General features: G+C 46.5%; 5 protein-coding genes, 1 long non-coding RNA gene and 1 pseudogene across 8 annotated transcripts; 2 read left to right on the forward strand and 5 right to left on the reverse strand.

The window, feature by feature from the left end:
• Window positions 1–11,383: 11,383 nt before the first annotated feature.
• Window positions 11,384–15,855, reverse strand: LOC123119027 (uncharacterized). 3 transcript variants are annotated; one of them, XR_006458396.1, is made up of 6 exons: window positions 15,172–15,854; window positions 15,007–15,090; window positions 13,708–13,852; window positions 13,414–13,561; window positions 12,487–13,259; window positions 11,384–12,193 (listed from the first exon to the last, which is right to left on the reverse strand). It is a non-coding gene; the product is annotated as an uncharacterized lncRNA (long non-coding RNA). The 3 variants fall into 3 exon arrangements; XR_006458395.1 differs by having other exon boundaries at window positions 11,384–12,190; window positions 12,487–13,561; window positions 15,172–15,855; XR_006458394.1 differs by having other exon boundaries at window positions 12,487–13,561; window positions 15,172–15,855.
• Window positions 15,856–18,873: 3,018 nt separating this feature from the next.
• On the forward strand, window positions 18,874–20,768 carry LOC123119028 (AAA-ATPase ASD, mitochondrial). Its single transcript, XM_044538666.1, has one exon. It carries the CDS (start codon window positions 18,966–18,968, stop codon window positions 20,532–20,534), a length of 1,569 nt encoding a protein of 522 aa, XP_044394601.1. The 5' UTR covers window positions 18,874–18,965; the 3' UTR covers window positions 20,535–20,768.
• Window positions 20,769–21,898: 1,130 nt separating this feature from the next.
• Window positions 21,899–23,578, forward strand: LOC123119030 (AAA-ATPase ASD, mitochondrial). Its single transcript, XM_044538669.1, has one exon. It carries the CDS (start codon window positions 21,927–21,929, stop codon window positions 23,415–23,417), a length of 1,491 nt encoding a protein of 496 aa, XP_044394604.1. The 5' UTR covers window positions 21,899–21,926; the 3' UTR covers window positions 23,418–23,578.
• On the reverse strand, window positions 23,549–26,095 carry LOC123119029 (protein NUCLEAR FUSION DEFECTIVE 4). Its single transcript, XM_044538667.1, has 2 exons — window positions 25,612–26,095; window positions 23,549–24,874 (listed from the first exon to the last, which is right to left on the reverse strand). Exons 1-2 carry the CDS (start codon window positions 26,050–26,052, stop codon window positions 23,711–23,713), a joined length of 1,605 nt encoding a protein of 534 aa, XP_044394602.1. The 5' UTR covers window positions 26,053–26,095; the 3' UTR covers window positions 23,549–23,710.
• A 13,976-nt stretch (window positions 26,096–40,071) lies between these two features.
• Window positions 40,072–41,657, reverse strand: LOC123124054 (AAA-ATPase At3g28580-like; annotated as a pseudogene).
• A 2,069-nt stretch (window positions 41,658–43,726) lies between these two features.
• Window positions 43,727–44,639, reverse strand: LOC123124825 (AAA-ATPase ASD, mitochondrial-like). The gene has a single exon (XM_044545380.1). The coding sequence runs from the start codon at window positions 44,637–44,639 to the stop codon at window positions 43,941–43,943; it is 699 nt and encodes a 232-aa protein (XP_044401315.1). The 3' UTR covers window positions 43,727–43,940.
• A 457-nt stretch (window positions 44,640–45,096) lies between these two features.
• Window positions 45,097–46,985, reverse strand: LOC123119031 (AAA-ATPase ASD, mitochondrial). Its single transcript, XM_044538670.1, has one exon. The coding sequence runs from the start codon at window positions 46,891–46,893 to the stop codon at window positions 45,325–45,327; it is 1,569 nt and encodes a 522-aa protein (XP_044394605.1). The 5' UTR covers window positions 46,894–46,985; the 3' UTR covers window positions 45,097–45,324.
• Window positions 46,986–66,813: the final 19,828 nt, after the last annotated feature.

Consider the following 66,813-nt stretch of genomic DNA (forward strand, 5'->3'; position numbering starts at 1 on the left):
TCAGAGACGTGTTTATGGGAGATATTCAGTTATCTACAAGAAGATGCGGCTTTCTACGTACACTATCCTTTCAGGCTTTCACCATGGAACCTCTCAGTCAATTAGGTATCCAGCCCGTGTCGGCTATTCTTGACGCCATACAACATAGATTTGAGCCTCAAGCCCAACCAATCATTCACATGGAATTGTCATTTCCTTCCCAAATCACGGAGAAGCCCATACTCTGTAGTGCTTGATTATTTTCCAGATGATATATGAACTTAATGGACGACCTATCAGAATTCACCTGTATGCATGGCCCGCACATAATATTGCATATCTAATTTACTTATTCATCACATGTCAGAGCATTTTTCTCCCTCCTTTAAAGCTACATGGATCCCCTTTCGTTAAGGCACGGTCGTCTTGAAGAGTTACTCCCTATGTAAAATAATATAAGAGCGTTTAGATCACTAGAGTAGTAGTGATCTAAACGCTCTCATATTTATTCACAGAGGGAGTATTTTTTACGGTAGTCTTGAAGAGTTGTTAGAGTGGCAGGTTTTGGTTTAGTTTGAGCTGTTAGCCATGATCCATTCTTTTTTTTTCTTCTTCATGGTGACCTACTTGCTTTTCTTAGGGGTCGTGCTCCACTTGATACGCACAAAACCTATGGTCCATATGCTCCCAATTTCGGCCCATATGCAAAGATTTGAGTAAGGATTTCTATCTCATCAAAATACCAAGTCAAATTTCTAGGCCCAGACTCAAAGTTGACACTTAGTGTCAATAGCCACATGACCTCTTTTATTTTTCTTATTCTAATTTTTTTTTTGAGAATGACGGGAAAACCCCACCGTTTGTTATATTACTCGAAGGACTCGGAAGTCGTACAGTGTTTTCATCAAAATGATAAAAGCAACAAGATAAAAGAAGACAACAAGGGCGGAGGGAGAGGAGAGACTCGTCTATGCTAAGCACAAGCAAGGAGCAAGGTGCGAACGACCATCAGCTGGTGGACCTCATGGTCACGGAAGCGCCTACTCCAGATAAGGAGGTCATCGGACGCCTTCTGAAGAACTGCACTCGCATCACACTGTTGGCGGTTGAAAACCACGCCGTTCCGTGCCTTCCAAACCTGCCAGAGGAGAACAAACAGCCCGTCTCTCCAACACGAGCGAGAGACAGACTCAGGGGGTGCAGAGGAGAGAGCCTCGCCAACACAACGTAGAGAGCCCATGCTGAGCCGCCCCCAGACCTCGGCTGCGCGTATACAGGTGATGAAGAGGTGGTCAATGGTCTCATCGGCGCCACAAGACACGCATGACGGGGTGGGGGAGCAGCTTTTGGCGTGGAGGTTCACCCGCGTGCTAAGGCGACCGCCGGTGAGAAGACGCGCGAACACCTTGATCTTCGAGGGGATGCTGGAGGCCCAAATCTCGAAGGAGGTGAGGTCGGTGCAGCCGTGCAGAGAGAGCACCCGGTACACTGCACGCGAGGAGAACCGCGTCTCCGGGCCCCAGGCCATGATCCGGCGATCCGCCCTAGGGTAGAGATGGACGGAACGGAGCACCGCCTGGACCGCCTCCAGCTCCCAAGCGACCACAGCGGACAGCCGCGGCTGGAGCGAGATGCCGTCCCGAAGGACACCCGCGACGGTGGCGTTAGGCCGCGTCGAGTGGGAGAAGAGAGCCTCAAACTGGAAGCACAGCGCACATCCAGGGAGCCACCTGTCCGCGAACACCTGTCCTGTCTTATTCTAAAATTACCATTGATTTTCTCTTTTCTCATCCTCTTCCTCCTATCCTGCTCAGTCGGTTGTCTTCCAAGCTCCACGGCCGGCTGCGTAGCCTCACCTGACTGAATCACGACACACTATCTTAATTACTGCCGCCGCCTCCTCCTGCCACCCTCTAACCGGAGACATGAATTTCTTCTCCGGCCCCGGTGTCCCACCCCAAACCTTAAACTCTTCACCACGACCTAAAACCTCCACTCTCGCCTCGGTCTTAGACTCGGTCCATACTCGCCGCTGTCGTCGCGCGCAGCTCCATGCCAACACTATCTCTGCCTCGATGCGCACCATCGAGTAGCCAGAGGTTGAGGTTGATGGCGTATTAAAGAGGGAAAAAAGATAATTGTTGCTGTCTAGCAAATAAATGCGAAGATAAATATTAGGATCGGCTATTAGTAAGTTGCCTGAAAAAAAATTGGGTCAATAGATTTTCTGGACCTGTATTAATGAAGTTCCAACGGCCTCACTTCTTTCGTCGTCCTTCAGCCGCCATTTCGTCGTCTGTCAGATGGCACGCCTTGCTGCCGCTCGCTACGCCGTCCCCTGCACAGCGAGGGCTTCGTCTAAGGCTGGTCATAGTGGGAAGTAACTTAGACTAGTAACATGTACTCCCTCTGTTCCTAAATATAAGTCTTTTTAGACATTTCAAATGGACTACAACATACGGATGCATGTAGACATATTTTAGAGTGTAGATTCACTCATTTTGCTCCGTATGTAGTCACTTGTTGAAACCTCTAGAAAGACTTATATTATGGAACGGAGGGAGTATATGTTACTAGTCTATGTTACTACCTGTTGGAAATATGCCCTAGAGGCAATAATAAATGGTTATTATTATATTTCTTTGTTCATGATAATTGTCTATTGTTCATGCTATAATTGTGTTATCCGAAAATCGTAATACATGTGTGAATACATAGACCACAACGTGTCCCTAGTAAGCTTCTAGTTGACTAGCTCGTTGATCAACAAATAGTCATGGTTTTCTGACTATGAACATTGGATGTCATTGATAACGAGATCACATCATTGGGAGAATGATGTGATGGACAAGACCCAAACCTAAGCATAGCTCAAAGATCGTGTAGTTCGTTTGCTAGGGCTTTTCCAATGTCAAGTATCTTTTCCTTAGACCATGAGATCGTGCAACTCCCGGATACCGTAGGAGTGCTTTGGGTGTGCCAAACATCACAACGTAACTGGGTGACTATAAAGGTGCACTACGGGTATCTCTGAAAGTGTCTGTTGGGTTGGCACGGATCGAGACTGGGATTTGTCACTCCGTGTGACGGAGAGGTATCTCTGGGCCCACTCAGTAATGCATCATCATAATGAGCTCAATGTGACTAAGGAGTTAGTCACGGGATCATGCATTGCGGTACGAGTAAAGAGACTTGCCGGTAACGAGATTGAACAAGGTATTGGGATACCGACGATCGAATCTCGGGCAAGTAACTTACCGATTGACAAAGGGAATTGCATGCGGGATTGATTGAATCCTCGGCATCGTGGTTCATCCGATGAGATCATCCTGGAACATGTGGGAGCCAACATGGGTATCCAGATCCCGCTGTTGGTTATTGACCGGAGAGGCGTCTCGGTCATGTCTGCATGTCTCCCGAACCCGTAGGGTCTACACACTTAAGGTTCGGTGACTCTAGGGTTGTAGAGATATGAGTATGCGGAAACCCGAAAGTTGTTCGGAGTCCCGGATGAGATCCCGGACGTCACGAGGAGTTCCGGAATGGTCCGGAGATGAAGAATTATATATAGGAAGTCCAGTTTCGGCCACCGGGAAAGTTTCGGGGGTTATCGGTATTGTACCGGGACCACCGGAAGGGTCCCGGGGGTCCACCGGGTGGGGCCACCTGTCCCGGAGGGCCCCATGGGCTGAAGTGGGAAGGGAACCAGCCCTTAGTGGGCTGGGGCGCCCCATGGGCCTCCCCCCTGCGCCTAGGGTTGGAAACCCTAGGGTGGGGGGGCGCCCCACTTGGCTTGGGGGGGGGGGGGGGAAGCCACCCCCCCTTCCCCCTTGGCCGCTGCCCCCCCTTGGAGATCCCATCTCCCAGGGTCGGCGCCCCCCAGGGGGCCTATATAAAGGGGGGAGGGAGGGCAGCAACACAACAGCCTTGGGCGCCTCCCTCCTCCCCTGCTACACCTCTCCCTCTCGCAGAAGCTCGGCGAAGCCCTGCCGAGACCCCGCTACTTCCACCACCACGCCGTCGTGCTGCTGGATCTCCATCAACCTCTCCTTCCCCTTACTGGATCAAGAAGGAGGAGACGTCGCTGCACCGTACGTGTGTTGAACGCGGAGGTGCCGTCCGTTCGGCACTCGGTCATCAGTGATTTGGATCACGGCGAGTACGACTCCATCAACCACGTTCATTGGAACGCTTCCGCTCGCGATCTACAAGGGTATGTAGATGCACTCCTTTCCCCTCGTTGCTAGTATACTCCATAGATGCATCTTGGTGAGCGTAGGAAAATTTTAAAATTCTGCTACGATCCCCAACAGTGGCATCATGAGCCAGGCCTATGCGTAGTTACTATGCACGAGTAGAACACAAAGCAGTTGTGGGCGTTGATGTTGCCAAGTCTTCTTGCCGCTACTAGTCTTATCTTGTTTCGGCGGTATTGTGGGATGAAGCGGCCCGGACCGACCTTACACGTACGCTTACGTGAGACTGGTTCCACCGACTGACATGCACTAGTTGCATAAGGTGGCTAGCGGGTGTCTGTCTCTCCTACTTTAGTCGGAACGGATTCGATGAAAAGGGTCCTTATGAAGGGTAAATAGAAATTGGCAAATCACGTTGTGGTTTTACATAGGTAAGAAACGTTCTTGCTAGAAACCTATACAAGCCACGTAAAAACTTGCAACAACAATTAGAGGACGTCTAACTTGTTTTTGCAGCATGTGCTATGTGATGTGATATGGCCAGAAGATGTGATGAATGATATATGTGATGTATGAGATTGATCATATTCTTGTAATAGGAATCACGACTTGCATGTCGATGAGTATGACAACCGGCAGGAGCCATAGGAGTTGTCTTTATTATTTTGCATGACCTGCGTGTCATTGAATAACGCCATGTAAATTACTTTACTTTGTTGCTAAACGCGTTAGCCATAGAAGTAGAAGTAATCGTTGGCGTGACAACTTCATGAAGACACAATGATGGAGATCATGATGATGGAGATCATGGTGTCATGCCGGTGACGAAGATGATCATGGTGCCCCGAAGATGGAGATCAAAGGAGCAAATGATATTGGCCATATCATGTCACTATTTGATTGCATGTGATGTTTATCATGTTTTGCATCTTATTTGCTTAGAACGACGGTAGTAAGTAAGATGATCCCTTATAATAATTTCAAGAAAGTGTTCCCCCTAACTGTGCACCGTTGCGAAGGATCGTTGTTTCGAAGCACCACGTGATGATCGGGTGTGATAGATTCTAACGTTCGCATACAACGGGTGTTGACGAGCCTAGCATGTACAGACATGGCCTCGGAACACATGCAATACACTTAGGTTGACTTGACGAGCCTAGCATGTACAGACATGGCCTCGGAACACGGAGGACCGAAAGGTCGAGCATGAGTCGTATAGAAGATACGATCAACATGGAGATGTTCACCGATCTTGACTAGTCCGTCTCACGTGATGATCAGACACGGCCTAGTTAACTCGGATCGTGTTTCACTTAGATGACTAGAGGGATGTCTATCTGAGTGGGAGTTCATTGAATAATTGATTATATGAACTTAATTATCAAGAACTTAGTCTAAAATCTTTACAATATGTCTTGTAGATCAAATGGCACACGTTGTCCTCAATTTCAACGCGTTCCTAGAGAAAACCAAGCTGAAAGATGATTGCAGTAACTATACGGACTGGGTCCGGAACCTGAGGATCATCCTCATAGCAGCCAAGAAAGATTATGTCTTAGAAGCACCGCTAGGTGAAGCACCAATCCCAGAGAACCAAGACGTTATGAACGCTTGGCAGCAGCGTGCTGATGATTACTCCCTCGTTCAGTGCGGCATGCTTTACAGCTTAGAACCGGGTCTCCAAAAGCGTTTTGAGAAACATGGAGCATATGAGATGTTCGAGGAGCTGAAAATGGTTTTCCAAGCTCATGCCCGGGTCGAGAGATATGAAGTCTCCGACAAGTTCTTCAGCTGTAAAATGGAGGAAAATAGTTCTGTTAGTGAGCACATACTCAGAATGTCTGGGTTACACAACCGCTTGTCTCAGCTGGGAGTTAATCTCCCGGATGACGCGGTCATTGACAGAATCCTTCAGTCGCTTCCACCAAGCTACAAGAGCTTTGTGATGAACTTCAATATGCAGGGGATGGAAAAGACCATTCCTGAGGTATATTCAATGCTGAAATCAGCGGAAGTGGAGATCAGAAAGGAACATCAAGTGTTGATGATGAATAAAACCACTAAGTTCAAGAAGGGCAAGGGTAAGAAGAACTTCAAGAAGGACGGCAAGGGAGTTGCCGCACCCGGTAAGCCAGTTGCCGGGAAGAAGTCAAAGAATGGACCCAAGCCTGAGACTGAGTGCTTTTATTGCAAGAGAAGTGGTCACTGGAAGCGGAACTGCCCCAAATACTTAGCGGACAAGAAGGCCGGCAACACCAAAGGTATATGTGATATACATGTAATTGATGTGTACCTTACCAGTACTCGTAGTATCTCCTGGGTATTTGATACCGGTGCGGTTGCTCATATTTGTAACTCAAAACAGGAACTGTGGAATAAACGGAGACTGGCAAAGGACGAGGTGACGATGCGCGTCGGGAATGGTTCCAAGGTCGATGTGATCGCCGTCGGCACGCTACCTCTGCATCTACCTACGGGATTATTTTTAAACCTCAATAATTGTTATTTAGTGCCAGCTTTGAGCATGAACATTGTATCTGGATCTCGTTTAGTTCGAGATGGCTACTCATTTAAATCCGAGAATAATGGTTGTTCTATTTATTTGAGAGATATGTTTTATGGTCATGCCCCGCTGGTCAATGGTTTATTCTTGATGAATCTCGAACGTGATGTTACACATATTCATAGTGTGAATACCAAAAGATGTAAAGTTGATAACGATAGTCCCACATACTTGTGGCACTGCCGCCTTGGTCACACTGGTGTCAAGCGCATGAAGAAGCTCCATGCGGATGGACTTTTGGAGTCTCTTGATTACGAATCATTTGACACGTGCGAACCATGCCTCATGGGTAAGATGACCAAGACTCCGTTCTCCGGAACAATGGAGCGAGCAACCAACTTATTGGAAATCATACATACCGATGTGTGCGGTCCAATGAGTGTTGAGGCTCGCGGAGGATATCGTTATGTTCTCACTCTCACTGATGACTTAAGTAGATATGGGTATGTCTACCTAATGAAACACAAGTCTGAAACCTTTGAAAAGTTCAAGGAATTTCAGAGTGAGGTTGAGAATCAACGTGACAGGAAAATAAAATTCTTATCATCAGATCGTGGTGGAGAATATTTAAGTCACGAATTTGGTACGCACTTAAGGAAATGTGGAATCGTTTCACAACTCACGCCGCCTGGAACACCTCAACGAAACGGTGTGTCCGAACGTCGTAATCGCACTCTATTGGATATGGTGCGATCTATGATGTCTCTTACCGATCTACCGCTCTCATTTTGGGGCTACGCTTTAGAGACTGCCGCATTCACTTTAAATAGGGCTCCGTCGAAATCCGTTGAGACGACACTGTATGAATTATGGTTTGGGAAGAAACCTAAGCTGTCGTTTCTAAAAGTTTGGGGATGCGATGCTTATGTCAAGAAACTTCGACCTGAAAAGCTCGAATCCAAGTCGGAGAAATGCGTCTTCATAGGATACCCTAAGGAAACCATTGGGTATACCTTCTACCTCAGATCCGAAGGCAAGATCTTCGTTGCCAAGAACGGGTCCTTTCTGGAGAAGGAATTTCTCTCGAAAGAATTGAGTGGGAGGAAAGTGGAACTTGATGAGGTGATAGTCACCCCTTCCGAACCGGAAAGTAGCGCAGCGCGGGAAGATGTTCCTGTGGTGCCTACACCGACTGGGGAGGAAGTTAATGATGATGATCATGAAGCTTCGGATCAAGTTACTACTGAACTTCGTAGGTCCACAAGGACACGTTCCGCACCAGAGTGGTACGGCAACCCTGTCCTGGAAATCATGTTGTTAGACAACGGTGAACCTTCGAACTATGAAGAAGCGATGGCGGGCCCGGATTCCGACAAATGGCTAGAAGCCATGAAATCCGAGATAGGATCCATGTATGAAAACGAAGTATGGACTTTGACTGACTTGCCCGATGATCGGCGAGCCATAGAAAACAAATGGATCTTTAGGAAGAAGACAGACGCGGATGGTAATGTGACCATCTATAAGGCTCGACTTGTCGCTAAGGGTTATCGACAAGTTCAAGGGGTTGACTACGATGAGACTTTCTCACCCGTAGCGAAGCTGAAGTCCGTCCGAATCATGTTAGCAATTGCCGCATACTATGATTATGAGATATGGCAGATGGACGTCAAAACGGCATTCCTTAACGGCTTCCTTAAGGAAGAGTTGTATATGATGCAGCCGGAAGGTTTTGTCAATCCTAAGAATGCTAACAAAGTATGCAAGCTCCAGCGCTCAATCTATGGGCTGGTGCAAGCATCTCGGAGTTGGAACATTCGCTTTGATGAGATGATCAAAGCGTTTGGGTTTACACAGACTTATGGAGAAGCCTGTGTTTACAAGAAAGTGAGTGGGAGCTCTGTAGCATTTCTCTTATTATATGTGGATGACATATTATTAATGAGAAATGATATAGAATTCTTGGAAAGTATAAAGGCCTATTTGAATAAGTGTTTTTCAGTGAAGGACCTTGGAGAAGCTGCTTATATATTAGGCATCAAGATCTATAGAGATAGATCAAGACGCCTCATTGGTCTTTCACAGAGTACATACCTTGACAAGATATTGAAGAAGTTCAATATGGATCAGTCCAAGAAGGGGTTCTTGCCTGTATTGCAAGGTGTGCAATTGAGCACGGCTCAATGCCCGACCACGGCAGAAGATAGAGAGAAGATGAGTGTCATCCCCTATGCCTCAGCCATAGGGTCTATTATGTATGCCATGCTGTGTACCAGACCTGATGTAAAACTTGTCGTAAGTTTGGTAGGAAGGTACCAAAGTAATCCCGGCATGGAACACTGGACAGCGGTCAAGAATATCCTGAAGTACCTGAAAAGGACTAAGGATATGTTTCTCGTATATGGAGGTGACGAAGAGCTCGTCGTAAAGGGTTACGTCGACGCTAGCTTCGACACAGATCTGGATGACTCGAAGTCACAAACCGGATACGTGTATATTTTGAATGGAGGAGCAGTAAGCTGGTGCAGTTGCAAGCAAAGCGTCGTGGCGGGATCTACATGTGAAGCGGAGTACATGGCAGCCTCGGAGGCAGCACAGGAAGCAGTCTGGATGAAGGAGTTCATTACTGACCTAGGGGTGATTCCCAATGCGTCGGGCCCGATGACTCTCTTCTGTGACAACACTGGAGCTATTGCCCTTGCGAAGGAGCCCAGATTTCACAGGAAGACCAGGCATATCAAGCGTCGCTTCACTTCCATTCGTGAAAGTGTTCAAAATGGAGACATAGATATTTGTAAAGTACATACGGACCTGAATGTAGCAGATCCGTTGACTAAACCTCTCCCTAGAGCAAAACATGATCAACACCAGGACGCTATGGGTGTTCGATTCATCACAATGTAACTAGATTATTGACTCTAGTGCAAGTGGGAGACTATTGGAAATATGCCCTAGAGGCAATAATAAATGGTTATTATTATATTTCTTTGTTCATGATAATTGTCTATTGTTCATGCTATAATTGTGTTATCCGGAAATCGTAATACATGTGTGAATACATAGACCACAACGTGTCCCTAGTAAGCCTCTAGTTGACTAGCTCGTTGATCAACAGATAGTCATGGTTTCCTGACTATGGACATTGGATGTCATTGATAACGGGATCACATCATTGGGAGAATGATGTGATGGACAAGACCCAAACCTAAGCATAGCTCAAAGATCGTGTAGTTCGTTTGCTAGAACTTTTCCAATGTCAAGTATCTTTTCCTTAGACCATGAGATCGTGCAACTCCCGGATACCATAGGAGTGCTTTGGGTGTGCCAAACGTCACAACGTAACTGGGTGACTATAAAGGTGCACTACGGGTATCTCTGAAAGTGTCTTTTGGGTTGGCACGGATCGAGACTGGGATTTGTCACTCCGTGTGACGGAGAGGTATCTCTGGGCCCACTCGGTAATGCATCATCATAATGAGCTCAATGTGACTAAGGAGTTAGTCACGGGATCATGCATTGCGGTACGAGTAAAGAGACTTGCCGGTAACGAGATTGAACAAGGTATTGGGATACCGATGATCGAATCTCGGGCAAGTAACTTACCGATTGACAAAGGGAATTGCATACGGGATTGATTGAATCCTCGGCATCGTGGTTCATCCGATGAGATCATCGTGGAACACGTGGGAGCCAACATGGGTATCCAGATCCCGCTGTTGGTTATTGACCGGAGAGGCGTCTCGGTCATGTCTGCATGTCTCCCGAACCCGTAGGGTCTACACACTTAAGGTTCGGTGACGCTAGGGTTGTAGAGATATGAGTATGCGGAAACCCGAAAGTTGTTCGGAGTCCCGGATGAGATCCCGGACGTCACGAGGAGTTCCAGAATGGTCCGGAGGTGAAGAATTATATATAGGAAGTCCAGTTTCGGCCACCGGGAAAGTTTCGGGGGTTATCGGTATTGTACCGGGACCACCGGAAGGGTCCCGGGGGTCCACCGGGTGGGGCCACCTGTCCCGGAGGGCCCCATGGGCTGAAGTGGGAAGGGAACCAGCCCTTAGTGGGCTGGGGCGCCCCATGGGCCTCCCCCCTGCGCCTAGGGTTGGAAACCCTAGGGTGGGGGGGCACCCCACTTGGCTTGGGGGGGAAGCCACCCCTCCTTTCCCCCTTGGCCGCCGCCCCCCCTTGGAGATCCCATCTCCCAGGGCCGGCGCCCCCCAGGGGGCCTATATAAAGGGGGGGAGGGAGGGCAGCAACGCAACAGCCTTGGGCGCCTCCCTCCTCCCCTGCTACACCTCTCCCTCTCATAGAAGCTCGGCGAAGCCCTGCCGAGACCCCGCTACTTCCACCACCACGTCGTCGTGCTGCTGGATCTCCATCAACCTCTCCTTCCCCTTGCTGGATCAAGAAGGAGGAGACGTCGCTGCACCGTACGTGTGTTGAACGCGGAGGTGCCGTCCGTTCGGCACTCGGTCATCGGTGATTTGGATCACGACGAGTACGACTCCATCAACCACGTTCATTGTAACGCTTCCGCTCGTGATCTACAAGGGTATGTAGATGCACTCCTTTCCCCTCGTTGCTAGTATACTCCATAGATGCATCTTGGTGAGCGTAGAAAAATTTTAAACTTCTGCTACGATCCCCAACACTACCTTCATAATGGATAGTAACATATGAATGATAACATGCAAGCCTTCATTAATTGAGATATAGACTCATTTTACCTTGGGGTGTGTTATGTTACAGTAACATATTATGTTACCACAATCAGCTCTCTCCTCATTAACTCCATGCCACATAAGCAAATTTATCTTGGGATGTATTATGTTACTATCTAAGTTACTCCCACTATGACTAGGGTTCGGCTCCTCTGCAGTCACGTTATTACTGCACGGGTACTGTACCAACTCACATTAGCCGTCCAAATCTGACGACTCTCGCTACCCCCACTTGATTCTGTTAATAAATGGAAACAAACAGCTAATTATGTGGTACAAAATCTCCTACGGCTGCAGGATTGCCGCCAAACAGAACCACGAAGATACTCACATTGGCGCCAAACAAAACACACCCTGATAATCACCTTGGCGCCAAACAGCGACCTCTTTGCATTTGTCCCGCTCATCTTCCTCGTTCCTCCTTTTGCCCTATCTTTCTTCTGATCGTCCTCCATGTTCAGAGCGCAACCAAGGCAAGCTAAGGAGCCGAACCCTGGCGCAGATCAACTCCCTTTTGCCCTATCTTTCTTTTGATCGCCCTTCGTGTTCAGAGCGCAACCAAGGCAAGATAAGGAGCCGAACCCTGGCGCAGATCAACTCCCTTTTGCCCTATCTTTCTTCTGATCGTCCTTCGTGTTCAGAGCGCAACCAAGGCAAGATAAGGAGCCGAACCCTAGCGCAGATCAACTCCCTTTTGCCCTATCTTTCTTCTGATCATCCTCCATGTTCAGAGCGAAACCAAGGCAAGCTGATCCATAGGCGATGAAGATTATCTCCCTTTTGCCTTCCTTCTTCTAGCAACAAAAAAGAAGACAATTAATCTCAAGGTATGTGACATATGCTCTAACTGTATTCATATTCTCAAGGCACACAATTTGTAGATTGAGTTTGCTATGGTACTATTTTCTTAAATGGAGGATGATAAGGGCAAGATGCAAAACTTATTTTCTGCACCTTTTAGATTATGTTAGAGTGAAAAAATAATTTTAATAGAAGTGATCTCTATTGTTTTGGACAACCTCAAGATAAAATGCATGAATATATTCAAATATTTACTTGTAAGATAGATGATTTGCTCATCAAGTACCTGGGATTTCCAAAACATTACAGGAGATTAATGCAGATGATCTCCCTTTTGTTGTCCTTCTCCTAGCAACAAAAAAGAAGAGAAAGTCTAATGGAGAATATGACTAGCTCTAATGAGGATGCTAACAGGTACCGACAGTTTTGTTAAATTCTCAGGTCATATCACCTTATGATTGTAGTGTAAACATACAAACAAATAATTTATGTGTAATTTTTATAGGAAAAATGTGGTTCCTAGTTGGATGCCTCGGATTGGTATGAAATTCAATTCCACAAAAGAGGCTTGGAACTTTTGGACATGTTATGGAGGTCATATTGGTTTTGATGTAAGGATAAATTATGAAAACAAGAGCAAACTCGATGGAGTAATCACTTCAGCAAGATATGTTTGTTCCAATGAGGGCTACAGAAGAAAAGACAAAAGGGATAATAGTACAAAGCGTCCTCGTGCAGAAACAAGGACCGGCTGCAATGTTCGAATGGGAATTACTATAGACCGAGAAGCAGGAAATTATGAGGTGCATGAGTTAGTTGTTGAACACAACCATGTCTTGCAATTACCTGGGACAAGCCACTTGATGCCATCACAGAGGAAGATTTCGGCCTTGCAAGCATTTGAAATTGAAACAACAGATGATTCAGGAATTGTACCTAGAAAAGCCCATGAGCTAGCAAGTCGACAAGTTGGTGGTCCACTAAACCTTGGCTACACATCTCGTGATCGCAAGAACCACTTGCGAACCAAGCGACAAAGGGACCTGATGTATGGTGAAGCTGGAAGTATGCTCAAGTATTTTAGAGATAAAAAGAATGAGAATCCTGCATTTGAATATGACATGCAACTAGATTGCGATGAAAATATAGCAACTATCTTCTGGGCTGATGCAAGGATGATAATTGACTATGCTCATTTCGGTGATGTTGTTACCTTCGATACAACATTTGGGACAAACAAAGAGTACAGACCCTTTGGTGTGTTTGTTGGCTTCAACCATTTCAGAGAAATGGTCATTTTTGGTGCTGCACTTTTATATGATGAGACATTTGAATCATTCAAATGGTTGTTCAACACGTTCCTATCAGTGCATAACAAAAAACAACCAAGGACAATCTTTATTGATCAAGATGTAGCAATGGGTAATGCAATTCAGGCAGTATTTTACCGAAGCATGGCATGGGTTGTGCACTTTTCACATAATGCAAAATGCCATCAGGCACTTACCTCATAAGAAAAAAGACGAGGATGGACCAAATGTACTTGCTGATTTCAGTGCTTGCATGTACAAGTATGAGGAAGAGGAAGCCTTTGAAGACGCTTTCAAGTCCATAAGAAGCAATGTGGAAACACAAACTTGGTTGGACAGCATCTACAAAGTAAAAGAGAAATGGGCAAGATGTTACATGAGGAATGCTTACACTATAGGCATGAGAAGCACACAATTAAGTGAGAGCTTGAACAGTGACTTGAAAGACCATCTAAAGTCTGCTCTTGACATCCTTCGGTTTTTCAAGCACGTAGAGAGGGTTGTGCAAGGAAAAAGAGATAATGAGGTAAATGAGGAATATGAGTCTAGGAAAAAATTACCTAGAGTCAGAATGAGGACTCTTATGGTAATACAAGCGAGCAAAGTTTACACACCATGCATATTTGAATATTTTCAGAATGAATATGAAAGATCCATCTCAGCATACATCAAGCCATCGGTACAACACAATGTTTATACTGTTGTGATTGCAAGTCTTGACCCAGAATTTTCATATGAAGAAGAATGCAAAGTTCTAGTAGACTATGGAGAGCAAAAGGTTCTATGCAATTGTGGGCAATTTGAAAGAGTTGGTATATTGTGTAGTCATGCTTTGAAAGCCCTTGATGTCATGAATATTAAATATCTTCCAGGCCACTATATTTTGAAGCGATGGACTCGAGAAGCACGAAGTGGAACTATTCAAAACAGCCATGGAAACATTGTTTTGGAAGACCCTAGATCGGAAGATAGGCAACAATTGAAGTTTTTCATGCACGATCTCCATGGCATAGCTTCCCAAGCAGTTGCATCAAAAGAGTGCATCAAACTAGTAGATGATGCTTTGAGGATTCTTAGGAAGCAAGTTGAAGAAAAAGCTCCTACTACTACATGCACAACTGAAGATATATCTAAAGAACCAGAGGATTGTCTACAGGCCGCTTGCCTAAAGAAAAAAGAAATTCCGATTAAGAATTCGAGACGAAAGAAATCATGGCTTGACAACCAGCACCCCAATAAAAAGAAGGAGACAAATAAAGTTGTACCAAAAAATCAAACTCATCCGGTAAATCTCTTCCACCTATCTAACCAGAGTACTTGCTAAAAAGACTAACATTTGCTCGGTTTTCTTTTCATAGAGAAGAGAGAATGACATTCCACTAGCACAATACCAATCACCTATAGAGCAAATGGCTGGAACAAGTGCAAATGGGTTACTGACTAACTGAAATTAAACTCAGTACACATGCATGTACCACTACTGGTTACTGACTAACCATATGGCCGTGAAGAATTAACGGATTATCAAACAATCACATGCTCTCCCTTGCTCTGCTTTCACTCTTCTAACATCAAGAAAGCTGCAGTACGTACAAGACGAACAAACAATGAAGAAAGGAAGAAATCGGTTCTAAGTAACAGGCTAGCAGCAAGAAATTCACCTCCTGCGCGACGACCATTGGGTTCTTCTGCTATTGGGGCTTGTCGCTTGGCCGGGCAGGAGTGCTGCGAGGTCCAGCTGCCGCGCCGCTGCCACTGTTTTCCCAGTGGATTTGACCGGATTTGGCCGGAGACACGCCGCTGCCGTCAGACGCCTCCTGCGGTCGAAGAATCTTGGGGCGCCCATCGTGGAGGGCGTCGCAGCGCGGCGGGCCGGCGGCCCAGGCATATGAGAATCGCCGTCCTCTGGCTGCTACCCTCCTATGGCGTAGACCACCCCTCCTATGGCTGCTACCCTCCTCCGCTTCCAGGTCGCTCGGGCTACTCTGGGAGTCGCCGTCCTCGTATTCCTTATCGAGCCCGCCGGTATGAGCCTCCAGCTTGCCGTCGTCGTCGGGCTCGTTGAGCTCGCCGTTGTGCGGCAGCAGCGTCTCAGGTGGATTCGCGCGGCACCTTCATCCCCCGACCATTCATTGCAGCAGCCGGTAGAAGCCATGGGGGCACGCGGATGGATAAGAAGCAGCGCAAAGAGGTGAGCCTACGAAGGGAGGGCATCGCCGGAGCAGTACAAGCTGACCGGATTTGGCCGGAGCAGCGCTTGCGGTGGGGAAAAACAGTGACCAGTCCTCTCTAGAGGAAGGAGACAAGACAGAGAGGGGAACAGTGTGGCATGTGGGTCTTTTTTTTATGAGTGGCCGGTGCGAGGCTTGTCACACAGCGATTGAGCCATTGGATTAAAATGAACGATGGATCCTAGCAGCTACAGCACGCGTGCAGTAATATCTTTGTTCTTCGCCCTCCCCTACCAGCCATTGATCATATTCGAAGTGAAAAAACCATGTCTATATACAACATGGACCTGCTACACTAAATAGTAACTACACATCGACATTGTGTCATCAACATTGGAGACTTTCATCCTGTTGTGTTGTGGTGTTAGGGAGACGTTCAAAGGTGTCAAATGCAAGAAAGCCAAGAGTGTATGCGTGTGATACTACACTAATTTATCCTCTTTACAACCTATATATGTTCACCTAATACCTGTTTTTTTTCTTAATAAAGGATGGATCATGCAGATTGATATTGTATATCATTGCGAGACATAATAGATAGAAATTTGCAATAGACCACTTCCACAAAACTCCCTTACAGAGCTGCGATCAAGGTCTTCAAACTCCTTTGCAACAAAATTAGTTGCAAAGCCAGACCTGATTTCGAAAAGACTTCTGAGCCTTCTATAGACTATGGCGCTTTTTTCCCTCTACTATAGATTTAGAAGTATCTGCACATGCCGCAGACACAAGATACAAAGCCCAGGGTTATATGTAAAATTTAGTTAGCCTATTTGTTTCTAAATCATCAAGATCATCAAGAATTAACCTATGTTATAATCTGAAATGATCATGCTGGAATTAACTTTATGATGGTCTTAGCAAACATGGTGCTATTTATGGTGAGCTGATTAGTTGTAGGGCTATTGAACATATTTACTGCAGTTTGGGCGCAAAATCCTTCAGCTTAACCATTCCTACATGTACATTATCCTGCATATATAGTTCATTAAAGGGTGTACTGTTCATCCTAAATGATTACTATTCTGTAAACAAGCAATATCTATGACGTGTGTGTGTGTGTGTGTTAGATTTCATTAGGTTCGAAGGAAGTTTACAGGTATGATTGTATTCTTTTCAAGATTACTACTGCACACTCAGATTCATTCCCTTTCCTTTTTTTGACAAAACACAACATCACTGCATTTACATTCAGAACAGGAAATAAAGTTCAGAGAAACATCTACCGAGCTAGACATGAGAGAAATAAAACAGCAAGATTAAATCATCCGGACATCCTTCAGATGAACTAGGCGCACGGTTAAATATTTATATGCACATAATGTTCTTGCTCGATAATAGCAGATAACTTTAGTTTCATAGGCAAAAGCAATGAAAAAAGTAGCGCCCTATAACAAAGTACCACCGGTCTTAAAGTACGCCATTAGAGTGCTATATTGCACCATAGGATGCTATTAGCGAGACACTGCATACATTGGTTTATTTAGCGAGACATTTCTTACCACACTATGGTCTTCTATCAGCGGCGCTATAACGCGCTATTTTTTCAGTGGTAAAAGTATCCAAATTGCCGACGATTGATTTGATAAATTATTTATGCATATGATCACAATGTTTCACTATTAGTTGTTTTGAAGATACCAAGAAAGGTTGATTTTTAATAACTCGATTCATACTACCCTTTTTCTGTTAGAGCTATTGCCACATGTCAACAAGATAGTATGTAAGAAGAAATTCCAGTTTTTTTTGCAGAAGTTCCTCTTAGAGTTATCCTTCGAGATAACAAAGAATTATTTCTAAGTAGTTATCTTTCATATTCAACTAATAAGAGCTACTTCAAATATTCTTATATTGAAAAAAAAATCCTCAAAATATTTCATGGATACATACATGTTATGCTGATAGATCAGGAAAAGCCAATTGTGTCATTGTAAACTTAAGATTTTGCCCTTACCTTAAATTATCAAAATTAGTTTCAGATTTACATAATGGTCTGTTGATGGTACTGCATGTACTATATTTACAATACATGTAAAGCATCAGAGTATATCCAGATCCAGTATGGATCTATTAATTTTTGTGTCCACGAGATATCTCAAGCTTTATGTGTAATTATTTAGGCATTATGGTCTTACTTTATGTGTAATTCTTTTCAAATTTCGGTACAGCAATTCATCTCAAGCTTTTATGTCAAGCATTTATTTACATAAGCAATAAAATGCTGCGATAAATGCGCATACTTCTAAATACGTGATCTGATATACATGTTTTATAGAGATGAATAAATGCTTGCATACATGTTTAATTTACATAAATGTGCATATAGCGTATATCTAATTAAGCAAAGAGTACTGAAATATAGGTGTACCAGTTGGTGAGACATACATACGAATTTACATTTTTAGTGTTCATTTTATGTTCCTTAATTGCTAGCCCGTGCAGGTGCACGGGTTGACTGGCCTAATCCGGCCAGGAATTAGAACGAAAAGGCCCACCACCCGCACCTATTAACTCTTGGACTCGCCTCCGCATGCGACCCCGCGGCGAGCCACGTCATCATTGCCGTTCCTGTCTCGGCCTCACCTGGGTCCCAGCATCTCTCTGCCGCTTGCCGCGCTGCCCCTGTCTCGGCCTCGGTGCTGCGCCTTGCCTCCTCCTTCCTTTCCCGCAAAAATCGACCGCTCCAATGCAAATTCAGTTAACTTACATAGAACTATTGCGATAAATATTACATGGCCTCAGCTTCGATTTGCCGACGACTGAACATGCATGTCACCGGCCTACCTCGTCTCTGTTCTATACTCGGCTGTCAGTCTCAGAGATGCAATCCATGAGCTTAAAACAGCGACGGAGATTTTTGCAATCAACAATCGGAGCATCATCTTGGCTTTTGGCCACAAAGTAGAGACTGAACGAGCCAATTCCGCATTTGCCACTGCCTTGAGAGTTAAGTAACTCCGTTTCCTTGGACTGTTCCATCGACGCCCGCCGCTTCTTCTCGCCTCCGACAGCTCCTCCTCACCTGCTCCCACGCAGACGGCGACGACGACGAAGACGACAACGGCGACGACTACACGTTGCTTAGCTTCAACCTAAGCAGATCACCGCACGAATCATTGGCATTATATATATGCGTCCAGGTCGAGCTACAGCCTTCCATCGGGACAAGACCGCCCTAGACACAACATCAAGTTGACGTCCAGTTGCAGCAAGCAACGGCGGCGATGATGGTGGAGAGGTGGGCAGGGTTCGGGTCGGCGATGGCGACCGTCATCTTCCTCTGGTCCGTTGTGCAGAACTACGTCCCTCCCACCTTCCGCCTCTACCTCACCGCCTGGGCCGCCAAGGTCGCCGCCTGCTTCAACCCCTACCTGCAGATCACCATCTCCGAGTACGGCGCCGAGCGCTTCCAGCGCAGCGACTTCTTCCTCGCCGTCGAGGCCTACCTCAGCGACGCCTGCGCCCGCCGCGCACGCAAGCTCAAGGCCGAGCTCGTCAAGGACAGCAAGAACCTCCGGGTCACCGTCGACGACCACGAGGAGGTCACCGACGACTTCTCCGGCACAACCATCTGGTGGTACGCCTCCAAGCGGCAGTCCAAGGCCCAAGTCATCACCTTCTACCCCGGCGAGGACGAGCGGCGCTTCTACAAGGTTGTCTTCCATAGGCGCCACCGCGACCTCGTCGTGGACTCCTACCTGCCCTTCGTGCTCGGCGAGGGCCGCGCCGTCACCGTCAAGAACCGCCAGCGCCGTCTCTTCACCAACAACGCCAGCCGCAACTGGAACCCCTACCGCAGCAAGAGCGTCTGGAGCCACGTCCCCTTCGAACACCCCGCCACCTTCGACACGCTTGCCATGCACCCCGATGAGAAGGAGGCCATCGTTGACGACCTCATGGCGTTCCAGGAGAGCAAGGACTACTATGCCAAGGTCGGCAAGGCGTGGAAGCGCGGGTACCTCCTTTATGGACCGCCCGGCACCGGCAAGTCCACCATGATCGCCGCCATGGCCAACTTCCTTGACTACGACGTCTACGATCTCGAGCTCACAGCTGTCAAGAACAACACCGAGCTGCGGAAGCTCTTCATCGAGACCACGGGCAAGTCCATCATCGTCATAGAGGACATCGACTGCTCCATCGACCTCACCGGAAAACGCCGCAAGGACAAGAAGGCCTCTAGTGACAAGGACTCCGACGATGATGACAAACCCAAGCTACCGATGGATCCAGAGAAGGACGACGCCACCAAGGTGACGCTCTCGGGCCTCCTCAACTTCATTGATGGACTTTGGTCTGCTTGCGGGGGTGAGCGGATCATCATCTTCACTACCAACCACAAGGACAAGCTCGATCCGGCGCTGATCCGTCGAGGAAGGATGGACAAGCACATCGAGATGTCATACTGCCGCTTCGAGGGCTTCAAGGTGCTCGCCAAGAACTACTTAGATGTCATCGAGCATGAGCTGTTTGGGGAAATTCAGCGGCTGCTCGAGGAGACCGACATGTCGCCCGCCGACGTTGCAGAGAACCTGATGCCAATGTCGAAGAAGAAAAAGAGGGACCCTGATTTGTGTTTGTCGGGCCTCGTCAAGGCACTCAAGCAGGCCAAGGAAGACGCGGCAGCAGCAGCGGCGGCCAAGGCGAAGGAGGAAGAAGAGGCCAAGGAGGCTGAAGCAAAGAAAGACAAGGAGAAAGAGGAGGCGGGGTTGAAGAAAGCCAAGGAGGAAAACAAAGGGAAGGACAAAGCACCGGAGGAAGCCAATGGAGACATCAAGGAAGGTGACAAGTGAAGTGACATCAAGAAAGGAAGCAAAGGAAAAAAGAATTAGCTTGTTCACTAGTGCCCCCTTCTACAAAAGATAAATGCATCTTTGAAATGAAAACCTCTAAACTGAAATATTATGTGTAGCATCTCTCATTTGTAATATATATGTGCCCCCTTACCTATATACTCCCTCCTTGTAGATATTTGTTTTATCTCTAATTTGTAGTACTATTTCTGGTAAAACTATAGAAAATGCTAACAAGACCCATTCGGTTTACCTACACCAAAATGCTAAGAAGTTTTTCTACAGGGAATTAAACCTAAACATGGCATAAGAAGCTTCCCTACCATTTCATCAACACAATATCGTCACTACGCATGACAGTGAAAGAATATCGTCACAATCGGAACTTACCTAGTAATTAATTGATTAAGCAACCCAAATCTGAATTAATTGATTAAGCGACCCAAATCTGAATTTGCCCTTCTACCTAGTAATTAATTGATCAAGCAACCAAGTTCTGCATCTTTTCCATGCGTGCATGAACTTTCCCAGCTACTCTTCACCTGCTCCGACGACAACAACGACCAGCGGTCGCGCTGAAGTCAACTTAAGTAAATCACCACACAAAGCAGGCCAAGGAAGACGCGGCAGCAGCGGCAGCCAAGGCGAAGGAGGAAGAAGAGGCCAAGGAGGCTGAAGCAAAGAAAGTTAAGGAGAAAGAGGAGGCGGAGGTGAAGAAAGCCAAGGAGGAAAACAAAGGGAAGGACAAAGCACCGGAGGAAGGCAATGGAGACATCAAGGAAAGTGACAAAGTGAAGTGAAATCAAGAAAGAAAGCCAAGGAAAACAGAATGAGCTTGTTCACTAGTACAGAAATAAAATGCGGTGTGGAATATTATGCGTCGCATCTCCCATTTGTAATATGTGCCCCCTTACGTATATAGATATTTGTTTCATCTCTCATTTGTAATATTTCCGATAAGACTATACAAAATGCTAACAAGACCCATTCGCTTTACCTACACCAAAATGGCAACAAGTTTTTCTATAGGGAATTAAACCTAAACATGGCATAAGAAGCTTCCCTACCATTTCACCAACACAATATGCAACTAGCAATCGGAACTTACCCTGCTCCATCCAGTAATTGATTGATTATTAAGCAACCCAAATCTGAATTTGCCCTTCCACCTATTAATTAATTGATTAAGCAACAAAGTTCTGCATCTTTTCCATGCGTGCATCAACTTTCCATAGCTACTCTTCACCTGGTCCGACGGCAACAACGACCACCACCGGTCGCGCTGAAGTCGACTTAAGTAAATCACCAGACAGAACTCCAGCATTATATATAAACGCACACGAACAAAGATCTCCAGCGTTGCATCAAGAAGAAGAAGAGAGCTAGCAGGCCATGGCAGCGCTGGTGGAGAGGTGGGCGGGGTTGGGGTCGGCCATGGCGAGCATCATCTTCCTGTGGTCCATGGTGCAGAACCACATCCCGGTTACCCTCCGCCTCTACCTCACCGCCTGGGCCGCCAAGCTCGTCGCCTGCTTCAGCCCCTACCTCCAGATCACCATCTTGGAGAACAGCGCCGAGCGCTTTCAGCAAAGCGAGTTCTTCTACGCCGTTGAGGCCTACCTCAGCGACGCCTGCGCCCACCGCGCCAGCAGGCTCAAGGCCGAGCTCGGGAGCGACAGCAGCAACCTCCAGGTCTCTGTGGACGACCATGAGGAGGTCACCGATGAGTTCTCTGGTGTGACGCTCTGGTGGTACGCTTCCAAGAAGCATTCCAAGGGGAATGTCATCAGCTTCTACCCTGGCGAGGATGAGAGACGCTTCTACAAGGTCGTCTTCCACAGAAGCCACCGTGACCTCATCGTCGACTCCTACCTGCCCTTTGTCCTCGCCGAGGGACGCGCCGTCATCGTCAAGAACCGCCAGCGCCGCCTCTTCACCAACTGTGGCGGTAGACGGAGGCGCTACCTTCGCAATAGCGTTTGGGACCATGTTAAGTTTGAACACCCGGCCACGTTCGACACGCTCGCCATGGACACCGACCAGAAGGAGGCCATCATGGACGACCTCATCGCGTTCAAGGATGGCAAGGAGTACTACACAAAGGTTGGCAAGCCATGGAAGCGGGGGTACCTATTGTACGGCCCGCCCGGCACCGGCAAGTCCACCATGATTGCCACCATGGCCAATTTCCTTGATTACGACGTCTACGACCTCGAGCTTACGTCGGTCAAGAACAATACCGAGTTGCGAAAGCTCTTCATCGAGATGACAAGCAAGTCCATCATCGTCATCGAGGACATCGATTGCTCCATCGACCTCACTGGTAAGCGCCGCAAGGACAAGAAGGCCTCTAGTAACAAGGACTCTGACAATGAATATGAACCCGACCCGACGGAGCCGCGGAAGGACGATGAAAGCAAGGTGACGCTCTCAGGCCTACTCAACTTCATCGACGGGCTATGGTCAGCAAGCGGCGGTGAGCGGATCTTCATCTTCACCACCAACCATAAGGAGAAGCTGGACCCGGCGCTAATTCGGCGGGGTAGGATGGACAAACACATCGAGATGTCCTACTGCCGCTTTGAGGGCTTCAAGGTGCTCGCCAAGAACTACCTAGATATCGTCGAGCATGTGTTGTTTGGCGAGATCCGGCAGCTGCTCGAAGAGACCGACATGTCACCGGCCGACGTGGCAGAGAACCTGATGCCCATGTCAAAGAAGAAAAAGAAGGACCCGAACATGTGCTTGGCAGGCCTCATCGCGGCGCTCAAACAAGCCAAGAAAGACGCGGTCACGACTGCAGCAGTGGCAAAGGCGAAGGAGGAAGAGGAGGCAGAAGCAAAGAAAGCCAAGGAGAAAGAGGAACCGAAGGAAGATAAATGAAAGGACAAACATGACAGGAAGCCAGGTAGCCAACCAAGACATCAAACAAGACAACCCAACTCTCTTATATTTCTTTACAGAGGGAGTATGTATCACTCAGCTTATTTTCGGATAAATATGTGTCACTCAACTGAAATAAAAAAATATTGGTTTCTTTTTCATTTGCTTATTAACACAGGAAGCGACCATTGTATTGTTACTATATAAAGAGAGTGCTACAATACCAAATGCTAACATGATATTGCTGCAAGAACACAAGGGAAACTGAGAGTCGTTTGCATATATACATTTCCTCATTTATCTACAAAAGAGAGCAGTCGGGCGTATATAACCCGCCTATAAAACTTCCTTGTTCTGATAAACAATACAAAAGCAACAGCAGACCCAAAGACGCAGACACATGCCATGATCATGAAGGAGAGCGCAAAGCAGTGCTTACCAGCGCAGGCAAGCTCACCTTGCGGTGACTCCTTGTCATAGATAAACCCGACCACGCGCACCGAGAGGATGTAAGAGCCAACAGGGCTTGCGACGGCCACCGTGTTGAAGATGGTGCCGAAATGGTTTAGCCCGAAGATCTCTGACGTTATGCTCGGCATCAAAGCCCACTGAGACCCATAGCACAGGCCGACGAGGACCGAGCCGATGTAGAGGGACGCGTGGAAACCGGAGGAGATGATGGCATGGCCTACACCCATGACCAGAAGTGTTGCTGCTATGAAGAAAGGCCTGCTCACTCCTCGCGACCTGAGGAAGTGATCAGAGACGTAGCCTGCGCCGAACCTCCCTGAGAAGTTCCAAATGCTCCATAGCGACACCAGAGTGCTGGTCTCCCTGCTCGTGTAGCCAAGGGAGCCCCCGATCTGACTGATGTTGTTCACGGTGGCCAGCCCCGACCCCATTCCGCAGGCCATCGCGAGGAAGAGCAGCCAGAAGTCGAGTTTGCACATGGCCTGCACCACGTTCAGGTTCTCTGCTTTTTCCGACAACATGTCCTGACTATTAGATCCCGCAAGCGGTGTGCTAGAGCTGGCGTTCTCCGAATCCTGCTGCGCAGTCTCCTCATGAAGAAGTAAACCAGTTTGTTCTTCCGACGTTGGTTCTTCTCGCTGCTTCGATTCCGACCTCTGAGCCCATACAACAATAGCTACTGGAGACATGATCAGCAGCAGGAGTATCGCGAAGCAAACGCTCTGCCCGGCTGAACTTATCACGAATACTTGGTCGCAGATTATGACAACCATCAGGAACCCAGCAACAGTAACGGCCATGAGAGAGAAAGCATCAAGGAACTTCTTGTTGTACCGCTGATGAGCGCTGTGGACGTCGACAAAGTACATGAGCAGCAATGCGATGGCTGTGGGTAGTATTGCCAGCATAAGTATGAAACTGCCGGGATCAATACGGAGAGTGCGCTGTACTTGGACCAGTATCGCGCCACTCAAGCCAAGAAAACCCTGTTTGGAAATTAAACAGATGAATCGATGTCATTGAAAAGAGTAGGACACATCACTGCTTGTGTAAGAAGACAAATACTAGTTTGCTTTGTTGCTGAGAAACAGAGTGGAGGTTGGGATTATTGAGCAAATTAAGTGTGTGCGATGTTGGATCCACACAAGTTCACATCATCAGAGTTACGAATACAGTTAAGGTGAAAACTCAAGACAACAACACTGAAAGTTCGGGCAATTACGACAAAAACGATAGCTCCACCAGGTGTGGCAGGTGAAGGACGAGGCCAGCGAATGAACGCTGCATTATTGGCTCTCTGATGTCTCTGGACCAGAAAACATTATTATGAAACAGTTCCTGTACCTACACAACTGTACTTTTCTAGAACCAGTGATGCTGACTTCCAGGGAGCAAGAATTCCCAGAATGGTTGTGCTGGATAATGTTAACATCATTGTACTTTTCTAGAACGGTTTATCTCTAAGGTTGTGTTGCATAAAAATTACTCTCCTTGACTACTTTCAGCATACATCTCTGCACTACTGTGGTATGCCACCAAAACAGATTTCTCCACATAAAAATGGAACAAAACAGATCCTTTCACATGCCTGTGGATTGGAGCAGACAAAGCCTGTGGATTTCTTGTAACTCACAGAGCAAATTACTGATGCAGAGCAACAGAGCATAGACTGAATACTACTGTACAACAAAACAGAGTAAGGGGATCGATCGGCAGCAGGTACCTTCATGATGCCGATGACGGTGCCGCGGCGGTCGGGGAAGTTCTCGACGGCGGTGACAACGTCGGCCGTGTTCATGAAGGTCTGCGCCTGCGCGGCGAGCAGCATGTAGAGGCAAACGAGCGGGAGCGGGGCGGGGACGACACCCGCGACGGCGAGCCACATGGGGAGGTACCCTGCGGCGCAGAGCGCGGCGCCGGTGAGGAGGACGATCCAGGGGTGTCGGCGCCCTCCCGCGGGCGCCCACGCGGCGAGGAGGCCCGAGAGGACCCCGACGTTGGCGCCGACGTCCTTGAAGAAGGCGACGGCGTCGAGCGCGGACTGGTCGTAGCCCTGCGACGCCTTGAGCGCCGGCGAGTAGACGCCGAAGCAGTAGCTGCCGCCCGCGAAGCACTGGATCAGCGCGCTCGCCGCCAGCGCCGACCACCGCGTCCTGGCCGCCATCGCCGCCGCAACACAAGAGGAAGAAAAGAATGTCTTTTTTAGCTCGGTGGCTTCAAGGACCTCTCTTTGCGCTGCCACGTGAGCTACGTGACACCCACTAGCCGCCATGTTTCACTGACAGCGTGGGCCCACTGAGAAGAAGCCATAGCAATTGTGAGAAGAAAATGGAGAATGTTTTTCTTTTTCTAGGAGAAGGTGACTTTTTTTAATTTGAGCATGATTATCGAACAATCAATTTCTTAGCATGGATCCAAGCCAAGTTGTTGAGGCATTTTTTCTTTTGCATGATTAGTAATGCATCTGAACGTTGTTATTTGTTATAATCCAAATGAATTTTGAAATAAAATAGTTCCAACATAAATTCAACCTGCAAGATGGAACACCCATGTCACAAATTTGAAGTCTAATTTATAATATAGTTCGGGAGAAAAAGACAAATTCGACTCTGATAGTACACAACAAAACATTAGTTGGGCTTTAAATTTTGCCCATTGCCACTGTCAATACTACTTTTGTTTTTGGACCTTGACATTAGTTGAGACTCAAAAGGTACTTGATTTTTGTGATATTATCGGTTCATGTTGTGCCCATTTGTAGACTTTTTCTCAGATTTGTTTTGAAAACATCTGTATGTACAAGCCGAATCCCGGTGCAGTACAAGCCCTGGTGCACTATATACTTACCAACAAGGGAGATGTGTTGTTGGTTGAAAAATGGCAGCAGTTAACAACTTGGGCCTAATATTTGACACGAACTTAAACCATTTGCAGTGTTATTTTCAGGCTGGTTATTGCTATGGAGAATGAAACATCCATGCTATTGATAAAGAACAATCTCACAAAATTGGATCTATCTTCTTGTGCTATTATTGCTGAAATTAAGAGGCGCACTATAAGTCGAAGGAATTGCCAAGCTTTGTGTACGTCCGGAATCTTGCCCGGCGTCTGCATAAGAGAAAATCTCCCGCCCTCCTCTTCAAGCTGGATATAAAAAAGGCCTTCGACTCGGTCAAGTGGGGATACATTCTCGAGCTTATGCAACATTTGGGGTTCCCCCCTAAATTTAGGGCTTGGATTGCGGCGCTTCTATCCTCATCTTCGTCAAGAATCCTATTAAACGGCGTGCCTGGCCCTCCGATCTTGCATGGGAGTGGATTCCGGCAGGGGGACCCCCTATCCCCCCTCCTTTTTGTCCTGGCGATTGATCCCTTGCATAAGATTCTGGACCTAGCCACTCGGAAAGGGCTTCTTCACAAGCTTCGCGGTCGGGGTGCCATCATGAGAACCTCCCTATATGCGGACGATGCGGCGGTCTTCGTGGCGCCAATCAAGAGGGACATTGACAATCTTGCTGCTATCTTGCGGGGCTTCGGTGAGGTGACGGGCCTATGCACCAACTTCCAGAAAAGCTCGGTCGTACCAATTCGTTGCAACCATCTTGATCTTGAGCGCATCCTCACAAGTATGCCGGCGACCCAAGCCTCCTTTCCGGTGAAATACTTGGGCCTTCTGCTTTCGGTGTGGCAGTTGAAGGCAGTGGACTTCCAATACCTTGTCGACAAGGCGGCCGGAAAACTCGTCACTTGGGAAGGCCAAAACATCACTCCTATTGGGCGAACGACCCTTGTCAAGTCGGTCATTTCCTCCCAAGCAGTGTTCTTGATCACACATCTCATCATGCCCTCTAGCACGCTGGATAACCTCAACAAGATTGAGAGGGCTTTCCTTTGGTCGGGTGCGGAAAAGACCACGGGAGCCAAATGTAAGGTCAACTGGAATGCGGTTTGCAGACCAAAGGAGTACGGTGGCCTTGGAGTGCTCAATACCGAAAAGTTCGCAAGGGCCTTGCGGTTACGATGGCTATGGTTTGAATGTAAGGAGCCCAGAAAACTTTGGGTTGGCCTTGGCAACCCCTGCACCGTAGAGGACCGTGAGTTCTTCTATGCATCTACGAATATCACCGTCGGGGATGGCACCAAAACGCTTTTTTGGGACTCCCCTTGGCTTCTTGGTCGTATGCCCAAGGACATTGCACCGCTAATTTTTGAGGCCTCGACAAGAAAGAATTGGAGGGTGCGCGTGGCTCTCAAGGAGAATGCTTGGATCCTCAAAATAAAGCAAGGCACCACTATCTCTGTCAACCACATCTCGGAATTCTTCAACCTTTGGATGCTCTTGCATGACTTCCGCCTTGATATGCAAGCGGAAGATGATTTCATTTGGAAGCATGCGAACGACGGGATATACACGGCGAGCTCCGCCTACAAGGCTCAGTTTCTTGGCTTGACCCTATCCCCCTTGGACCGTATGGTTTGGAAGGCTTGGGCACCTCCGAAGATTAAATTTTTCGCTTGGTTGGCCTTGCAAGATAGGATTTGGACAGCCGATCGTCTGGAGAAGCGTGGTTGGCAAAACTGTGGCCTTTGCCTGCTTTGCAAGAGGGAACAAGAAACGGGGACACATCTCTTCTTCAAGTGTCGCTACACGCTTAGGCTTTGGAGATTGATCATAGAGCAGCTTGCACTTGCACACATGGACACCTCCGAGTGGCACTTGGATGAAACCGTCAACGCGTGGTGGCAAAAAAGAACCGACAATAATATTCCTAACCGAGACGCAATGGCCTCCCTTGTTGGGGATCGTAGCAGAATTTTAAAATTTCCTACGCATCACCAAGATCCATCTATGGAGTATACTAGCAACGAGGGGTAAGGAGTGCATCTACATACCCTTGTAGATCGCGAGCGGAAGCATTCTAATGAACGGGGTTGATGGAGTCGTACTCGCCGTGATCCAAATCACCGATAACCGAGTGCCGAACGGACGGCACCTCCGCGTTCAACACACGTACGGAGCAGCGACGTCTCCTCCTTCTTGATCCAGCAAGGGGGAAGGAGAGGTTGATGGAGATCCAGCAGCACGACGGCGTGGTGGTGGATGTAGCGGGGTCTCGGCAGGGCTTCGCCAAGCTTCTGTGAGAGGGAGAGGTGTTGCAGGGGGAGAGGGAGGCGCCAGGGGCTGTGGTGCTGCTGCCCTCCCTCCCCCACTATTTATAGGACCCCTGGAGGGGGGGCGCCGGCTCTGGAACCCATCTGCATGGGGGGCGGCGGCCAAGGGGGGGAAGGGGGTGGCTTCCCCCACAAGCCAAAGGGGGGCGCCCCCCACCCCTAGGGTTTCCAACCCTAGGCGCAGGGGGAGGCCCAAGGGGGGCACCCCAGCCCACTAAGGGCTGGTTCCCTTCCCACTTCAGCCCATGGGGCCCTCCGGGATAGGTGGCCCCACCCGGTGGACCCCCGGGACCCTTCCGGTGGTCCTGGTACAATACCGATAACCCCCAAAACTTTCCCGGTGGCCGAAACTGGACTTCCTATATATAATTCTTCACCTCCGGACCATTCCGAAACTCCTCGTGACGTCCGGGATCTCATCCGGGACTCCGAACAACTTTCGGGTTTCCGCATACTCATATCTCTACAACCCTAGCGTCACCGAACCTTAAGGGTGTAGACCCTACGGGTTCGGGAGACATGCAGACATGACCGAGACGCCTCTCCGGTCAATAACCAACAGCGGGATCTGGATACCCATGTTGGCTCCCACATGTTCCACGATGATCTCATCGGATGAACCACGATGTCGAGGATTCAATCAATCCCGTATGGAATTCCCTTTGTCAATCGATATGTTACTTGCCCGAGATTCGATCGTCGGTATCCCAATACCTTGTTCAATCTCGTTACCGGCAAGTCTCTTTACTCGTACCGCAATGCATGATCCCGTGGCTAACTCCTTAGTCACATTGAGCTCATTATGATGATGCACTACCGAGTGGGCCCAGAGATACCTCTCCGTCACACGGAGTGACAAATCCCAGTCTCGATCCGTGCCAACCGAACAGACACTTTCAGAGATATCCGTAGTGTACCTTTATAGTCACCCAGTTACGTTGTGACGTTTGGCACACCCAAAGCACTCCTACGGTATCCGGGAGTTGCACGATCTCATGGTCTAAGGAAAAGATACTTGACATTGGAAAAGCTCTAGCAAACGAACTACACGATCTTTGAGCTATGCTTAGGATTGGGTCTTGTCCATCACATCATTCTCCTACTGATGTGATCCCGTTATCAATGACATCCAATGTCCATAGTCAGGAAACCTTGACTATCTGTTGATCAACGAGCTAGTCAACTAGAGGCTTACTAGGGACATATTGTGGTCTATGTATTCACACATGTATTACGATTTCCGGATAACACAATTATAGCATGAACAATAGACAATTATCATGAACAAAGAAATATAATAATAACCATTTATTATTGCCTTTAGGGCATATTTCCAACAGTCTCTCACTTGCACTAGAGTCAATAATCTAGTTACATTGTGATGAATCGAACACCCATTGCGTCCTGGTGTTGATCATGTTTTGCTCTAGGGAGAGGTTTAGTCAACGGATCTGCTACATTCAGGTCCGTATGTACTTTACAAATATCTATGTCTCCATTTTGAACACTTTCGCGAATGGAGTTGAAGCGACGCTTGATATGCCTGGTCTTCCTGTGAAACCTGGGCTCCTTGGCAAGGGCAATAGCTCCAGTGTTGTCACAGAAGAGAGTCATCGGGCCCGATGCATTGGGAATCACCCCTAGGTCGGTAATGAACTCCTTCATCCAGACTGCTTCCTGTGCTGCCTCCAAGGCTGCCATGTACTCCGCTTCACATGTAGATCCTGGCACGACGCTTTGCTTGCAACTGCACCAGCTTACTGCTCCTCCATTCAAAATATACACGTATCCGGTTTGTGACTTCGAGTCATCCAGATCTACGTCGAAGCTAGCGTCGACGTAACCCTTTACGACGAGCTCTTCGCCACCTCCATAAACGAGAAACATATCCTTAGTCCTCTTCAGGTACTTCAGGATATTCTTGACCGCTGTCCAGTGTTCCATGCCGGTATTACTTTGGTACCTTCCTACCAAACTTACGGCAAGGTTTACATCAGGTCTGGTACATAGCATGGCATACATAATAGACCCTATGGCCGAGGCATAAGGGATGACACTCATCTTTTCTCTATCTTCTGCCGTGGTCGGTTATTGAGCCGTGCTCAATTGCACACCTTGCAATACAGGCAAGAACCCTTTCTTGGCTGACCCATATTGAACTTCTTCAATATCTTGTCAAGGTACGTACTCTGTGAAAGACCAATGAGGCGTCTCGATCTATCTCTATAGATCTTGATGCCTAATATATAAGCAGCTTCTCCAAGGTCCTTCATTGAAAAACACTTATTCAAATAGGCCTTTATACTTTCCAAGAATTCTATATCATTTCCCATCAATAGTATGTCATCCACATATAATAAGAGAAATGCTATAGAGCTCCCACTCACTTTCTTGTAAACACAGGCTTCTCCATAAGTCTGTGTAAACCCAAACGCTTTGATCATCTCATCAAAGCGAATGTTCCAACTCCGAGATGCTTGCACCAGCCCATAGATTGAGCGCTGGAGCTTGCATACTTTGTTAGCATTCTTAGGATCGACAAAACCTTCCGGCTGTATCATATACAATTCTTCCTTAAGGAAGCCGTTAAGGAATGCCGTTTTGACGTCCATTTGCCATATCTCATATTCATAGAATGCGGAAATTGCTAACATGATTCGGACTGACTTCAGCTTCGCTACAGGTGAGAAAGTCTCATCGTAGTCAACCCCTTGAACTTGTCGATAACCCTTAGCGACAAGTCGAGCCTTATAGATGGTCACATTACCATCCGAGTCTGTCTTCTTCTTAAAGATCCATTTATTTTCTATGGCTCGCCGATCATCGGGCAAGTCAGTCAAAGTCCATACTTCGTTTTCATACATGGATCCTATCTCGGATTTCATGGCTTCTAGCCATTTGTCGGAATCCGGGCCCGCCATCGCTTCTTCATAGTTCGAAGGTTCACCGTTGTCTAACAACATGATTTTCAGGACAGGGTTGCCGTACCACTCTGGTGCGGAACGTGTCCTTGTGGACCTACGAAGTTCAGCAGTAACTTGATCCGAAGCTTCATGATCATCATCATTAACTTCCTCCCCAGTCGGTGTAGGCACCACAGGAACATCTTCCCGCGCTGCGCTACTTTCCGGTTCGGAAGGGGTGACTATCACCTCATCAAGTTCCACTTTTCTCCCACTTAATTCTTTCGAGAGAAACTCTTTCTCCAGAAAGGATCCGTTCTTGGCAACAAAGATCTTGCCTTCGGATCTTAGGTAGAAGGTATACCCAATGGTTTCCTTAGGGTATCCTATGAAGACGCATTTTTCCGACTTGGGTTCGAGCTTTTCAGGTTGAAGTTTCTTGACATAAGCATCGCATCCCCAAACTTTTAGAAACGACAGCTTAGGTTTCATCCCAAACCATAATTCATACAGTGTCGGCTCAACGGATTTCGACGGAGCCCTATTTAAAGTGAATGCGGCTGTCTCTAGAGCGTATCCCCAAAATGATAGCGGTAAATCGGTAAGAGACATCATAGATCGCACCATATCTAATAGAGTGCGATTACGACGTTCGGACACACCATTTCGCTGAGGTGTTCCAGGCGGCGTGAGTTGTGAAACGATTCCACATTTCCTTAAGTGTGTGCCAAATTCGTGACTTAAATATTCTCCTCCACGATCTGATCGTAAGAACTTTATTTTTCTGTCACGTTGATTCTCAACCTCACTCTGAAATTCCTTGAACTTTTCAAAGGTTTCAGACTTGTGTTTCATTAGGTAGACATACCCATATCTACTTAAGTCATCAGTGAGAGTGAGAACATAACGATATCCTCCGCGAGCCTCAACACTCATTGGACCGCACACATCGGTATGTATGATTTCCAATAAATTGGTTGCTCGCTCCATTGTTCCGGAGAACGGAGTCTTGGTCATCTTACCCATGAGGCATGGTTCGCACGTGTCAAATGATTCGTAATCAAGAGACTCCAAAAGTCCATCTGCATGGAGCTTCTTCATGCGCGACACCAATGTGACCAAGGCGGCAGTGCCACAAGTATGTGGGACTATCGTTATCAACTTTACATCTTTTGGTATTCACACTATGAATATGTGTAACATCACGTTCGAGATTCATCAAGAATAAACCATTGACCAGCGGGGCATGACCATAAAACATATCTCTCATATAAATAGAACAACCATTATTCTCGGATTTAAATGAGTAGCCATCTCGAATTAAACGAGATCCAGATACAATGTTCATGCTCAAAGCTGGCACTAAATAACAATTATTGAGGTTTAAAACTAATCCCGTAGGTAAATGCAGAGGTAGCGTGCCGACGGCGATCACATCGACCTTGGAACCATTCCCGACGCGCATCGTCACCTCGTCCTTCGCCAGTCTCCGCTTATTCCGCAGTTCCTGTTTTGAGTTACAAATATGAGCAACCGCACCGGTATCAAATACCCAGGAGCTACTACGAGTACTGGTAAGGTACACATCAATTACATGTATATCACATATACCTTTGGTGTTGCCGGCCTTCTTGTCCGCTAAGTATTTGGGGCAGTTCCGCTTCCAGTGACCACTTCCCTTGCAATAAAAGCACTCAGTCTCAGGCTTGGGTCCATTCTTTGGCTTCTTCCCGGTAACTGGCTTACCGGGCGCGGCAACTCCCTTGCCGTCCTTCTTGAAGTTCTTCTTACCCTTGCCTTTCTTGAACTTAGTGGTTTTATTTACCATCAACACTTGATGTTCCTTTCTGATTTCCACCTCTGCCGATTTCAGCATTGAATATACCTCAGGAATGGTCTTTTCCATCCCCTGCATATTGAAGTTCATCACAAAGCTCTTGTAGCTTGGTGGAAGAGACTGGAGGATTCTGTCAATGACCGCGTCATCCGGGAGATTAACTCCCAGCTGAGACAAGCGGTTGTGTAACCCAGACATTCTGAGTATGTGCTCACTAACAGAACTATTTTCCTTCATTTTACAGCTGAAGAACTTGTCGGAGACTTCATATCTCTCGACCCGGGCATGAGCTTGGAAAACTATTTTCAGCTCTTCGAACATCTCATATGCTCCATGTTTCTCAAAACGCTTTTGGAGACCCGGTTCTAAGCTATAAAGCATGCCGCACTGAACGAGGGAGTAATCATCAGCACGTGATTGCCAAGCGTTCATAACGTCTTGGTTCTCTGGGATTGGTGCTTCACCTAGCGGTGCTTCTAGGACATAATATTTCTTGGCAGCTATGAGGATGATCCTCAGGTTCCGGACCCAGTCCGTATAGTTACTGCCATCATCTTTCAGCTTGGTTTTCTCTAGGAACGCGTTGAAGTTGAGGACAACGTGGGCCATTTGATCTACAAGGCATATTGTAAAGATTTTAGACTAAGTTCATGATAATTAAGTTCATCTAATCAAATTATTCAATGAACTCCCACTCAGATAGACATCCCTCTAGTCATCTAAGTGAAACATGATCCGAGTTAACTAGGTCGTGTCCGATCATCACGTGAGACGTACTAGTCAAGATCGGTGAACATCTCCATGTTGATCGTATCTTCTATATGACTCATGTTCGACCTTTCGGTCCTCCGTGTTCCGAGGCCATGTCTGTACATGCTAGGCTCGTCAAGTCAACCTAAGTGTATTGCGTGTGTTTCGAGGCCATGTCTGTACATGCTAGGCTCGTCAACACCCGTTGTATGCGAACGTTAGAATCTATCACACCCGATCATCACGTGGTGCTTCGAAACAACGAACCTTCGCAATGGTGCACAGTTAGGGGGAACACTTTCTTGAAATTATTATAAGGGATCATCTTACTTACTACCGTCGTTCTAAGCAAATAAGATGCAAAACATGATAAACATCACATGCAATCAAATAGTGACATGATATGGCCAATATCATTTTGCTCCTTTGATCTCCATCTTCGGGGCGCCATGATCATCTTCGTCACTGGCATGACACCATGATCTCCATCATCATGATCTCCATCATTGTGTCTTCATGAAGTTGTCACGCCAACGATTACTTCTACTTCTATGGCTAACGCGTTTAGCAATAAAGTAAAGTAATTTACATGGCGTTATTCAATGACAGGCATGTCATACAAAATAATAAAGACAACTCCTACGGCTCCTGCCGGTTGTCATACTCATCGACATGCAAGTCGTGATTCCTATTACAAGAATATGATCAACCTCATACATCACATATATCATTCATCACATCTTCTGGCCATATCACATCACAAGGCACATGCTCCAAAAACAAGTTAGACGTCCTCTAATTGTTGTTGCAAATTTTTACGTGGCTTGTATAGGTTTCTAGCAAGAACGTTTCTTACCTACGTAAAACCACAACGTGATATGCCAATTTCTATTTACCCTTCATAAGGACCCTTTTCATCGAATCCGTTCCGACTAAAGTGGGAGAGACAGACACCCGCTAGCCACCTTATGCAACTTGTGCATGTCAGTCGGTGGAACCTGTCTCACGTAAGCGTACGTGTAAGGTCGGTCCGGGCCGCTTCATCCCACAATATCGCCAAAACAAGATAAGACTAGTAGCGGCAAGAAGAATTGGCAACATCTACGCCCACAACTGCTTTGTGTTCTACTCGTGCATAGTAACTACGCATAGGCCTGGCTCTGATACCACTGTTGGGGATCGTAGCAGAATTTTAAAATTTCCTACTCATCACCAAGATCCATCTATGGAGTATACTAGCAACGAGGGGTAAGGAGTGCATCTACATACCCTTGTAGATCGCGAGCGGAAGCGTTCTAATGAACGGGGTTGATGGAGTCGTACTCGCCGTGATCCAAATCACCGATGACCGAGTGCCGAACGGACGGCACCTCCGCGTTCAACACACGCACGGAGCAGCGACGTCTCCTCCTTCTTGATCTAGCAAGGGGGAAGGAGAGGTTGATGGAGATCCAGCAGCACGACGGCGTGGTGGTGGATGTAGCGGGGTCTCGGCAGGGCTTCGCCAAGCTTCTGCGAGAGGGAGAGGTGTTGCAGGGGGAGAGGGAGGCGCCAGGGGCTGTGGTGCTGCTGCCCTCCCTCCCCCCACTATTTATAGGACCCCTGGAGGGGGGGGGGGCGCCGGCCCTGGAACCCATCTGCATGGGGGGGCGGCGGCCAAGGGGGGGAAGGGGGTGGCTTCCCCCACAAGCCAAAGGGGGGCGCCCCCACCCCTAGGGTTTCCAACCCTAGGCGCAGGGGGAGGCCCAAGGGGGGCGCCCCAGCCCACTAAAGGATGGTTCCCTTCCCACTTCAGCCCATGGGGCCCTCCGGGATAGGTGGCCCCACCCGGTGGACCCCCGGGACCCTTCTGGTGGTCCCGGTACAATACCGATAACCCCCGAAACTTTCCCGGTGGCCGAAACTGGACTTCCTATATATAATTCTTCACCTCCGGACCATTCCGGAACTCCTCGTGACGTCCGGGATCTCATCCGGGACTCCGAACAACTTTCGGGTTTCCGCATACTCATATCTCTACAACCCTAGCGTCACCGAACCTTAAGTGTGTAGACCCTACGGGTTCGGGAGACATGCAGACATGACCGAAACGCCTCTCCGGTCAATAACCAACAGCGGGATCTGGATACCCATGTTGGCTCCCACATGTTCCATGATGATCTCATCGGATGAACCACGATGTCGAGGATTCAATCAATCACGTATGCAATTCCCTTTGTCAATCGATATGTTACTTGCCCGAGATTCGATCGTCGGTATCCCAATACCTTGTTCAATCTCGTTACCGGCAAGTCTCTTTACTCGTACCGCAATGCATGATCCCGTGGCTAACTCCTTAGTCACATTGAGCTCATTATGATGATGCACTACCGAGTGGGTCCAAGAGATACCTCTCCGTCACACGGAGTGACAAATCCCAGTCTCGATCCGTGCCAACCCAACAGACACTTTCAGAGATATCCGTAGTGTACCTTTATAGTCACCCAGTTACGTTGTGACGTTTGGCACACCCAAAGCACTCCTACGGTATCCGGGAGTTGCACGATCTCATGGTCTAAGGAAAAGATACTTGACATTGGAAAAGCTCTAGCAAACGAACTACACGATCTTTGAGCTATGCTTAGGATTGGGTCTTGTCCATCACATCATTCTCCTAATGATGTGATCCCATTATCAATTACATCCAATGTCCATAGTCAGGAAACCTTGACTATCTGTTGATCAACGAGCTAGTCAACTAGAGGCTTACTAGGGACACGTTGTGGTCTATGTATTCACACGTGTATTACGATTTCCGGATAACACAATTATAGCATGAACAATAGACAATTATCATGAACAAAGAAATATAATAACAACCATTTATTATTGCCTCTACGGCATATTTGCAACATCCCTCACCATGCTCGTTTCTTGGGTAATTTGGAACAAGAGAAACGCCCGCGTTTTCCGCCACAAAAGCGAACCGCCGACGATTCTTCTTACCAACATTTTAGAAGATGCAAAACTATGGGTGACCGCCGGCGCAAAGAAACTAGGGAACATAATAGTGTCCGAGTAATTGCCATGCCGCATTTGTGAGTGCGTTGTAAAAAACTCTAAACTATTCTCTCCCTTATTTAATTGAAGAGGCAAATCTTTTGCCTTCGTTTCAAAATAAATAAATAAATAATAGTGACACCCATGGATTGGTGAAGTTGAGTGATACTAATACTATTAAATCATGGACAACATATATCCAGTTAGCGAACGATTTGGTTGGTTAAGGAGACACAAAGACTACCAAGAAGGAAACAAGTGGAAGAGAGTCTTTATTTGTCGCTGTAAGATGGAAATCAGATGCCACCTTGCTTAACACATATTTCTGAATTAAAAGAATAATTTGATCAATGTTTCTGTATTTTTATAAATATGTGGCTGATCCTTGCAATCTCACCTCCTTCCTCCATCTCACTTCCTCCATCATCTCACCAATCACTTCGCAAGGAGACCGATGAATTGTGGGTTTATGATCAAGTTTATCTATGAACAATATTTGAATCTTCTCTGAATTCTTTTATGTATGATTGGTTATCTTTGCAAGTGTCTTCGAATTATCATTTTGGTTTGGCCTACTAGATTGGTCTTTCTTGCAATGGGAGAAGTGCTTAGCTTTGGGTTCAATCTTGCGGTGTCCTTTCCCAGTGACAGTAGGGGCAGCAAGGCACGTATTGTATTGTTGCCATCGAGGATAACAAGATGGGGTTTTTTTTACATATTGCATGAATTTATCCCTCTACATCATGTCATCTTGCTTAAGGCGTTACTCTATTTTTATGAACTTAATACTCTAGATGCATGCTGGATAGCGGTCGATGAGTGGAGTAATAGTAGTAGATGCAGGCAGGAGTCGGTCTACTTGTCTCGGATGTGATGCCTATATACAAGATCATACCTAGATACTCTCATAACTATGCTCAATTCTGTCAATCGCTCAACAGTAATTCGTTCACCCACCGTAAAATACTTATGCTCTCGAGAGAAGGCACTAGTGAAACCTATGGCCCCCGGGTCTATCTTCATCATATCAATCTTCCAACACTTAGTTATTTCCTTTGCTTTTTTACTTTGCTTTTATTTTACTTTACATCTTTATCGCAAAAATACCAAAAATATTATCCTATCATATCTATCAGATCTCACTCTCGTAAGTGACCGTGAAGGGATTGACAACCCCTTATCGCGTTGGTTGCGAGGATTTATTTGTTTTGTGTATGTGCGAGGGACTCGCGCGTAGCCTCCTACTGGATTGATACCTTGGTTCTAAAAAACTGAGGGAAATACTTACGCTACTTTGCTGCATCACCCTTTCCTCTTCAAGGGAAAACCAACGCAGTGCTCAAGAGGTAGCAAAAGCCTTAGCAAATGCTACTGCAGAAGTTATCTGGGTTTAAAATATGTTAACTGAGCTGGGTGTTCGTCATCCTCAGGCAGCATCACTTTGGTGTGATAATCTTGGTGCTACGTACTTGTCAACTAATCCTATTTTTCATGCTAGGACCAAGCATATTGAGATTGACTATCACTTTGTTCGAGAAAGGGTAGCCAACAAACTGCTGAATATCAGGTTTATACCCACTGGTGATCAAGTTGCAGATGGGTTTACCAAACCCCTTTCTTTGAGACAACTTGAAGGTTTTAGACACAATCTCAACATAGAGAATTGTGATTGAGGGGGAGTGTTAAACATGTAAACCTATCTTCGGTGATGTATAAACCGTAGGATAGGTATAGATAGATCAGGTTGTTAGGTTGTTGTGATTGAGTTCTTGGAGATCAATCCACGCCATGTATATCTCGTCGTAATTACTTGGCTTCGGCCCATATGTTAACACGCAATGCGTCCCTGCTAGGCATATGCTTAACCTATTTTCACACTTACATCCTCTCGGTGCGCATGGTCGGGTTCATCTATGACAAGGAGTCACCGTAAGGTGAGGTTGCCTGCGCCGGTAAGCATTGCTTCGCACTCTCCTTCATGATCATGGCATGTGTCTGCGCCTTCGGGTCTGCTGTTGTTTTTGTATTGTTTCTCAGAACAAGGAAGTTTTATATGCGGGTTATATATGCCAGACTGCTCTCTTTTCTAGATAAATGAGGAAATGTGTATATGCAAATGACTCTCAGTTTTCCTTGTGTTCTCGCAACAATATCAGTTACCATTTGGTATCGTGGCACTCTATATAGTAACAATACAATGGTCACTTCCTGTGTGATTAAGCAAATGAGAAAAGAAACCAATATTATTATATTTGAGTTCAGTGACACATCTTTATCCAAAAAAAGCCGAGTGATACATACTTTACAGGAGTTGTGTTCTTACATCAATACCATGTTATAGCACAATGACTAGAGAAGAGAAAGCAGTATTATTTATTTATTTTATTTCAGTTGAGTGATACATATTTTATTTGAACAAACACTGCATCTGTTTGTGTCTGTAAGGGAGCACTAGTGCACAAGCTCACTCTGCTCCTGTAACTCTACTTATCACCTTGCTTGATGTCTCCATTGGCTTCCCCCGATGTTTTGTCCTTTCCTTCGTCTTTCTTCGCCTCTCTCTCCTTTATCTCCTTGGCTTCCTCTTCCTCTTTCGCCTTTGCCGCTACTGCGTCCTCCTTGGCCTTCTTGAGCGCCTTGATGAGTCCTGCCAAGCACACGTCAGGGTCCCTCTTTTTCTTCTTCGACATGGGCATCAGATTCTCCGCCACGTCTGCTGGCGACATGTCGGTCTCCTCAAGCAGCTGCCAGATCTCGCCAAACAGCTCATGCTCGACGACGTCCAGGTAGTTCTTGGCGAGCACCTTGAAGCCCTCGAAGCGACAGTAGGACATCTCGATGTGTTTGTCCATCCTGCCCCGCCGGATCAGTGCAGGGTCCAGCTTCTCCTTGTGATTGGTTGTGAAGATAATAATCCGCTCGCCGCCACATGCTGACCATAGGCCGTCGATGAAGTTGAGCAGGCCAGAGAGCGTCACCTTGGTGTCATCATCCTTCTCTGGCTCCATTGGTAGCTTGGGTCTGTCGTTGTCATCGGAGTCTTTGTCGCCGGAGCCCTTCTTGCCCTTGCGGCGTTTTCCAGTGAGGTCAATGGAGCAGTCGATGTCCTCTATGACGATGATGGACTTGCCCGTCGTCTCGATAAAGAGCTTCCGCAGCTCGGTGTTGTTCTTGATGGCCGTGAGCTCAAGGTCGTAGACATCGTAGTCGAGGAAGTTGGCCATGGCGGCTATCATGGTGGACTTGCCGGTGCCAGGCGGGCCATAAAGGAGGTACCCACGCTTCCACGGCTTGCCGACCTTAATATAGTACTCCTTGTTCTCCTGGAATGCCATGAGGTCGTCGATGATAGTCTCCTTCTGTTTGGGGTCCATGGCAAGGGTGTCGAAGGTCGCTGGGTGCTTGAATGGGGCGTGGCTCCAGACGCTCTTCTTGGCCCAGTAAGGGCTCTGGCTGCCGCTGACCTTGTTGGTGAAGAGGCAGTGTTGGTGAAGAGGCAGCGCTGGCGGTTCTTGATGATGACGTTGCGGCCTTCACCGAGGATGAAAGGCAGATAAGAATTGACGACGAGGTCGCGGTGTTGCTTATGGCAGACGATGCGGTAGAAGCGCCTTTCGTCCTCGCCAGGGTAGAAATTGACTACACTGGCCTTGGGTTGCTGCTTGGAGGCGTACCACCAGATCTTGGCGCCGGAGAAGTCGTCGGTGACCCCCTCGTTGTTGTCGACAGAGACCTGGATGTTCTTGCTATTATTGCCTAGCTCAGCTTTGAGCCTGCGTGCGTGATGGGAACATGCCTCACTCAGGTAGGCCTCGACAGCAAGGAAGAAGTCGCTTCTCTGGAAGCTCTCAGCATGGTTCTCGGAGATGGTGATCTCAAAGTACGGGTTGAAGCAGGTGGTCAGCTTGGTGGCCCAAGTGATGAGGTAGAGGCGGAGGGTAACCGGGATGTGGTTCTGCACCATGGACCATAAGACGATGATGCCCGCCACTGCCGAACCCAAGCCCGCCCACCGCTCCACCATCGCCATGGCTGGACCTCTTAATTGTTGTTTGTGTCTTGAATATTTCTTGTTAGATCTGCACTGGATGCTCCTACGTATGTGTATTTCTGTATATATATAACGCTGGAGATTTGTGTGGTGATTAACTTAGGTTGACCTAGGTCTTCGTCTACGTCTTCGTTTTTGTCGTCATCGGGTCTTTGTTTTTGTCGTCGTCGTAGTAGATTCCTCTTTGTCTTCGCTGTCGTCGGAGCAGGCGAGGAGGAGCTGTCGGAGACGAGAAGAATCTACAGTCCATGCACGCATGGAAAAAACCTGTGGATTCCCTTTGCCCAGTACGTTTGAGACAGGGAGTGAGAGGTGGGTGTAGCCAAAGGGTCATGCTAGCATTTCGTATTGTAGTGCTATTCCGTAGTCCATATATACATAGGAATATTATTGTTCCTGTTGAGAGATACTTATTTTGTTTTGTGCCACCCTTCACCTTTCTCCTGGGATTCGCTCTCTCCTTCATGATCATGGATGGCATTCGTCGTACCGCTCAGTGTTGTTCATCGGAACAAGCAAGTTTTATAGGTGGGCTATATATACGCCAGAATGCTGTTTCTCGTAGAGAAATGAGGAAGTGTATATATGCAAACGGCGCTCAGTTTTCATTCTGTTCTTACAAATCATGTTAGCATTTGGTATTGTAGTACCATCTCTATATGGTAACATTACAATGATCACTTCCTATGTGAATAAGCAAATGAGAAAAGAAACCAATTTTATTTAATTTGAGTTGAGTGACACATCTTTATCGGGAAAAAAAATTAAGTGATACATATTTTCTTTGAACAAACACTACATCTTGTTTTTGGAAGGGTGCACTAGTGAACAAAGCTCACTCTACTCATGGGTGGCTTCCTCCCATGCTTCATCCTTTCATTTGTCTTTCTTCGAGTCTGCTTCCTCTTTCTCCTTGGCTGTCTTTGCTTCTGCCTCCTCTTCCTCGTTCGCCTTTGCTGCTGCTGCTGCTGCAACCACATCTTTGAGCGCCTCGATGAGGCCTGCCAAGCACATGTTGGGGTCCTTCTTTTTCTTCTTCGTCATGCGGATCAGGTTCTCTGCCACGTCGGCCGATGACATGTCGGTCCCTTCGAGCAGCTGCTCGACCTCGCCGAACTACACATGCTCGACGATGTCTAGGTAGTTCTTGGCGAGTACCTTGAAGCCCTTGAAGCGGTAGTACAACATATCAATGTGCTTGTCCATCCTACCCCGCCGGATTAGAGTTGTGTGGTGCTTTACTTAGGTTGACCTAGGTCATCGTCTTCGTTTTTGTCGTCGTCGGAGGCTCGGAGCAAGTTCGACTTTGTCTTTCTCGTCATCGGAGCAGGCTCGTGTTCTTCGTTTGTCGTCGTCGGAGGATGGTGGAGATTCGTCTTCGTTGTCATCCGAGCAGGTGAGGAGGATCTGTCAGAGCTGAGAAGAATCTACAGTCCATGCACGCATGGAAAAAAACCTCTGGATTACCTTTGCCCAGTACGTTTGAGACAGGGGAGTGAGAGGTTGGCATTTCGTATTGTAGCTATTCCATACATACACAGGAATTATCATCATTATTATTCTTGTTGAGGGATACATATTTTGTTTTGTGCCTCCATTTGCCTTTCTCCTTGGCTTCACACTCTCCTTCATGATCATGGAGTGCATCGTACCGCTCGTATTGTTCGTCGGGCGAGCAAGTTCTATAGGCAGGTTATATACGCCAGAATGCTGTTTTTTGTAGACAAATGAGGAAAATGTTTGCTGTGTACTTGCAACGGAGTAAATTGCATAAAACCACCAGTTTGAGGGTTAGGTTTGCGAAAAACACTAGGATACAGTTTCTCTGCGGAAAACACCACATCTTGCGTAATTGTTTTGCAAAAACCACTGATCGGCGGATAAGCCTCGTTTGAGCACGTTTATGACAGGTGGGTCCCGCTTGTCAGGCTGACTTGGCAAGAAAAACGCCCCCTGGACACTTTGACTAGTCAGAAACGCCATATGGACACGAGCAGGCTGCTGCCCAGCTGCGTTGACCCAGCAATGCAGCTCGCTGGCAACTTCGCGCCGGTGCCGAAGATGCTTTCACCGCTGCAGAACTTCGCGCTGGTGGCCGAAGACGCCGTCCTCGCCGTGGAACTTCGCACCGGTGGCCGGAGACGCCGCCCCGCTGCAGAACTTGGCGAACCAACGGCTCCCGCCCACGGCAGGGCACCACCTGCTCGGCGGCGTGGGGCTCGCCCCAGCTGGCTCTCTTTGGCCTGCCGCTGGTGGTGTGGAAGCGAGCCATGGCGCACGCGCCGTTAACGACGGGCTGGTCTACTGGTCTACTGGAAACGCGATGAGATCGTCCATGATTGCCTCCTTTTGGTCAGTGTCCATGGCAAGCGTGTCGAACGTGGCCGGGTGTTCAAACTTAACATAGTCCCAGACGCTATTGCGAAGGTAGCGCCTCCGTCTACCACCGCAGTTGGTGAAGAGGCGGTGCTGGCGGCTCTTGACGATGACGGCGCAGCCCTCGGCAAGGACAAAGGGCAGATAGGAGTCGACGACGAGGTCACGGTGGCTTCTGTGGAAGACGACCTGGTGGAAGCGTCTCTCGTCCTCGCCAGGGTAGAAGCTGATGACATTCCCCTTGGAATGCTTCTTGGAGGCATAGCACCAGAGCGTCACACCAGAGAACTCATCGGTGACCTCCTCATGGTCGTCCACGGAGACCTGCAAGTTACTGCTGTCACTCCTGAGCTCGGCCTTGAGTCTACGGGCGCGGCGGGAGCACGCGTCGCTGAGGTAGGCCTTGACGGCGTAGAAGAACTCGCTTTGCTGAAAGCGCTCGGCGCTGTTCTCCAAGATGGTGATCTGGAGGTAGGGGCTGAAGCAGGCGGCGAGCTTGGCGGCCCAGGTGGTGAGGAAGAGGCGGAGGGTAACCGGGACGTGGTTCTGCACCATGGACCACAGGAAGATGATGCTCGCCATGGCCGAACCCAACCCTGCCCACTTCTCCACCATTGCTGCCATGCCCGGCTAGCTCTCTTCTTCTTCTTGATGCAACGCTGGAGATCTTTGTTCGTGTGCGTTTATATATAATGCTGGAGTTCTGTCTGGTGATTTACTTAAGTTGACTTCAGCGCGACCGCTGGTCGTTGTTGTCGTCGGAGCAGGTGAAGAGTAGCTGGGAAAGTTCATGCACGCATGGAAAAGATGCAGAACTTGGTTGCTTGATCAATTAATTACTAGGTAGAAGGGCAAATTCAGATTTGGGTCGCTTAATCAATTAATTCAGATTTGGGTTGCTTAATCAATTAATTACTAGGTAAGTTCCGATTGTGACGATATTCTTTCACTGTCATGCGTAGTGACGATATTGTGTTGATGAAATGGTAGGGAAGCTTCTTATGCCATGTTTAGGTTTAATTCCCTGTAGAAAAACTTGTTAGCATTTTGGTGTAGGTAAACCGAATGGGTCTTGTTAGCATTTTCTATAGTTTTACCAGAAATAGTACTACAAATTAGAGATAAAACAAATATCTACAAGGAGGGAGTATATAGGTAAGGGGGCACATATATATTACAAATGAGAGATGCTACACATAATATTTCAGTTTAGAGGTTTTCATTTCAAAGATGCATTTATCTTTTGTTAAAGGGGGCACTAGTGAACAAGCTAATTCTTTTTTCCTTTGCTTCCTTTCTTGATGTCACTTCACTTGTCACCTTCCTTGATGTCTCCATTGGCTTCCTCCGGTGCTTTGTCCTTCCCTTTGTTTTCCTCATTGGCTTTCTTCAACCCCGCCTCCTCTTTCTCCTTGTCTTTCTTTGCTTCAGCCTCCTTGGCCTCTTCTTCCTCCTTCGCCTTGGCCGCTGCTGCTGCTGCCGCGTCTTCCTTGGCCTGCTTGAGTGCCTTGACGAGGCCCGACAAACACAAATCAGGGTCCCTTTTTTTCTTCTTCGACATTGGCATCAGGTTCTCTGCAACGTCGGCGGGCGACATGTCGGTCTCCTCGAGCAGCCGCTGAATTTCCCCAAACAGCTCATGCTCGATGACATCTAAGTAGTTCTTGGCGAGCACCTTGAAGCCCTCGAAGCGGCAGTATGACATCTCGATGTGCTTGTCCATCCTTCCTCGACGGATCAGCGCCGGATCGAGCTTGTCCTTGTGGTTGGTAGTGAAGATGATGATCCGCTCACCCCCGCAAGCAGACCAAAGTCCATCAATGAAGTTGAGGAGGCCCGAGAGCGTCACCTTGGTGGCGTCGTCCTTCTCTGGATCCATCGGTAGCTTGGGTTTGTCATCATCGTCGGAGTCCTTGTCACTAGAGGCCTTCTTGTCCTTGCGGCGTTTTCCGGTGAGGTCGATGGAGCAGTCGATGTCCTCTATGACGATGATGGACTTGCCCGTGGTCTCGATGAAGAGCTTCCGCAGCTCGGTGTTGTTCTTGACAGCTGTGAGCTCGAGATCGTAGACGTCGTAGTCAAGGAAGTTGGCCATGGCGGCGATCATGGTGGACTTGCCGGTGCCGGGCGGTCCATAAAGGAGGTACCCGCGCTTCCACGCCTTGCCGACCTTGGCATAGTAGTCCTTGCTCTCCTGGAACGCCATGAGGTCGTCAACGATGGCCTCCTTCTCATCGGGGTGCATGGCAAGCGTGTCGAAGGTGGCGGGGTGTTCGAAGGGGACGTGGCTCCAGACGCTCTTGCTGCGGTAGGGGTTCCAGTTGCGGCTGGCGTTGTTGGTGAAGAGACGGCGCTGGCGGTTCTTGACGGTGACGGCGCGGCCCTCGCCGAGCACGAAGGGCAGGTAGGAGTCCACGACGAGGTCGCGGTGGCGCCTATGGAAGACAACCTTGTAGAAGCGCCGCTCGTCCTCGCCGGGGTAGAAGGTGATGACTTGGGCCTTGGACTGCCGCTTGGAGGCGTACCACCAGATGGTTGTGCCGGAGAAGTCGTCGGTGACCTCCTCGTGGTCGTCGACGGTGACCCGGAGGTTCTTGCTGTCCTTGACGAGCTCGGCCTTGAGCTTGCGTGCGCGGCGGGCGCAGGCGTCGCTGAGGTAGGCCTCGACGGCGAGGAAGAAGTCGCTGCGCTGGAAGCGCTCGGCGCCGTACTCGGAGATGGTGATCTGCAGGTAGGGGTTGAAGCAGGCGGCGACCTTGGCGGCCCAGGCGGTGAGGTAGAGGCGGAAGGTGGGAGGGACGTAGTTCTGCACAACGGACCAGAGGAAGATGACGGTCGCCATCGCCGACCCGAACCCTGCCCACCTCTCCACCATCATCGCCGCCGTTGCTTGCTGCAACTGGACGTCAACTTGATGTTGTGTCTAGGGCGGTCTTGTCCCGATGGAAGGCTGTAGCTCGACCTGGACGCATATATATAATGCCAATGATTCGTGCGGTGATCTGCTTAGGTTGAAGCTAAGCAACGTGTAGTCGTCGCCGTTGTCGTCTTCGTCGTCGTCGCCGTCTGCGTGGGAGCAGGTGAGGAGGAGCTGTCGGAGGCGAGAAGAAGCGGCGGGCGTCGATGGAACAGTCCAAGGAAACGGAGTTACTTAACTCTCAAGGCAGTGGCAAATGCGGAATTGGCTCGTTCAGTCTCTACTTTGTGGCCAAAAGCCAAGATGATGCTCCGATTGTTGATTGCAAAAATCTCCGTCGCTGTTTTAAGCTCATGGATTGCATCTCTGAGACTGACAGCCGAGTATAGAACAGAGACGAGGTAGGCCAGTCGTCGGCAAATCGAAGCATGGGTGACGACATGGTGTTGGTGAGTGCTGAGGATGCATGACGCCAATTTTTTTCCAGGCAACTTACTAATAGTCGATCCCAATACTTATCTTCGCATTTATTTGCTAGACAACATGCAACTATCTTTTTTTTCCTCTTTATTAATACGCCATCAACCTCAACCTCTGGCTACTCGATGGTGTGCATCAAGGCAGAGATAGCATTGGCATGGAGTTGCGTGCGACGACAGCGGCGAGTATGGACCGAGTCTAAGACGGAGGCGAGAGTGGAGGTTTTAGGTTGTGGTGAAGAGTTTAAGGTTTGGGGTGGGACACCGGGGCCGGAGAAGAAACTCATATCTCCGGTTAGAGGGTGGCATGGCAGTAATTAAGATAGTGTGTGGTGATTCAGTCAGGTGAGGCCACGCAGCCGGCCGTGCAGCTTGGAAGACAACCAACTGAGCAGGATAGGAGGAAGAGGATGAGAAAAGAGAAAATCAATGGTAATTTTAGAATAAGAAAAAAAAGAGGTGGTGTTTGTTGTTGATACTAAGTGTCAACTTTGAGTCTGGGCCTAGAAATTTGACTTGGTATTTTGATGAGATAGAAATCCTTACTCATATCTTCGCATATGGGCCGAAATTGGGAGCATATGGACCATAGATTCTGTGTGTATCAAGTGGACCATGACCCCCAAGGAAAAGCAAATAGGCTGCTGTGAAGAAGAAGAAAAATAATAGATCATGGGTAACAGCTCAAACTAAACCAAAACCTGCCACTCTAAAAACTCTTCAAGACTACCAAAAAAATTAACTCTTCAAGACGACGGCGACTTAACGAAAGGGGGTCCATTGGGCTTAGTTTTTTCCTTCGTTTTCGGGCTTCTGTTTATTTATGTTACTGAAACTGAAATGTATTATTTTATTCTGTTTATTTATGTTACTAAAACTAGAAGAGAAAGGCATTATTTTGTTCATGTTACTAAAACTACAATGATTTTTAAGGTGTTTACAGTTTGTGCACAGAAAAGAAGGAGGGAGAAGAATGCTCCTACATGTGACGAACAAATACATAAGACATGCAATATTGCATATTGGTAGTCTATAGGACGTAAGAGCTGTCAATTCTTGTAGCGAGATGAAAATCAGATCAGTTAGAAGTACATAAGCACATAGAAATACATAATATAAATGTCGTTCCCCTGCTCTACATTCAGATATCAGATTAAATGAACGATGGCAATCAGACCAACACTCAGATAGTTTAAATGCAACAGTACATCAAACAAGGATGGCATAAAGAAAAGGAAAACAGAGAAAAACATGTACAATACATGACTCTTACTACCTCTCATAAACCCTAACTCCCCAATTTTTTTGGCTCTGAGCCCTGCAATTCCACTAGTCAAATATACCAAAATCGAAAAAAAGAGATATAACATAGGATTATTTTTTGGCTAACATCTCAGTATGGCTACAGTGAGTACTATGTGTTAAACTCTAAAAGTTTCGTTGTGGACCGCCGACTCTTGAGGTAGATAATGATGGGGGGAATGTGCCCTCCACCCTAAGGGCATGGCCAACGGGCTGCCCCATGGTGCTGCTCCGCAGGTCCGCCTCGGCTCGGATCCTGCAATTCAGGTTCGGGTGATGCTTTGGAGAGGAGGCGGTCTCCTGCAGAGGAGTTAGCCGCTCCAGGATAAAAGCAAGATAAAAGTGGGAAAAGGGGAAGAGGGAAGGTGGGGAACGAAGGAAGAAGAGATAGATGGGGAGAAAAGAATTGAGATGGGTCCACTAGGATGACATCTACCTATGCCTGCCTTCATTGGGTGAAGAAAAGTGTGAATGATAGTTTTAATACTTTATGTATAAACAAAGGCATGGAGCAGCATCAAGGTGATGCCTCCAATGCTCATGCCCTAACATGCTCCACTTGGTCACTTACTTTATGGCATGTGCATTGCACGGTTCGATCAACTTGAATTGTTAGGTTTATGATATGTGTATGTGCACGCGTGTGTGTTGATCAGAGCTTAGGTTGAGTCGGGTGGCCCATCCGATCCGAGTCAATTTGGAAGCAGGTGGCACGATTGCTAGTGTGGTTGGGCAACTAAACTGACCATCTCCTTTCATGGATGTCGCGTGGCTGTTTAGATGCTTAGTTTCGCCCTTGTTTTGGGTTTATGTGTCATTCTGTTTTAGTAACGAGGGCACCATCGATAGAGCTATGTAGCTGCCATCGTGTACATCAGCGCATTTTCCATGAAAGCAATAGCGTGTGTGTGTGTAATCCTGGAATTAGAATAGCGTTGTCCAATATATATAGGACAACGCTATTATAATTCCAGGATTAGAATAGTTATTTGGATCACAGCAGCCCCTATATAGGGCTCGATGGACCCCTTCCGAACTTCCCTAAACTGCCCGGCCCAACCAGACAGAATCCCACCCGATCCCGAGCCGCCCCGACAGGATCCACCTGATCCCCCGATCCCGAGCCGACCCACCCCCCTCCTCGCCGCTCCTCCCCTCGATCCCCGACCTCCTCCCCTCCTCGCCGCCGATCTTCACCGGATCCGCCGCCTCCCCCCGTCTACAGCTCCTGGCCGGCCGGATCCGCCACCTCCCCTCCTTCCCCAGCTCCTGGCCGGCCGGGTCCGCCGCCTCCCCTCCGTCTCCAGCTCCTGGCCGGCCACCAGCGCGGGCGAGCGAGCGACGGCGGACGCCGGCGCGAGGGAGCCCGCGTCGCCTGGACGCGGTGAAGCCGCCATGGACTTAGGAAGCCGCATCCTCGACCCATCGCCACCGCCCGAAGCCTTGGCAGACCAGATGACGGCCCCGACGCAAGCTACGGCGAGCGGCGCGACCAACGGAGCAACTCCTCCGCGGAGGCGGCATCTGCTGCGCCCTCAAATTCAGCGGCAACAGTACATGAACTTCCTCCCAATTTTGCCTTCTTCTTCAATCTTGCCTTCTCTAACCTTCTTGCTTCGTGCAGATGAACTTCGTGCCCCCTGCAAGACATGGATTGCCATGGAATTCCTCTCCTACCTCCACGACGAATTGTTCTCAAGGTGGCCTATCAGCTGCTGGAAAATGGTTGGCTGAACATCTAGCCAGGGTATGGTTGAACTTCTTCCTTCCTTTGGTTTGTTATTTGCTTACAGCTATGTGAAGTTCAGGTGGTGTGTGAGCATCAGTCCAGGCTACAAAAGCTTTTTTAAAATTTGCCTGCATTCACATGTGGAAAAGCCATGTGAAGTTCAACTAGTAAGTGTGCTAGAGTTCAGGTTGGTATGTATCTGGTTCTGTGCAAAAAAAAGAAAATAGAACATGCATGTGATATCACATGAAGGTCAGGTTGGTATGCACTAGCAGTCCAACCATTCAAACTCATGAAGGTTCAGGTTTTTTAACTGTAGACAGTATTTCCCCTTTGCAAAACAAGAAGTTCATGTTGTGGAGAGTGCTCAGTTCAGGTACATATAAGTAATCAAATAGTGTAGAATTAACAGGATGTGACGTTCATTCTGTGAAGGGTGCTCAGTTCAGGTACAAAAGTATTGGCAGATGCTCAGCTCAGTGCATAGTGTGATGCCTCTCCTAGGGGAAAAATATGTACATGAACACCACTTTTATATGAGAAGTTCAGGCTGTGAATAATGCTAAGTTCAGTTACAAAGGTATAGGCAGATCTAACTTGTGTGCTAATAGACATTTTTTCTTTTATGTCAGCAAGACGAGAGACGCATGAAGAAGTTTAGAAGTTCCCAGCAGCAAGTACACAATCCAAAGCCTGTACGCGTTGCACCACCCCCTCAATGGGTCACACCTCAAACGCACCAACAGCATTGCCAACCTGCTCCAGACCAAAAATGGATGACACCCGAAACACACGGAGACTCCCAAGATGCTGGATCACAGCCCTATCCGCACAAGTTTGCGCCTCCACCTAATTGGGTGACGCCGGAAATCCCCCGCGGATTCTTTGTATCCACCAGCAGACTCCCAAGCACGCCGATGGAGGAGGGGGTTAGCTCAAGTCCTGCGTGTAACTCTGGAGGTTATCCTGGTGTGCCTCATCAATGCCAAAGCGAAGCAACTAAACCAGATCGCAGGACAAATCCAACAGCAACACACACACGGAGGAGAGTGCTCTGCACACTACCACCGTTGGATCCTGCTGCGGCTGCTACAAGTCAGAATTGTACGGGGCATAAGGTAGATGGATTGCTTCACAAAACAAAAGAGCAAACCAAGACCAGGATCGCAATACCTCCACAACCACCTCAAGCAAAACAAGAGAGAGGCCATCTTCAGCCCTCCTTCCTCCTCGTGATCCACTGCTGCATCCTGCTATGATTACTCCGCCGTGCCCCATCCCAGAGGGACAGCAGCAGACACCGGCGGAGTTGCGATCATACACGCACGTAAGTGAAACAAAAAATATTTATATACGCATCTTGTATTATCTGCAAATTTTCTGCTCCCTCCAGGATAAAAAGTTCATAAACTGCATTTTAACGTGCTGTTTGGATTATTTTTTTCTTTTTCTGCAGACGCCGGATCTACCGGATTATCTAATACCAAGACTAAAGATGCGATTCAAAGATGTAGAGAAAGCAAGGGAATTTTATAACAGATACGCCAGACACGCTGGTTTTGGAATCAGGAAGACGGGGGGAAATGACAACCACAAGTATTTTGTTTGCGCCTTCCAAGGGATACACACATCTTCTGTTTCAGAGGCCAACAGGAAGCGAAACAAAACATCGCAGAGGACGGGCTGCAATGCAAGAATGAGGGTGAAGGTGCAGGAGGATGACACATGCGTGGCAGTGGACATTGAGTACAATCATAATCACAAACTCATGCAAACTGATGACATGCTGGTATTTTTGCACTCACACAAGAATTATGACCCCACTATTTTGGAGTACGTAAAGCTCCTGCAGTACCATGATGTCAAGCACACAACAATCATGTCCATGCTATCTGAAAATGAAGATGGAAGCTACTTCCTAAGCATGACCGGACGAGACCTACTAAACCAATAAGTATTCAAACGCCCACATACTGCAATGTAAAATAGCATCCTAGCTCACAACCCTTTGCTAGCAAAAATAACAAATGCATGTTTGCATGTGACTTGCAGGAAAGCCATGAATGCAAGGAAAGATGATTTGGATGATGTATTGAAACTTGTTTCATTCTTCAAAGACATGAAGGCAATAAATGATGAGTTTTTCTATGACATCCAAGTGGACAAGGACAAGTCAATTAAAAACATTTCTGGTCTAATGCAAGCTGCCGAGGAGCCTATCAAGACTTTGGCGATTGCATAACATTCGACACAACTTACAAGACCAACAGATTTCATATGCCTCTGGGAGTGTTTGTTGGAACAAACCATCACTTGCAGTCAACGATATTTGCTGTTGCCCTCATAAGAGACGAAGATGCAAAGTCATTCAAGTGGCTGTTCGATACATTTGTACGGTGCATGAACAATAAGCACCCAACTTGCATTCTAACAGGTGAGTTAAAAAAACCTCTTCAAGTTTCATCATCTTTTCAGTCTATGGGTCTGTGTTGGGTACATTGGTTTTGTCTAAAAATAATGTAAAGAATGCAGTTCAACCACTGTTAGCATAGAAGTCCAACTAGCAGTACAAGAAAGCAAAATTATCTGTCACGTGTTTAGAAAAAAATTAGTTATGAATGTGAAGTTCAAATACATGAATCATAAAAGTTCAAGGACAAAGCTGTAAGATAAATATATGTAGCATGTTCAGAAAAATATAGTTATTTATGTGAAGGTCAAGCACTACTACCACAGAAGTTCAACAACAATGCTTTAAGAAAATTTTTGAGTGTGACACTACTAGTTTGTCCTACTACTAACTGTGAAGTTCAAGCACTGGTACCACAGAAGTTCAGCAACAGTGCTGTAAGAAATTTTTTGAGTGCGACACTACTAGTTTGTCCTACTACTAACTGTGAAGTTAAAGCACTGGTACCACAGAAGTTCAGCAACACTGCTGTAAAGAAAAAATACATGTGACATTCTTAGATACCATACTGCTAGATGTGAAGTTCAAGTACTTGTACAACATAAGTTCACCATCAGTAGAAAAAAGAATCACGTTTCATTTTTTTAATTCATGCAGACCAATGCCCATCGATGGCGAAAGCTATACCACAATCATTTCCAAACACCGTCCACAAGCTATGCCTTTGGCACATCATGAAGAAGTACAGGGAATACATCGCCTTGCTGTACAAAAAGTATTAAACATTCAAAGAGGAGTTCACAGCTAAATTAAACTGGCCGCTGATGCCAACGGAGTTTGAAGATGCCTGGGCTGAACTCGTGCACAAGTACAACCTGGAGAACGACCAGATGATGATGCAGCTCTGGAGTGATAGGAAGATGTGGATTTCAGCATATTACAAGAACATTTTCTGTGCTAGAATGACTTCCACACAACGAAGCGAGAGCATGAACCATGTGCTAAAGAAAGGGTTTGTCAAGGGGACCCAGAACCTACACAGGTTTGCTAGGCGGGTCAATGCTTGCACACAAACTCGGATGCAGAAGGAGAACGAGCAAACAATGACCAACATGGTATGATGACAAGTACAAAACACCCCCATCATGTTCTATTTACCTTCAACATGTGCACTTTGAATTTTAAAAAATGAAACCCATGACTCTGCTTCGACTAATATCTCACTTTTTGACATGTGCAGACCAATCCTGTGACAAAAATAACTTACGGCTACGAGGAAGACATGTCTATCAAGTACACGAGAGCCGTGTACACCGAGATGAGGAATAGGATGAGAAAAGCCACGCTATTTCGCGCAAAGCGTACAGCAGAGCCCACTAAGTACCTTGTGTACTACCAAAACAAGCCTGGCCATGATGATGAAGAAAGATTTTCCTGGTTAAAGCATGAATTCCAGGTTGTAGCTGACCCAGAGAATGAAATATACGAGTGTGAATGCAAGCTCTGGACACACACAAGTGAGCGAAAAAACAAACACATTAAATAGCTAGACTAGTAGTATCATATCAAAATTTATGAAACTCATTGCTGGCTCACAAACTATGTATTCTGCATTCATCACAAAATGCAGGCCTGTTCTGCCTTCACATCATGAACATACTGGACTACCTCAAGCCTGACAAATTTCCAAACAAGTATATCCTCAAACTGTACACAAAGACTGCAAAATCACAACCAACCTTTGATACAAGGGACTACAACACAACCGCATCGGATGGCAGCTCAATGCTATCGAAGCAAGACATCTTGCTGCAGCTGAATTTGATGGTTAACAAGAAAGCGATGAGATGTGACCAGCAATATGACAGAGCCTACTATGTTCTCAAGAGGCTCGTGGAAGAGCTTGATGCAATACATTCAGCAAATCAAGAGGATGCTGACGAAAGGATGGCTGAAGAGGATGCTGAAATTGAAGATGACCTTCATTATTATAGAGCTGAAATGCTAAACGCCGCCGCTGAAGCTAACCAATGCAAGCAGGGTGATGGCCAATCAATGGAGCAGCGACAGCAAGAGACGATGAAACTGTCGCTGTATTCTGAAACAAAGGGTAGGAAGAAAATTACTGCAGCAAAGAAAAGTGACAAGAGAGCTCAAATAAAGGCACCACCTGCAGGAAGAGTCGTCGTGCTCGATGAGAACGGAGTGCCACTTGGACACAGGAAATGTAGTGTGTGCAACCAGGTTGCGGGACACAACAAGCTGACCTGTCCAACACTCTTGGAAAGAAACAATGCTGAGGAGGTCAAGCAACCCAAATCTCAAAAACAATAGCCCAAAGTTATGGAACAAAAGAAGGGACCACACCCAAAGAAAGCAAGCAGCAGACCTTGTAGCATATGCAAGGAGTATGAACCACATAATGCAAGAACATGCCCGAAGCGCGCAGATGCTGAAAAGACAAGCAAAAAGACAGAGAAGAAACATAAGGCAAAACCTAGAGCCATTAACAAGAAAGTGGTGGAAGATGAAGAGGAAGACGAAGATGAAGACACCGTCGAAGAAGAGGAAGACGAAGAGGAAGAGGACGACGAAGAGGAAGAGGAAGACGACGATGAAGAGGAAGAGGGCGATGAAGAGGAAGAGGTACATGTCAAGCAAAAACCTCTACCACCAAAGCCTAGGAGGAGCGCAAGGCTGATGAACAGTTAGAATAGGTCAATTAACACAATGCAAACTTATGTCATGTCAATGTGCAGAATATTATGTCATCCCCTGGTAATATACACTGTGAAGTTCAAGTAATATTACTGTAGAAGTCCTGGTATGTTATGAGAGGAAGTGCTGTGCTGGTGATCTATTGCATGAAAGAGCAAGCAGTAATAAATTGAAAAATATACACTGTGAAGTTCAAGTAATATTACTGCAGAAGTCCTGGTATGTTATGAGAGGAAGTGATGTGCTGGTGATGTATTGTATGAAAGAGCAAGCAGTAATAAATTGAAAAATATACACTGTGAAGTTCAAGTAATATTACTGCAGAAGTCCTGGTATATTATGAGAGGAAGTGCTGTGCTGGTGATGCATTGCATGAAAGTGCAAGCAAGAACAAAAATGAAAAATATACATTGTGAAGTTCAAGTAAGCTTACTGCAGAAGTCCTGGTATATTATGAGAGGAAGTGTTGTGCTGGTCATGTATTCCATGCAGAGTGCAAGCAAGAACAAAAATGAAAAACATACACTGTGAAGTTCAAGTAAGATTACAGTGGAAGTTCTGGTATATTATGGCGGGAGGTGCTCGTGTTGTATTCCATAAAAGAGCAACCAGCAAATAATCATACAGTTTTGAAGTTCAGGTCAGCTTACAGAAGAAGTTCTGGTATATAAAATCGATATAGGAAAAAAATATGCTTAAAAAAAATAAAGTTTCACCGCATAAACTAAGGTTAGCAAGCCTAAGACAACGCGTTCAAATGTGAAGTTCTGCTTGGATACGTGCAGAAGTTCATGTACAATGCCGACAAAAGATAAAGAAACGTCAACAATATTTCTGCACAAAGTTACAGCTGAAATACATTCGCACTTGAAAACACAAAAAAAAAAACAAATATAGATTCTATGCAAAAGCATACATATTGGTTGGGTTGAAAATTACCAATACATTACACAACACAGAATATCCTCTCCATCTGAAACCAGCAGCCCAGCCACATCTCAAAGCAGAAGTTCAAGTCTATGATCATATGTTGGGGCCCAAAAATAAACAACACAAAAAAATCAAGCAGTTCAACCATAACCGAGGGAGAAGTTCAGGTACATCTGTTGGGGCAAAAACATTCAACACATGGATACTGAAAACGACGCAATACATTGAAATTCACAAAGCCAAATCATTCTTCACACCAAATACATTTGTCCACAATATCATAAGCAATAGTGCTGCACTTATAGATACACAAATCACTAAAACATTCTTACAACCAAATCTTTACGGAATTGTTCCAATCATTATCGAACCTAAAAATCTGTACGAAATCAAATCTACAATGAAACTAATGCTTCGAATTCACGGGCCAAAGGACTGGATCTCTTTAGGGAGCTCTGAACGCATGACTTCATTCTTCTCGCTAAAAATCAGAGTGTGCATGAACTCAGCCTTCCAGTCATCTGCAGCAGCCTGCAAACAAAGAAAATGAAACGATGGTTTAGTAACGGATATCTAAAACCACAGCAGGAGCGTCTCAGCAAAAACACACAAGAAAAATTAAAGGATGATGAGACAAGAACAAAGACAGAACATACTTCCACATCACCAAAATCTTCAACAATCTCATCGCCATCATATGAACAGCAGAACTTCACGGCAAAGAAACCACAATCATTATTCTTCTGCTTTGGAACATCGATAAAGGTCGGCCTCTTTGCAATAGTCACCCAGTTAGGATGCTTGCTCGCTTTGTACGCAACCTTGCCGTACACCTCCTCGAGCAACCCAACTAATCTCTTGATCTGCCAGAAATAACCAAAATAGTTAAGTTCAGGTACATAAAAAGCGACACTTGCATAAGATCCACCTAAACAAATAGCAGAAGTTCAACTTCCAAATGATAGTCAGTTCAAGCAGTATTACCAAAACAGAGACAACAACATATTTTGTCAACATAAGGCATAATAAACTTCGTGTCAAACAAGAGAATGTGAAAGGAGGTTCAGGCTAAGAAACACTCACGATATTTTGATAGTCCCCGTGGAAACTCGTTCGCGACGTTTCCATATTATCGTAAGGAAGTGAATCAAGGATGTCAATGCTCCCACGATATCTATTCATCGCGTACACACTGTAGTGCGCCATTGTGCCAATTGGCTTGAATAGAATCAAGAAAACCTGCCAAGAATGAAAGGACCGGTGAACACAAACTATAAAAGCATATGTACTGAAGAACCGGCATGAACAAAAACTTCTTGACAAACTCAGCAAAAGGATGCACATGAAATTAAAAAAATGCAAGAGTTATGAAAACCTAACCAGCTTTGCGTTAAGAAGGTTCTTCCTTGCGAACAAACATTGGGAGGAGACCAGCAGATTTTTTTGCATCAAACTTTGGAACTGTTGCAGCGTAGACATCATACTCCAGGAAGTACTATGCAATCACAAAAACACAATTAAAACACCTCCCAAATGCCACTACAACAAAATTAAGGCAAAAAAAGGAGATAGGGGTGCAAAGAACTAAAACCTGTATGAAGTAGGGACTAAGTACAACCCTGTCAGCACTAGTGAATATCCCAGAGATCTCCGGCTTATCCTTCCACAAATTTATGAGATAATCCATTATGTCTCCTTCCATCTGCTGCCCTTCACCGAAAAGCGTATAAAGGACATGTCCTGTGAGGTCAATCACATTCGCAGGGATGGTAAACATGCAGTAGCTTGTCCTGCAGAATACAAAAGGATGGTAAAAAAATATTAGAAGTTCAGATACAACAACAAAACAGAAGTTCAGATACTATAACTCAAAAGGCAAGAGGAGACATAAAACAGAAGTTCAGATACTACAACAACGGCAGTTTAGACAATACAACACAGAAGTTCAGACACTATACTCCAAGGCAAGGGAGAAATGAACAGAAGCCCACATACTACAACAACAGAAGTTTCAGACACAGAGTAGCATCTCTGGCAGCAACAAAGTTAAAGAAGAAGAAAACTCACTCAGAATACTTCTCCAGACCGTGTTTACTCAGCACATACTATTTCAAGTTCCGGGCCTCGGATAGATGAGGGTAACTGTATTTTTTCAGGGGAGCGATAGGAGAATGCCACTTCAAAGGCAATCTTGATGCTCTCTTGGAGGAAGTTATGTTGCCAGACTCAACTGCCGGTTTCCTCCTGGTGATGACAGCATTCTTCCCACCTATACCAGCAACAGTACCAGCAGCACATTTAACATTCTTCGGGTAAGCAATCTTCTCAAAATCATCATCGGACGAAATCACTTCTGCTTCGGCTGCTTCGACTACATCAGCCTTCCTGGAGCAAGGGTTTTTTGGAGTACCACGAATACCACCAGCCTGCTTCCCCAACTTGGAAGGAATAAGGGTCCGAGGTCTATCATCTTCTATCGGAGCTGTACCCATCGATTCCTCCCTAGGCTGGTATTCCTGTGACCCGAGGAATGAGTAGTGGTAATTGGTCAAGTCCAACGGATCCACTGTCAAAGAAAAAAGGAAGAGAAAACATCACCATTAAATACAACTGAAGTTCAGGAACAGCACAATGTGCAGTCCAACTAATAAAGATGACATGGTTACTACTCAAGCTGACCTAAAAAAATTAGTTGCAGTAAAAAACTAAATGAAGTTCAGGCACAACCAAAGGCACAATTCAAGATAAACCGATGAACTGGAAATCATTCAACTACAGCTAACAAAACCATAGAAACGCGTCATCTCTGAAGTTCAATTAGAAAGAAAATGCTCATGTCCAAGTAAGCAATGGAAGGACGGAAATTACTGAAACAAAACACACAAGCAAAATTAAAAAGATAGAAATGAAGTTCATGTACAAATAAAATGCTCCTCTCCTTCCGAAACCAGCAGCCCAGCCAGATCTCAAGCAGAAGTCCAAGTTCAGAGAAAAATATGAAGTTCAGGTAGAATAAAAGATGCAGTGCAGGTAAGCAGTCCAAGTTCCAAATACTTACATGTGTAGTAGCCAAAACAGAGCTTGGAAAGTCTGTCTCAAAACAGGTTAGAAGAAGCGATTGAGTACAACCACGTCTTCCTGATATCCGCGATATTCTCATGGGAATAATTTGCAAGAACCTCGTCATGATACGAATTAATATTCGTAAGCATGAAGAATCCGCAGTCGATACTGCCATCAAGCGCAGTAAAAGAATAGTGTTAGAACAGAAAAAGAAAGCCAACGAATAAAACACGTCGCAGCTTAAGTACAACTATAGTTAAACAGATGTGATAAAGAGAAAAAGTGGAACTCATACTTGTTTTGCTGCTCGGGCACATCAATCCAATCCAGAGCGAAATGGTCGATGGTAAGAGGACTGAAGGGTGTCTCCCTGTCGTTGCTGGCATCCTTCCAAAGCTTCTTGATGTTGTCGGTCATTCGCCAAAACAGGCGTACCGCACATTCATCTTCTGGTCCATAATTGGAGTCGAGAAGCTGGAACCTTGAATTCTTCATGTCAAGAAATATTGAAACCCAATGACCAACACCACCCATGAAACCTAAAATAATGCAGACAACACCAACATATGAAAAAATACAAAAATGAGACAAATAAGTTTTAACAAAAATGGTAAGGAACAAAACAGAAAAGAAATCACTATATGGTTGACTTACACAAACCCAATACGGGAGGATGAGTTTATCCGATCCCTGGTACTTCGCACGTAGATAGTAGAGTGCGCACTCAGCCACATTAGATCGAAGCATTCCACGAGGACCAAAAGATATTGCAACATCTTCAACAGAAGCTTCACACTCCTTGTTTTGGAACATAATCGTTGATCTAAAACAAGCGAATAGAAAGTAAAACAAGTTCAGCAGTAGGAGCTCAGGAAGTTCATAACACATGTTAGCACAGAAGTTCAGCTATATCACAACAGGCAGTACAGTACAAAAGAGGCCAGAAGTTTAGCACCAGAGTAGTAAAATAAGAAGTTCAGGTACATATAGTAGAGAAGTTTAGGTATTAAACCACAGGCAATTCACAGGGGGTTCATGGATGATGTAAATATTGACCAGCTGCACTCACCTCTTGGAACGATTATTCTTAAGCCTAGTTACACTGTAATTAAAGTCATCAACCTTCTTTCGGACGACAGCAAGGTCGCTATCTGCTCACCAAAAAGAAATAGCAATTAAGAGCAACACTCAAGCACAAAGATTCACGACAGTTTCAATTAAGACCAACACTCAAGCACAAACATCAAAACATAAGCACATCTCAGCTGCTACATCAGAAAAGATAAAACCACAACATCATAGACATTACAACCCATGCAATACAAACCTTCACCCACATAGAAAACAGGTTCACTTAACATTCTTTACAACGCACATGACAAACGACAAAACCAGAAGTTCAACTTAGACCACACAGGCAGTTCACAGGGGATATCATGGACTAAACAAAACAAAAAAAAGGGAAGGGGATGGGGAAAGAAGAGAGAAGCATGCTCCTCTCTTCATGGATCCTTGCCTAGACCAGTGGCAGCACTGGAATGATCAACCTCCTCTCCATAGCTATCGCTTTCGCTCTCTTCATCATCGTCTCCAGTAGATGTTGCAGCATCGTCGGGAAGGACACCAGTAGTAGCTGGAGCAACTGGAGAATCTGAAACAAGAAAAACTTTTGGTTGTGCCTGTACAGCATCAACATCAACTGATGGCTCTGCTGCGGGAGACTTCTCCGGGCTTGCAGCAGCACTACCACCAGTTTCAACAGCAGACTCAACAGGATCTTTCTCCAAAATGATGTCTCCAGTTGTCTTGCCCTGCTCAGCATCAGAAACCTCAGCGCCAATGGACGACTGAGGTTCAGTCAGGTCCACCCCGTCGGAGCAGCCGGTGCCTGAGACGGAATTGTCTGCAACCTTCTCTGGAGGAACACTAACATCATCATTCTGCTACTGCAAAAAGAAACAGAAAGTCATTACAAAGGGCTGACTGAACCTCATGCACAGGGGCAGCAAGTCCGTCTGAGGGGCAACAAGACAAATGGACAAGAAAAATGGTACCTTATTTTCACTGCCATGAACCTCATCAACTATTACGTCACTAGCGGGAGCAGGTTCATGCACAGGGGAAGCCTCATGCACAGGAGCAGCTTCATGCGCAGGTAAAACATCCTCCTCAACCCATCATCAACAGCCTACAAAAAAAATCATGTAGAAAAACAAATACCTAATCAGCAGAAGTTCACATTGCATAATCAGAGAAGGTCAGCTATCACAACTGACACATAATGGAAGTCCAAATAAGTAAACATAGCATGTCAGATATCAAACTACTCTAAGATACAAAAGGGAACAAAAAGGGCCAGTCATGGAAGTTCAGGTGCTGTAGCAGTTGAAGTTCAAGTTCTATAAACACAGAAGGTCACCTATGAACACTAGTGCTAAAAAGAAACAGTTTACGACACATGAAATCAATAACGGTCGCCTATGACTACAAACAGTAATAACTGAAAGCTAACATTGAACATTAGTGCAAAGAAATATCAAAAGCCAACATAAACAAACCTCTTTGGTATGCTCCACGTGGCCTCCTTCACGACCCGAACGAACATAATCCTGCCTCTGAATCTGTCTCACAACAACACTTGCCTCATCTTCAAAAGGCTTGCAACGAGCATACTGCATTTCCTTGAACAGCCCAACGCTAGTCCGGAGGTGGGAAGTGCTCTGACGAAGCTCTTCAAGAAATCTAGCTTCAATAGATAAGACCTCCTTCGAAGACTCAACATCAAATCCGTGTCTGGGAGGAAGAATCCCATCAACGCGACTAAGACGCTCAGCAGTTGAAGGAACACGAGCCAACTCCCCACAAACAGTTTCAAGAAGACTGTCAATCCTAACCAGAGAAACATTGGCAGCTTCAAACAAATTCTCAGAAGAAACACCACCTGCAGCACTCACACGGGTAGAAGAACCTCCTGGATCTACAGGGGGGCACCGGTATTAACATCCCGGGAGAATTCAAATCTTGCGGAAGTTCCACTCTCTAGGCCGGCAGAACGAGGCATAGTTAGAACCTGACGTTCAATAACCCTAAAGAACACAACCTCAGCCTGTGTCTTCCAGTGCATACAAAAACAAAAGTCAACGCGTCAGAAAACAAATGAAGGAACATGGGAACAAAAAATATACAAGACAATACCAGAAGTTCAAGTTAAACTACACAGGAAAGAATAATGCATAGAAACACTCACAGGCAGTCTCCCAAACACCCAGTTGGCTGGGTCATCATCACCCTTCGTGACCAAGTCAGCCGCAGCAAGCTCAAGAAGCTTGGCCTGATCCATGAAATTGATGCGAGGGGTCCTCAAGTCAATATTAGGCGTCTTGCCAATGATAAGGCAGTCCAGATACATAAGAAGCGGCGCGATGGCACAGCCTGTGACAGCTTTTCCTCTGCTAGTACCTTGCTGATACCTAACAACGGCACTCCGAATATCGTCAACAACCAACTGACAGTAGTCCATGTCTGCCATATCCTCAAACACAAGGTTCTCGGCCATTGCTGCCTCCCTGGACATTCGTGTAGATGTTCCAGGGATAACCACCTTCATGAAAACAATAAGGTAAAACACTTGCAGAGCAAGATCACCCTTCGTCTCATCCTTCACAAGTTCGGCGAGGATATTCCGCAAATCCTTTGTCTTGATGTTGTCACTCCTAGCATACCCAAGCTTGCCCTTCAACCTCATAACAGCATCATCGAAACCATCATTCGAGGGCCTAGGGGGGGTACGATTACCTTGAGGGAACCCAAAGAGATGGTGAATAGCATCACTTGTAATACGTATAACCTTGTTCGCCTCACCCATGTCCAAAATCATGGTTGAAGGGTCAATCCTCGTGTAGATGTTGCCCATCAAAGGACGAGAAATGTTGGAATCAACCTTCAAGTCAAACACACAACCAAAAACAGCCTTGATAACCCTCGTCTTGTGCCTAGGTGTTAGCATTTTCGCACACGTCTTGACCTCTCCTAGTGAGCAGCGAACCGTCTTGGTAAAACGTTTCGCCTCACCTCCTCCTTGGTCACCTTCTTCGGGTGCTTTGCCTCCTCTCCTCCTCCTCTCAGGCCGCTCCACAAGCTGATACTGAAAAAAAATACATTGACAAGGAAAAAAGGCAGAACAATGAGACACACAAGCTTCACCAAAATTCCACTAATGCCTACATACGCACTACATCTCAGAAGTCCAACTATGTCTACATAGGCAGTACAACCATGTATGACCAGAAGTAAAGTTACTTTCAAATTGTTGGAAATTTACAAAGCAGAAGTTCAACCATGTATACCAAGGCAGTAATCAAACATGTATCTCAGAAGTCCAACTATGTCTACATAGGCAGTACAACCATGTATGACCACAAGTTAACATGCTTTCAAAAATGTTGGAAATTTAAAAAGCAGAAGTTCAACCATGTACACTAAGGCAGTAATCAAACATGTGTACCAACAAGTTAAGCTAATTTCTTCATGTATATACCCAGAAGTCCAACTATGTACACAAAGGCAGTAATACCATAAAAGCAAAGCACAACGGCTAATTTATTCGTCTATATGGAGCAGAACGTCAGCTATGTACGCCAAGGCAGTGCTAAAAACACAAAAACTATAGCAATAGCAACAAATGCTCTAAAAACAGTAAACATGAGACATTGATACCTGATTAGCGGCAGCATCATCATCGTCGTCGTCCTCATCATCAGCATTGAAATCAGCATCATCCTTGTCCTCTGGATTAACATGAGAATGCTTCTTCACACCCTTGTTGACCTTTGCAGGTGGAACCTTGCGCTTCACGCCGCATTTCTTCCCCTTACCAGATGCACCAGCACCAAGCGGAGAAGGTGTAGGCGCGGCAGTGGCAAGCACACGAGGACTACGGCGTGGCGTACCACCAAGGCCTAGCCCTTCATCTTCAACAACTTCTGTAGGCCTTGAAACACGTGGGCTCCTCCGAGGAGTAACTTCACCAACTACTAGCTTCCTCGCAGCGGTCTTCTTGATTTTCTTCTTAACAGGGACAACCGTGCCATCACTGCCACACTGCACGTCTTCCTCAACAGTGAGCTCAGCCGCATGAACAGATCCAGGAACATCAGAACCTTTCTCAAGGCGGGCCACCCTCTTCTTGTCAAAATCTTCTTGCTTCTTCCTCTTAAGTTGGTCCTCCAGGAGAAGCTGAAGAGGCACATCCTCCGGTTGCGTGACAGGTTCAGTGCCATCAACAGACTGCGACTGCGTCTCTGACATCTGAAGAGAGCACAAAGGATCCGGACGAAATCACAACCTTTGACTAACGGAGCCCCCTCCTCAGCAGCAGCATGGGTTTCTGATAAACCCAACTCAGATAAAACATCGTTGATGGTGTTCACAGCTTCGTCCTCTGTGGACACATCTGCAAAGAACACAAAAAATCGAAGCAAAAAATAAAAAAAGTCAGGAACAAAAACTAAAACAACCGACATGAACAAGCTAAAAAAACATGGCTCAAGACTTGAAAATGAAAAGAAAAGGGGTTTCACATACTAGGTGAAGCAAGAGGTGCAGAAGCAAGATCCTCGAGGCTTGAAAAATTCTCAAGGCTCGAAGCAACCTCGGCAATCACAGTCAAAGGGATAATGGGTGATTTAGCCGCATCAGATATTGGAGCATCAGTATTAACCTCTGAAGCTCCATCTTGATCGCAGGCATTTTTTCAGAACTATTCAACTCATCACCAACTACAAAAAATGCAAGTAAAAAGGCAGCTGAGTTCTAATGCACAATCCTACACCAAAGGGACTTATACTTTGACAACAATGTCCAATACCCAGAAGTTCAACAATACCTAACAAAACAGTAAACACAACAAACAAACTAAAATCTACAAACTAAATATAAAAACAATCTACACCAGAGGGGCTACTACATATAACATGAATGTCCAGAAGTTCAACGATATATAACAAAGCAGTAAAACAAAATCTGCATAACAGAAGTTCAACCCAATTTCATTATAAACAAACAATAATTAAAACCGGAAGTTCAACTATGTGACCCAAGCAATTAGCACATAAAAAAGATGTAGCATGACCACAAATAGTATTTCACAGGCAAACTAAATATCAATACCATCAACATGATAACAAAAAAACAAAGATATACACTACAAATATGAAACATTTGGGAAGTCCAACAACACTTGGTGACATAGTTTCACCTGCAAAATCATCAACTAAAAAGTAAGCAACACTCTACTAACTCAAACTAATGGTAAAAAGCATACACATAACCTTTCCTAGAAGTTCACACTATTAAGAATGGCAGTCCAACATGAATACTAAGTGAAAAATGGGCAGACATATATAAGAATAATTCTATTTAAAATACAAGATACAACTACATTAAGATACCTGGAGAAGGTTTTGAAGCCATGACAACACAAACGCCTTAATGAATGCAACTCCAAACACTAGAACAACCTACTAAAAACAGGGGATTGATTGCATATAGTTAGCAAGTACAAAATCATACAACAAAATACAAAAAGAAACTGAATCAAACCCTAGGATGAAACAACCAGAACATACCAACAAGTATAAAAGGATGAACAATAGCACATCTAGGCAAGCACAACAAATAATGTATCCATAAACTAACTACAATGTCACAGACATAATCTAGACTTCGAAATCCACAACACTAATGCAATTAAATACATCAGTTCCAGCATCAACCATCCATCACACCACACCCTCTCTTACATGCATCTGACTGCTAAAATCAACAAAGGGGAAATGAAATCTACACAAGTCTGAAGGGACAAATAGCACACACAAGCATCTCACAAACAAATCTGGCCACGGGGGATTGAAATCCAATCACCACACGCACAAGAACCCTAGCTAATCTACCACCAAACCATCAGAAGAAGGGGGAGGGAGGCGGATGAGAGAGCACACAGAAGAAACAGGCAGGCCTCGACAGATCTGGCGAAACTAAAAGCAAGCATTAGGGGGGGGGCAGCATTTGTACCTCTCGAAACAACCCCTGCACGCACGAACCTGCGGCGGTTCTTCAACTCCCCACGACGCCACGCGCACCTTGCAACCGCGCAGGCAGTTGTCGCCCTCGCTTCGGAGCAGGAGAGAGCAGGCTGGGCGAGGGAGAGCGGGGCGTGGGGGAGAAATAGGAGCGGGGGCGTGCGCCGGTTA

This window comes from Triticum aestivum, chromosome 5D (genome assembly GCF_018294505.1).
Source record: "Triticum aestivum cultivar Chinese Spring chromosome 5D, IWGSC CS RefSeq v2.1, whole genome shotgun sequence".
Taxonomy (NCBI): domain Eukaryota; kingdom Viridiplantae; phylum Streptophyta; class Magnoliopsida; order Poales; family Poaceae; genus Triticum; species Triticum aestivum.

Bases quoted from the DNA above. Each gene is read 5' to 3' on its own strand.
- LOC123119028 (XM_044538666.1), top strand. From the start codon at position 18,966: ATGATGGTGGAGAGGTGGGCAGGGTTCGGGTCGGCGATGGCGACCGTC.
- LOC123119030 (XM_044538669.1), top strand. From the start codon at position 21,927: ATGGCAGCGCTGGTGGAGAGGTGGGCGGGGTTGGGGTCGGCCATGGCG.
- LOC123119029 (XM_044538667.1), bottom strand. From the start codon at position 26,052: ATGGCGGCCAGGACGCGGTGGTCGGCGCTGGCGGCGAGCGCGCTGATC. The intron at 24,875-25,611 runs GTACCTGCTGCC...ATTTCCAAACAG, and splicing joins CCGTCATCGGCATCATGAAG to GGTTTTCTTGGCTTGAGTGG.
- LOC123124825 (XM_044545380.1), bottom strand. From the start codon at position 44,639: ATGGCAGCAATGGTGGAGAAGTGGGCAGGGTTGGGTTCGGCCATGGCG.
- LOC123119031 (XM_044538670.1), bottom strand. From the start codon at position 46,893: ATGATGGTGGAGAGGTGGGCAGGGTTCGGGTCGGCGATGGCGACCGTC.